General features: G+C 36.2%; 4 protein-coding genes across 4 annotated transcripts in view; 2 read left to right on the top strand and 2 right to left on the bottom strand.

Annotated features, from left to right (window-relative positions):
* Positions 1 to 20,609: 20,609 nt before the first annotated feature.
* On the top strand, positions 20,610 to 28,709 carry LOC143561605 (uncharacterized). Its single transcript, XM_077049638.1, has 8 exons — positions 20,610 to 20,666; positions 20,754 to 20,889; positions 21,646 to 23,201; positions 23,300 to 24,159; positions 24,245 to 24,375; positions 24,448 to 25,040; positions 27,982 to 28,094; positions 28,167 to 28,709. Exons 1-8 carry the CDS (start codon positions 20,610 to 20,612, stop codon positions 28,456 to 28,458), a joined length of 3,738 nt encoding a protein of 1,245 aa, XP_076905753.1. The 3' UTR covers positions 28,459 to 28,709.
* Positions 28,710 to 30,597: 1,888 nt separating this feature from the next.
* Positions 30,598 to 32,194, bottom strand: LOC143561612 (berberine bridge enzyme-like 22). The gene has a single exon (XM_077049645.1). The coding sequence runs from the start codon at positions 31,792 to 31,794 to the stop codon at positions 30,712 to 30,714; it is 1,083 nt and encodes a 360-aa protein (XP_076905760.1). The 5' UTR covers positions 31,795 to 32,194; the 3' UTR covers positions 30,598 to 30,711.
* Positions 32,195 to 43,221: 11,027 nt separating this feature from the next.
* On the top strand, positions 43,222 to 47,584 carry LOC143561611 (zinc finger CCCH domain-containing protein 13-like). Its single transcript, XM_077049644.1, has 10 exons — positions 43,222 to 43,363; positions 45,506 to 45,632; positions 45,751 to 45,892; positions 46,010 to 46,066; positions 46,254 to 46,351; positions 46,454 to 46,525; positions 46,597 to 46,862; positions 46,968 to 47,041; positions 47,141 to 47,287; positions 47,443 to 47,584. The coding sequence occupies exons 1-10, from the start codon at positions 43,222 to 43,224 to the stop codon at positions 47,530 to 47,532; spliced, it is 1,215 nt and encodes a 404-aa protein (XP_076905759.1). The 3' UTR covers positions 47,533 to 47,584.
* A 24,323-nt stretch (positions 47,585 to 71,907) lies between these two features.
* Positions 71,908 to 72,089, bottom strand: part of LOC143561604 (F-box protein At4g00893-like) — a 1,070-nt gene continuing 888 nt past the window's right edge. The window contains exon 2 of the mRNA XM_077049637.1: positions 71,908 to 72,089. This exon is cut by the window's right edge and continues 722 nt beyond it. Coding sequence (XP_076905752.1) covers positions 71,908 to 72,089 — 182 coding nt within the window.

Raw genomic sequence — 72,089 nt, 5'->3', positions numbered from 1 at the left:
CTTCATTCACCTTCTCCACCACTGGATGCGGGAAGGCAGCGTACTGATTCACAGCTTGGTCATAAGCAGCTTCAGTATTAACATTGAATAAAGGGAAGTTGGAGGGCGGAAAGCCTCTCTCAGCAAACCCTAGACCAAGCAGGAAGCCAGTCTTCTGCCCATCCTCATGAGAAGCGTTGAGGGCTGCGCTCATTGCATCGTCGTAAGAGGTCTCTGAAAGGACCCGACGCACAACCTACAAAAGAAAACTACAAGTCAGAACATTTTCTAATTACGAGCGGAAAGCGTAAAGAAAAAGATAAAGATACCTCAGGCAACGCTTCTCGAAGCAGCCATTGGAGGGTAGCTTGACTTTCTTTGTAAGCACGTTCGGCTCCGCTTTTATCAAGGTTGGCAAGTTGAACTTCCTTGGCGGCAGCTTCTTCGACGCTTTTGAGTTTCCTTTCAGTACGGTCAAGCATCCCCCTCTGGTCAAGGATCTCCTGCAGCTTCTTGGCATCTTCCATTGCCAAGGCGTCATGAGCATACTGAAGAGCCTTTAATTTGCATTTAAGCTGCTCATTCTCTTCGCGAAGTGGCTCAGCAACAGCTTCAGCCTTGGCAGCCCTCTCAGTTGAGTTTCGCGCAGTCTCCTTGGCCAGCCGAAGCTGTTCATTCACAGCTTGGGCAGCCTTGGAGCGGGCCTCGAGTCGCGCCTGGACTTCAACCTCGAGGACCTTGAATGCCTTCTCCTTCTCGGCTGCGGCAGCGGCCAACTGCCGGTTCTCCTCCCGAAGAGCCCGCGCTTCAGATACATCTTTGGCGCGAGCTGCTTTTAACTTGTCGTTTTCACGACAAAGCAGCTCGACGCGGGGCTGTGTTCGGGCCTGGAGAACCCGAAGCTCATTGGTTAGCCTACCCTCTTGGTAGCTAGCCATGGCTTCCCCCAACGCACCATGAGGAGCAGCGTGGCGAGCCCAGTCCACGCACTCCACAGGGGTGCGAAGGGTTGTTCCTCGGCGTATGTTCCATCTTGGAACATACACTTCATTGGAATCCGACACTGCAAAAGAAACAAAGGCAGTTAGGAAAAGATGACAAAAATATACAAAGAAAAAAGAACCCTACGTACCTGTAGGGTCAATAACAGGCCGATAGCCGCCAAACCCATCACCTGAACCTAAAGGAAATCCATCCAACAGGTCAGGCAGACGGGAAGGTGGCGTAGATCGGCGGGAAGCCCGGCGTGTACCTGATGGTCCGGCCGTCGGTGCCGGTGGCGCAGGTATAGTGGCAGCCGCCGTGGTAGCCATTGTTGGCGCCGTCTCCTCAGCAACAGTAACCGCCGGCTCCGTGAAAGATGCTGTAAAAATTGCACTCACGGCCGGCGGAGACACCTTCTCAGCTGGAACAGCCTCAGGAAGGCTGGAACCAGCGGAAGCAAGCGTAGACGCCTGGGTCGACGCCTCGGGAAGGCTGACCGAGCCTACCGTCATTGGCGGGGGAATACTTACTCCAACTCCACCCTGGAATGCGTCAACATCCACACCTGCACAAGCAAAGTGTTAGAAAAATTTATTTGAAACAACAAATCTAGACAAGAATTATGGAGATACTTACGGGGTTTCTTGAGCTTGAACGCACGGACGAGCGGGGGCGAACCCGATGGAGCCGGCCTCTTGACACCGGTAACCGTCGTCGTCGCTGCCTCCCCGGAGGTAACACCTGCAGCCTCCGGAGCGGTGGTCTCCTCACCATCGGGCTTCCCCGCCACCTCTGCATTATCTGACTCCGAGTCAGATAGGACTACCGGGTCGGCCGTAGAGGCCACCTTCTCCTTGCCTTTCCCGACGGCAGCCTTTTTCTTCCGCACCAGTGGAGGACCTTCTGCGGATTCCTCAGAAGAAGAAATGTCATGAACTCCAGCAGCAGGCACAGCATTGAGAGGTTCAGGGTAGAAGATAGGCTTACCTGGCCGTCGGTGGCTCAGGATCTCTTGGCCTGGCGGGTAAACCTCCACGAACCGACCCGCAGTCTGCTCTAAGATGGGCAACTCGTTCTCGTCCAGAGCACGAGTACCCATCCGCGCAGGACCATCTTCCTCCCGCGGATTCAGGAGCGACTGAAGATCGTTACCCTCTGAAATCAACAAGAAAGTTAGAAAAAATCGTAGTCAGCAAAAAAGAAACAAGACATACCATAAGGGGTAGAGTTCGAACCATATTCAAGGACGATCGGAACCTTATCCGCATTCGCCGCCTTCCACACCCGGCTCATCCCCAGCATCACCATCGCCGACTCCGGAAAACGAAAAACCGGGGACTGGACCCGAGATATCTTCGCGAACCATTCCGCCTCCTCGTAGTTGATGGCGGGAAGGTTCGGAAGCGGCTGGCCATTCTTGAACTTCATGGCAATGGGGATGGCTCGAGCGGATATAAAGAAGAACTCTCTTCTCCATGAGCGAAGACTCCGCTCGGTGGTACAAATCTTTAAACCCTTGATACGGGTTGTAAGAGTGTACCACCCTTGGATGCACCTCCAAGTATAGAAGGTCATCAGGCGGTCAACAAGGGGCTCAAGGCCCAGTATCCGGCACACCCACTCAAAGTGCCGGACCTTGGCAATGGCCATGGGGTGCACCTCTGTCAGGTGCACACCGTGCCTCTCTAGGACACGGTACACAAACTTTGTCAACGGAAACCTAAGGTTCCCGTAGACAAAGAATGCAGCATAAACCCCGATCTTGCCACTAGGGGCATCGTACACAGTATGGTGGGGCTCAGGAAACTCAGGCTCGAGAGACTCGAGCATGAACTTCCTGACGATATACTGGTACAGCTCGACAGGAAGATAACACTGGCATTCGCCAGCAGTCTTCTGATCATCAGCATCGTGAGAAGACATGGTGGAAGAAAGAAGAGATTTCAGAGCAATGCTTTACTGAAAAAGAGAAATTCGCCGGAAATTACTGGAGAAGAAGAGATGAAAGTGGAAAGTGTGAATTGCAAATAACCTTCTCCCCCTTTATATAGCAATCGCAATTAATGCGATGAATTTAATACGGAAGAGAGAGAAATCAAAGGTGCAATGAAACTATGACGCGTGGCAAAAGCAAACTGGCAACAGCTGTCAAAAAGGACGTGTGCCAGAGATTTCGCGGCTACGCGCCCGAAATCCCGTGCCCACGCGCCTGAAAAAACAACTGGAATGACCACATAATGTCATGTCGCCATAACTTCTGGCACGTCCTGACACAGTCAGAAGAAACCGTCGCACGACGTTTGAGGCACTGGGTTGTTATCCATCCAACTTTTCAAATTTCAAAATTTAAAAATTTGAAGACTAAGGTTCAAAAAAGTAAGCGGGAAAATACCCCTTACCTTGGCAAACAAGTAACCATAAGCCGGGTGTGGGTACAGTGTAAAGGCAAAACCCTTCACATACCTAACACCCGCAGGGAATTGAAGCCAAAATATTTGGCAACCAAGTAACCATAAGACGGGTGCGGGTACAGTGTAAAGGCAAAACCCTTCACATACCTAGCACCCGCAGGGAATGGACGCCAGGAATACCTTGGAAGTAAAGTAACCGTAAGACGGACGCAGGTACAGTGTAAAGGCAAAACCCTTCACATACCTAGCACCCGCTGAGAATTGAAACCAGGAAGGATCTTCTGGGCAATGCTTGTGAAAACGGAAGTAATATCCCCGCATTGCGGGAACATCGAGTACTACGTTGTTTGAGGCTCCAAGATGGAATTGGTGGTTTAAACATAATTGATCACTATGTTCAAAAACTACCAGAACCACAGGGAGAATCCGCACAACTAAGACTCAATGCTCCTGACTTGCGAGGAGGTTACAGACCTACCCGCATCATACCCAAAGACCAAGCAGGAAACTCGGGAATTTCTGCAAGTGACAAGGACTTCCGCGGGAAGAACCCCCATGGAAAACCTTACAAAAACCCCTTTTCAAAACCCTTTGCTTAAGTCCAAAAATTCACCTCACTTTATTAGACATTCGTGAGAAGAACATTGGACTGGGGGGACTTGAAGAGGTAGGTCCCAGCAGGGCTCAGTTGGTCCCGCATGACTCACCTTGAACAGGGATGTCTGCGCAAAGACCATCTACTCCCGCAGGACCCACCATGCTCAGAGAAGCCTACGCGCAGTATGCAAGCTGCATACGCAGGGAAAAGCCTCCCAATGGTAAAGTAACCCGCCTGTTCCCGCAGTTGCGGATACAAGCCATCAGGGAAGGCTACCCGCACAGCATAGCTACACGCATAAGGCTTAACACTTACAAATATTCAGTGTCACCTGAAAGAATGAGCAAAGGCGGGAGGGGGAAAACTCCCGCCAAAATGGGCCAGTCCGTATGATGGAGGATCTTTTGCGTGATACCTGACGAGGTAAAGACAAAAGATCTGACCAAGAAAGCGACAGCTCACTGACAGCAGCGTGGCAGACAGCACGCCACAGCACTGTGACCAATAGCCGCCGCCTGCTCACCAACTCCTGCCAGACCACGTGCCTAGCCTGCAGTTGGTAGAAGACGAAGAGTGCACGGCACGCCTGCTCTGTGTCAGCCGCTACCTATCCACCACTCACAGGTAGGGCACGTGCATAGGTTACAGTTGGTAGCGTGTTGGGCCGGCTAAACCCCTTGGAAACCCACCTTCGGCTATAAAAGACAGCAAATGGTATTATCATTTCATCATCTACTATCTCGTATAACTTACTTGATAACTGCTCTAATAGTATTCATATACTTTTATATTCAAAGAGCAATATAGACTGATTCTCACGCCGGAGGGTGGTCACAAGGAGGAACCCCCCCCCTTCTCAGTGACGAGCTTACGGTGTCTGTTTTGCAGGTTCCCTGAAGTACAACTTACTCTGCTGGACCTAACCTTCGTGGGAAACATTACTTAGCCCCCAGATTACCTATAATCTGCCCGGGGTCACTTAGTGTTTCTTCAAAACTCTACAAGTAACATCTATAAAAGGTCTAGCGGCGTAATTTTTGTTGCCCGTTTAACTTCTCTATTGATATAAACAATACTTTTTAATGAAATATATTTATTGGAAAAAAATCATAAGAGAGCCCATGAAACATGGGTAGTGACTAGCGAGTCAACGCAATCCACACATCCACAAGTGAAGTCTAGGTGTATAGAGATCGCTATTGGATATTTGTGAACCTTGTGGTCCATGTAAAGTCATTTAATTGTTATTTTTGTATGTTATTTGAAGTTGGATTTTAGGCTTACTTTTTGTATGCGGTAGTTGGTTATAAGAATAACTTGATGTAGATGTTATGACGTTATTTTTTTAGTGATCATTATTTAAGCAACATAATGTTATAGTTGAAAGTTACATTGCCAATTAATAATCCAATATTTAAGGTCTTTATGGAATAAATAACATACATTTGTTTAAAACATATAATAATTTAGGTTGATCCTAGGAAGTAGAACATACTTTGGACTTCCCTAAATATTTCCCGGGAAGAATAGGTATACATACCAGATATCAGCAAATTGTAGAATTAGTTGTGAACCTTTGATAAACTTGACTGTAAGGAAGGACGGGGCATCCCATGGCAAGCTTTGAACCCATGTGGTAAAACCACCACCACCTATGTACACATGCATGGCTTCAAACCCATGTGGTAAACCTTTGCCACATAAACCACACCATTTTCTTTATATATTCTAAAAAAAACATTCAAGAGTACTTGTAGGTAGGTACTGCCAGTGATTTTATGGTTTGTGGGTACTGTTGGGACCGAGATCTTTGATCCTTGAAGATCAATTATCCTTAGCGCTTGTAAATGTCTGCTGCCAGGAGCTAGGATCCAGTATGGTTCAAGGATCCTTAACAGTTGTCTCGGAAAATATTTTATCTTATTTGCAGGTATTTGAACGTGTCTACCGGCTGTCCTATTTTCACGGAAGATACTTTTACTTATTCTTTCTAGCTCACCAACCACGAAGCAAAGACCATGAAGAAAGAGTGGGAGTTCATGGCCTAAATTATAGGGGAATTAATTTATAGCCGTTTGTAAACTTGTTATATGTGTTATCGAACTATGGTTGAAAACACACACAATATACATAGCCTACTTAGAATTATCGGCAGAATTACTTACACTTTGTACTCATTTCAGCCTAAGTTCTGATCTTTGTAATCAATTTTTGAGTATAATATAATTGTTAATGATAGTTTTCACTACCCGATGTTTTTATGCCGGAGGTATACTAGTTGCCAAGGGCTTTTCCTCCGGTAGTGAAAACTATCACTACCAATTATATTATACTAAAAATGATTACAAAGATCGGAACTAAGGCTGAGAATGAGTACAAAGTGTGAATGATTCTGCCGAGAATACTAAGTAAGCTACTTGTGTTGTGTGTGTTCAGCCATAGTTTTACAATAATATATACAACGAGCTTACAACGGATATAAACCAATTTTCTATAATTTAGGCCACGTTCGTCCACTAATCCTTCATAGCCGTTGCTTCGTGATAGGCGAGCTGAAAAGAATAAGTAAAAGTCTGTTCCGCGAAAATAGGATAGCCAGTAGACACGCTCAAATACCTGCAAAAAAAGATAAAAATATTCTCGAAGTCAACTGTTGAGGATCCTTGAACCATATAGGATCCTTAGTCCTGGAAACAGACGTTTGCTAGCGCTGAGGATAATTGATCTTCAAGGATCAAAGATCTTGGTCCCAACATCGAGGATCCTGAAGTAGTTATATATTTTCATATCTTTATCATTAAATGGTGGCTATAATTGCTCCAACGTCCTAATCTTCAATGCTTGACCGGGTCTTCAGCTAGGAATTAATTATTAAAGATTACCTGCAAGATCAAGTCAAATGTGAAAGGATAATGGCGGTTAATAACGTTAATTACCAAGGATACTGTCATCTGCCTGAGATCTTGATGCACTGCGAAGATCCTTATGATGATTCTGCCTGTCATGATCCTGATGCACTGCAAGGATCCTAGAACCGTTACAAAATATCATATCTTCATTAATAACTTGTTGTAACAAACCTAAAGTCATAATATTCATTGATTGAGCGAGTCTTCAGCATGGAATAAATTGCTAGCTGTTTCTTGCATGATACCCGCTCAATCATCAAGGCGAGTCTTCGGGTAACGGCTCCGGGTCTTAGCCTTTCCTTATATCACCATTAAATGCCTTGTTACTTGATTTAATTTGAACAATTATGATTAACCCTACATAGGTAAATAAACATATAGAGTAATATTATCAATGTTAATAATATTTAAATGCTAATCGTTTTAGGATACTTAGCTCTGTTCAGGATCTTGATGCATTTAGGATCCTTGAGGCACCATCGTAAGGATCCTTATGATGATTATGAATTCCGGATCCTTGAAATTTTTCCCACAACAATAGTGAAGGAACATAACTACTATCCCAAAAATCTAGCCTATTTAGGTCTTTATCTTGTTCTCCACTCCTAGCCGTTAAGGCTACTCTTCACGTGTCTTTAACTAATATTCCGACTTTTAAGTAAAGCTTGGTCTACTAGTCACTGTATTATAAACCTCATGAAGTAACCTGCAAGTATGATTAATATATAGAAGTAACCGACTCCGAGGATCGCGGAGCTTTACTTGGTCATCACTCTTATCCTTTATAACTCTTTTCCACACTTTCTTTTTTCTAGTTATTTAGTAAGCCTTTAACGTGAATTAAAATGTTGTTTGTTTTTTAAGATGTAAAATGTCTGTAGTCTACGGACCATATCTGCAGGCATTTGCAGCAGAAGAGGTGGACCAAATCTCTGCATTCTGCAACAAGAAGACTGTTTGTATTTTACTGTCTGCAGACTGCTATAATAAACGGAAAATTAAATAAACCGATTTTTTTAAACTTGATTCAACAGCAAACTAGTAATAATTGTAGAATTTTAACAATAATCAAACAACAAACATTCATAAACCTTCTACAAACTTTAATCAACAACAAGCTAATAATAATTGTACAATTTTAACAAAAAATCGAACAACACATTCATAAATCTAAACCTTCTACAAACTTTATTCAACAACAAACTACTAATAATAGAAAAATTACAATAATGGTGAATAAATTATCAAATCTTGAAGAAATAAGCATGCCAAGGTAGATGGTGGTGGAGGTGGCAACTAGGGCTGGAGGTGGCGGATCAGCGTGTGGCGCCGGTGATGTGGGGAGAAAGGAAGGCAGCGGCGGTCGGCTGGGGTAGGTGGAGGAGCAGTGGTGGTCGGCTGGGTTAGGTGGAAGACCAGCGACGACGGTCGGCTAGGGAAAAGCAGCGGCGACGACGACTATTGCGGCACCAGAGGTGGAGGTTGCCGGTGGTGGAGGTCGCGATGGTTGAGGTCGCGGTGGTGCGACGCAATAGTGGAGGGGAGGAGATGAAGAGGAGGAGAAGGTAGAATGAAAAGGAGGCTATGGTTTAGAATAAGATAGAGGATGCAGAAGATCTGAAAAGAGGAAGGTCCATGTCTTCGAGGATAAGAGGGCGCGAAGTTGTTTTTTAATGAAATGTCTTCAGAAAAACAAACAGTCTGCAAGCCTAAAGGTCTGGGCGGCGCAGACATAAGAGGCCAAGAAGATCTTCAGACAAAAAACAAACACCACCTAAGTCACCACGTTCAGCTGCAAGAATAAGTCAAAGCCAAGGTCAAAATAAACCGTTAGTAATCAGGATCCTAGAAAAAGTTGAAATCAGGGGCCCTGACAAGGATCCCGGGGAGATTAGGGATCTTGGAGAATCAGGGATCCCAAGTCATAAAATTGACTCACAACACAAATTAACTATTTTGGCACTCTTGCAGCTCTGGAGCATTATGTTCGAATATTCGTACAATCGTACGCTCCTCTTGCATTCTTCTCGATTGTAATGTGTATATGCATTCAATAATTTTAATATATTTCTGAACACCCGTATGATTGTTGAAAAAGTTTTAATATACGTTTAATAAGCATTACACATGCTAGATTGAAATTGGAACTTAGGGAACTATGGACCTATAGTTGTGTTTAAGTGTTTTGGTATTTTCATTGGTTATGGTAAGGTCAATGGAATTAATATCAACCAATGTGAGTAAAATCCAGTAGCTGAAATTTGCAATCCCATCCCAACTTAGTCGATCCAATTTCTGACCGGCTTGAAAGCTAATTTACCAAAAGTACTAGACCCAAGAGTTAAACTAAAAGTTTAAAACAAGATATGCTAATAATTTTCACAAAAAATGATATGTGTACTTTCAACCATACTACATGAACGACTCATATAAATTAATCATATGACATCATATCATTATCATATTATATCATGTTCCATCATATCATTATCATGTTACATCATATTAATATAATTATTATTATTGCTCTTTTATTATTATAAATTATTAATTATACTATCATCATTATTATTACTAAATTGTCACGGTTTAGTTTTGAAATCGTCTAACCAATCATCGGTTTGGTCATTGTACCGAGCAAATCATGGTGTAACGCCCGTTAATTTTCGGTTTAAAGATTTAAATCATGTAAAGTATGTATAATTTCTCGGGATTTAACCGACATTTCTCGGAAACCTTCTCGTCATCCCGGTACGTTAAATCATTTTGCTTTTCTTTCAAGCGCCATAACATTCAACTTGGAGGGGCTAGGATGAAATATTTATATTATAACACAAAACATAAAACCCTAACCCCCACCCCATTCCCCTGGTCCAATCGGCGCAAACACAACCACCCCCGCCCTCCGATTTTCCTTTTTGCAGCCAAGGTTTGAGCGTAAAACTTCAATTGAAGGTTAATGTGACATTTGAGCCAAAACAAGGTACACCACAGTACGTATTTACCGATTAAGCAAATAAACGCTTTTTGCATAACAAACGAACGATTAACCGAACAGGTCGGGTTATGACCCAGATATCTCGATGGGCCATCTATAAGTGATATACGTTTAATACAAGCTAAAACATTAGAAATATGGTCTTAGTTTGATAGCAAACAAGTTAAACGAAAATACGCTCGTTTAACTACCCGCTATAGATTTAAAAGTTAAAGATAGTTACAAACCAAGCATTGTATCATCCGTTAAGCCGAAAAAGACTTACCAAACACTTATTTGAAATGTTTTAAGCGATCCATGAAAATATTTTTGATTTTTACAAACATATAGTATGCTTTTATAATTTTATACAAATCTAGCCGAAAAACACTCATTTTCGCGCTGTTTAACGCACCTGATAAGTTTTTCACGCCAAAAACCGAACCCGAACTAAATTTGGACCGGGCTTTTCGTATTTGGGCTTGAGAAACCAGATTATTGGGCCAAAACAGCCCATCTTGGGCCCAATCTTTCTTCCGGCTGCAGCCCACCCCCACCCCCCATTCTTTTTATAAAACTTGTTTTGGAAGCTTGGTTATTCATTTTGGTTTATAAAAACTGAGGTCCAAGCATCTGCAAGCTGAATTTCCAGAAAACCTTCAAACCCAAAGGTAAAGGGCTTAAATAAATAGCTTTTGTACTTGTTTAAACTTGTTTAATACCATAAAAACATGTCTTGGTTGCTAAAAATCATTCCTAACTGTGTAAAAATCCTAAAAATGGTTCATAAACATGTTTTGATCATACACATGGTAAGGAACCTGTTTTGATGGTTTTTTTAGCCATAAACAAGGACTAAAGGGTTGAAACGACGTTTTTACGGTTCAAAAGTTCGTTTTTGTGCACTAGCTGAAACCCTAACTTAAGGGCTGTTATGTTGATGAAATATTGCTTGGTTTGTGATATAGGACTTGTACCTAGCCTGCTTAGAAGCACAAGAACCTGAAAACTTGATTAAAAAGTCAGAAACGAGCCAAACCCGCTAAGGTAATGCCGAAACACTCGCTTACAGGCTATTTAGGTTAAGGTTGTGATGTGCATATTTTTAGGACTTGAAATTTTTCAGGGAAATCAGGGACTATGTCAATGAGTCCCTGTTCAAATTTGGTAATCTTTCGACCATCCGAGAATATTTGGCGAATTTATTACCGAATTAGGACGTTTATTTGGGAAAAATAGCTAAAATACTTCAAAAATTATGAAATTTTTCTGGGAACTCAGATTTGATGTATTTTGATCATATATGAGTTTTGGGATCATTTGAAGAAGTTTAAAGGTGTTTTCTTTATTTATGTTTGTGTGAATTTTACAGTCGAATTTGGGCCGAAAAGAATATTGCACGAGCTTTTTACATTCTGGAATTGATACAGGTTGTTTTGGGACAAGATTTGAGTATTCATGAATTTTTGGTGAATTTTTGGAAATTGTTTGGGGTAAACGGACGATTTTCAGGCGAAATATAGCTGATAAAATGAATTTTTATAAATTAATAAATCAGTAAATAAATTCCAGAAATATTTTTATAAAAATATACATATTTTAATTGGTAAGTGGTTAAATTTTCATAATTTAATGATTAACGTAATTAATTATGCTAATCTGAATATTAAACAAATTCAGTTTTTATAAAAACCGGCAAGTTCGCGACTAGTGAATCTGCGGGAATATCAAAACACCAAAAGTGATCAAAAATCATATTTTTGGACTAATTAAGTAAAAATGAACTTTTCTATAAGAAACCTGGACAATCCGGGTGGATTGTGCGCGTTTCTTCTCAAATCGAACTGAATAAACGGAAACGGGCCCCGTGGCTAATCCGGGACCCTAATAGGTGATTCTTCTTTATAACTTAATCATTTTGTTAACCAATACATTTACCCAAGCTTATTTTCCCATAACTGTTTTCTGAACGTGTAAACGAACAACTTGGCCCAGCTGGGAAAACGGGAGTCTGAGCCAAGTTCGATTTTAAGTATTAGACATTGAACAACATCACAACCTAAGCATATTGCCACATTCTGGGCGTTCCAGCTACACCCAGATTAGTTATACAGCCCAGTTTAGTATTGAGATTATAATAATATTATAATATTAATATTATTATAATATTGATTATAGGAACTACTGATATCGGACTGAACAAACCACGAGTTGATACAGTACTGAATATCTACTAAACTGTGAGTTTCATGACCCCACTTTTAAACTGTTTTACAAACTTTTGGGGCGAAAAGCATGTTTGATTTCATATACATACCTGAAACATGTACTGATGTGAATTATCTAAGTGCTAACACACGAAAGTCCCCACGATCACAGTGATTAACTTCGAGCCGGTGGCTTGTGAATAGTACTATTGGTTTGACAAACCCAAACGAAATCGGCCTGGTTGCCGTGTCACATAGCGCCGTTTGCACATGACAATATTTATACAAACAGGCTATGTAGTGTTAGACATAGCTACCGGGGCATGTTGTGGGCGGAAAGGGGCCACAGTGGTTGATTGAGCGTGGGAAATGGAGGCACGTAGCACGAACAGTCCAGGCTTCACTGTAGCTTAGCATAATTACATCACATACATCATTTACATACATACATACTTATTTCATGATTACAAGTGTTGACTTGTGAATACTCATTACTGATTTCTTGAAACTCGTGAAACTCACCAACTCTAGTAGTTGACCCGTTTTAAACTGCTTTTCAGGTGTACCTAAATTGGAATGATTTGGTGATCTGTTACTTGCCTGAAGTGTGTGGTCGATGCTATGTGAATAGAAGCAAGGGTGTTAGTAGTAAGAACGTTTAGTTAACGAATTAGTTTTGTTTGTACCATCTAGACTGTAAAACAATGATAGAACAAAGAAATGTAATATATTGTAAATTAGTTTGTAATGTTTCTTTATAAACAATGTGTTGATATCAGAGGTGTCTGTTACATTCCCGTTTTACGCTTCCGCATTGTGCTAGTCGGGGTGTGACAGTTAACCGGGTGGCTGTCCAATTGAGCGGTTTCGGGACTGTTTTGATTGAGGTTTTTGCACCAAAATCTTCCTAGGCGTTTGAGTTGTGGGGATACTTAGGGGTTCTCTAGCTCGTGGTGAACTCGTGCCTCGTGTCAGGTGAGTTCATGATTCCCCTTTTTACTCTTTTTAAGATTTTGGGCTAGCATGCACACCTAAGTGATTTTGCTTGATGAATTGTTTAAATTATTTTGGATAGGCTTACTTGTATAGGGTAGGCCTTGGGATGATATTATTGTATGTTTGTATTTATTATTGTATGGCCAATAATTGGCGATGTTATTTAGTCGTTATCAACTAAGGATGTTGACGTGTGCCTACTTTGTGATTGCTTACGTTGGATGAGATGTTACGTGTTTGGGTTGTACGTGTGCTCGACCCTGATGTTATTATTTGGATGATGTATATGTAGGGATATAATTACAAGGATGTTTATATATATATATATAGATGATTACTTATTGTTAATGATGGCCTAAATGTTATATCACGTTTTATTTTAAAACCCTTGGAATGACTATTATGATTATTATTATTGATGTTATTTATTAAAACTTGAACTCACTCAGCTCAAGCTGACTTTGTGTGCATGTTAGTGTGAGTTTTAGGTTAGGAGGAGGATGCATTACCGCTTGGACGTGCACGAAGCTACTTGGACAATGAAGGGCATACGTAGACGGAAGTTTTAAATATTGAACATTTCTTTTTAAAGTTTTATCAAATACATTTAAATTGGTTTAGGCATAATTCCCGTGTTTTAGGAACTTATTTTATTAATTATGGTTTTCCGCTGAATTATACTCTGAATTGGTTATTTTAATGGAATGAACTGTTTTTAAGTTTAAGTATTTTTGTAAGTATTTTGGATGAATACCAACTGTAGGATTCCCTGGATTCGGGGTCTTACAAGTTGGTATCAGAGCCATAGTTCGAGGGATCCGAGCATCTCCGAATGCTTGGACTCAACTGTAAGGGAAGAGACTTGTATGTCCACCGCAAGTAGCTTTACGCCAAGAGGTAACTTTAAATGTCAGTCATTCATTTGAATTTTAAAGTTCCCAGTATGTGATTAATTGTTTAAGTGTTAGATAGAAGGCTAATATGGTTAGGGGCAGGGGGTGATTAGGACGGGCGGGTAAAGTAAACGACTAATTACACTTGATCAACGTCATTAGCAGTTTACCCTTACCTTATATGTTCTAAATGCCACTTGTACTTGACCGTGTTAAAATTCTGTCTTTGTAGGGATAAGTCATGGTTAACACTCGAGCAGCTAAGAGAGGTGGTCCTAGTGTTCGTGGCCGTGGTCGTAAGCCACGTGCCGAAGCTGAGAGTGAGACTGCTACTCCCCAGCAGGAGGAAACCCCGATTCATGAGGAGGGGGATAACCCCGCCTTAGATCCTGCTATGCGCGCGGAAATCACGGATGAGGCTTACCAGGTGCTTCATAGCGCCATTCCCGAGATCGTTGCTGAGGCCGTTAGGGCCATGGAGGAGTCATTGGTTGGTAAGAGTTCGGATAAGGGAAGGAAGGGTAAGGAGACGCAGGTCGAAGAGGAAGTGTATGTGCCGAGTGGGGATGAAGACGAAGTGCGGACTGTTAGTGTATCTACTCGGGGTTGCTCGTATGGTGACTTTAAGAAGTATGACCCCCCTTCTTTCGATGGTACTAAAGATGCGTTGGCAGCACATCAGTGGGTGAGGTAGATGGAGGCCGTTCTGAGAGTTAGTAAATGTAAGGGGGATGACATGGTGACTTATGCTACTGCCTCTTTTCGTTCTGAGGCACAGTGTTGGTGGGATAACTTGGCGCAGGCTATGGGTGATCGTTCGATTAGGAGGATGACATAGGACAAGTTGAAGAAATTGGTTCTGGATCAGTTTTGTCCTCCACACGAATTGGATAGGATTGAACAGGATTTCTTGACCTTGGAGGCGGGCAGTATGACGCATCGGGAGTATATCACAAAGTTTAACAAGATGGCTCGTTTATGTCCCGATTTGGTTACTCCCGAAGCCAAGAGGATTAAAAAATATGTGAAGGGGCTTCCGGCAGATATTCGTAGGGGTGTGGTGACCACCGACATGAACTCGTTTCACTCGGTGGTTACCCTAGCAGGTACATTGTATGATCAGAGGGAGAAGTTACCGCCGACCGAGGCTAGGAAGACATGGAACTCAAATTCGCACGGTAAACGGCCCGGGGAAAACAATTTTATTTCGTCTGAGAAGAGGGTAAAGACTGAGACTTCCCAATTTAAGAGGGATGCGACGTTTGGCAATTGTAAGAAGTGCGGGAAACCGCACAAAGAGGAATGTAAGATTGGGTCTGGTTCCTGTTTTCATTGTGATAAGGTTGGACACCCCCATTTCGAGTGTCCGACGTTGACTTGTTTCCGCTGTAAGGGTGCCGGCCACTTGGCATCAAACTGTCCTACCAGTAAGGCGGGGGGGGGGGGGGGGGTCCGGTCAGGGGGCTTTCTCGAGGGGGAAAGTGGAAGAGAAGCCGAAGGCCAGGCGAGGGCCTTCAACATCTCCAAGAGAGAGGCAAAGGATGATGCAGATGTTGTTTCAAGTACTTTTTCCTTATATTCTACCATTATAATTTCTCATTCTTTCGGGATCGTATGTATGATCGTGTAGCTAAGCAGTAGTGTAACTTTATACCAGGTATCTTTTTACTTGATGAATTACAGGCATCGGTCTTATTTGATTAGGGTGCCAGTAGAAGTTTTGTGTCTATCGCTTTCTGTTCCTTGTTGAATAAATCACTCGAGCGCGTAGTCGATGTGTTTGAGGTGGAGGTCGCCGTAGGAAAGTTCGTTTCCGTATCTAGGGCTATTCAGGGTTGTTCCATCGAGTTGTCTGGATATAGATTTCTAGTGCAGTTGTACTTGATGCCGCGGGGCTGTTTCGATGTGGGATTGGCTCGTAAGTGTTTATGCTCAAATCGTTTGTGATCAGAAACTTGTACGTCTAAGGGCCCCGGATGGGACCCAAATTACGGTCTTCGGTGATCGGAATGGTGCGACGCCACATATCATATCTATGCTTAAAGCGGGAAAACTGATGCAGCAGGGGTGCGGGGCGTATCTAGCATATGCTATAAACGTGAAAACCGAGGTGGCTGCTGTCGGTGATGTTCCTATTGTTCGGGATTTCCCAGATGTATTTCCAGATGATTTGTCAGATGTGCCATCGGATCGTGAGGTCGAATTCCAGATAGACCTTGTACCGGGCGCAAAACCCGTTGCTCGAGCCCCTTACCGTCTAGCGCCGAATGAAATTAAAGAACTTATGGCTCAGTTGGAAGACATGCTCGACAAGGGATTCATTCGACCGAGCATCTCACCTTGGGGTGCCCCGGTCCTGTTCGTTAAGAAGAAGGACGATAGCATGCGAATGTGCATCGACTACCGTGAATTGAATAAACTCACTGTGAAGAATCTGTACCCTCTACCAAGGATCGACGACTTATTTGATCAGCTCCAAGGAGCTAGTTGGTTCTCGAAGATCGACCTTAGATCCGGGTATCATTAGTTGAAAATTCGTGAGGAAGATATCCCTAAGACTGCCTTCCGCACTCGTTATGGACATTAGGAATTTCTCGTGATGTCCTTAGGTTTGACCAACGCACCGGCTGCGTTCATGGATCCTATGAACCGGGTGTGTAGGCCGATGCTCGATCGTTCGGTTATTATGTTCATCGAAGACATTCTTGTGTATTCCAAGAGTGAATCTGATCACGCCGGTCATCTCACGGAAGTTTTGGAAGCTCTGCGAATGAACAAGTTGTACGCGAAGTTTTCTAAGTGTTCTTTTTGGTTACGCGAGGTTCAGTTCTTGGGTCATAGTATTAACCCGAGTGGTATTTTGGTTGACCCTGCAAAGGTGGAAGCCGTAAATGAATAAAAATCTCCTAAGTCTCCGTCCGAAATTCGTAGTTTTCTGGGCTTGGCGAGGTATTACCGCTGCTTTATTCCCGACTTTTCGAAAATCGCTTCATCGTTGACCAAGTTGACTAAGAAGAGCTTTAAGTTTGTTTGGGGTACTGAGCAGGAGGAGGCTTTTCTCGAGTTGAAGAACAGGTTGACGCATGCCCCGATCATAGCTTTACCCGATGGCACTGACGATCTGGTTGTTTATTCTGATGCCTCTTACTAGGGGCTTAGGTGTGTTCTGATGCAGCGAGGCCGAGTCATCGCTTATGCCTCATGGCAGTTAAAGCCTCATGAGGCGAATTATCCTACTCACGATTTGGAACTGGCGGCGGTTGTGTTTGCGCTTAAGTTGTGGAGGCATTATTTGTACGGTGTTCCTTGCGTTATCTATACCGATCATAAGAGCTTAAAGTATTTCTTCGAATAAAAGGAACTGAATATGCGGCAGCGACGATGGTTGGAGTTGATAAAGGATTATGATATGGAGATTATGTACCATCCCGGTAAGGCTAACGTGGTAGCTGACGCGTTGAGCCGGAAGGAGAGACCGAAACCTATTCGTGTAAAATCTTATTAGCTTATTCTTAAACCCGATATTTTGAGACAGATAGTCAACGTTCAAAATGAAGCTTTACAGGTGGAATGGATTATGTCAGAGCGTATTTGGGGTCAAGAAAAATTGTTGGAAGACGTCGGTGATGGGGTGAAGTATAAGGATAGGCCTTTTATGGGTACCAAGGTATGGGGGATTCAGGGGTAAAATTTTGGATGAAGCACACAAGTCGCGCTATTCCATTCATCCGGGCGCGACCAAGATGTACCAGGACCTGAAGGGAAATTATTGGTGGCCTGCGATGAAGTATGAGGTGGCTCAGTACGTGAGTAAGTGTTTGATGTGTTTGCAAGTTAAGGCCGAGCACCAGAAGCCTTTCGGGAAACTTTAACCTTTGGAAATACCTGACTGGAAGTGGGAGCATCTTACAATGGATTTTGTGATTAAATTGCCTCGTACTCCTAGGGGCAGTTATGACACCATTTGGGTAATCGTTGATAGGCTGACCAAGAGCGCTCATTTCTTGCCGATTCGAGAGACTTTTAATTCTGAGCAGCTGGCCGAAGTGTTTATTCGTGAGATCGTTTCTAGGCACGGGGTGCCGGCATCTATTGTTTCGGATAGGGATACGCGTTTTACCTCCAGGTTTTGGAAGAAGTTTCATGAGGAGATGGGTACCAAACTTCTCATCAGTACCGCTTATCACCCGCAAACGGATGGTCAGTCCGAGAGGACCATTCAGACTCTTGAGGATATGTTGCGAGCTTGTGTTATCGATTTTGGGGGTAGTTGGAATCGTCACTTACCGTTAGTCGAGTTCTCTTATAATAACAGTTACCACGCCACGATTGGGATTCCACCGTTTGAGATGTTGTATGGTAGGAGGTGTAGGACTCCAGTCTGTTGGGTTTCCATTGGTCAGAAACAGTTGGGTAGTTTGGAGGTGGTTGAGGCTACGAATGAGAAGCTCAATAAGATTAAGGCTTATATGAAGGCCGCTCAGGATCGTCAAAAGTCCTATGCGGATAAAAGACGAAGACCTATTGTCTTTGAGGCTGAGGATTGGGTTATGTTGAAAGTTTCTCCTTGGAAGGGTATCATTCGTTTTCGTAAGAAGGGGAAGCTTAGTCCGAGGTTCATTGGTCCGTTCCGTATATTGTCCCGTGTTGGTGAAGTAGCGTATAGGCTGGAATTGCCCGATGAGCTCGCAGGGATTCATCCTACTTTCCGCGTGTCCCATTTGAGGAAATGTTTAGCAGATGAGGAGGCCCATGTGCCTCTTGATGATATTGAGCTTGATAGTAAGCTGAACTACATTGAAGAACCTATCGCTATTCTGGACCGTCAAGAAAGGCGTTTGAGAAATAATGTGGTTAGACAGGTGAAGGTGCAGTGGAGGCACCGTAGGGGTTCCGAGGCTACCTGGGAGTCCGAAGACGAGATGATGAAACTCTATCCGCAGTTGTTCCTGTCGTATCGGGATTCGGGGACGAATCCCATTGTAAGGGGGGTGGACTTGTAACGCCCGTTAATTTTCGGTTTAAATATTTAAAGCATGTAAAGTATGTATAATTCTCTGGATTTAACCGACATTTCTCGGAAACCTTCTCGTCATCCCGGTACGTTAAATCATTTTAACTTTTCTTTCAAGTTGTCTTATCATTCAACTTGGAGGGGCTAGGATGAAATATTTATATTATAACACAAAACATAAAACCCTAACCCCCCACCCCATTCCCCTGGTCCGATCGGCGCAAACCCAGCCACCCCCACCCTCCGATTTTCCTTTTGTAGCCGAGGTTTGAGCGTAAAACTTTAATTGAAGGTTAACCGGGTGGCTCTCCAATTGAGCGGTTTCGGGACTGTTTTGATTGAGGTTTTTGCACCAAAATCTTCCTAGGCGTTTGAGTTGTGGGGATACTTAGGGGTTCTCTAGCTCTTAGTGAACTCGTGCCTTGTGTCAGGTGAGTTCATAATGCCCCTTTTTACTCTTTTTAAGATTTTGGGCTAGCATGCACACCTAAGCGCTTTTGCTTGATGAATTGTTTAAATTATTTTGGATGTGCTTACTTGTATAGGGTAGGCCTTGAGATGATATTATTGTATGTTTGTATGTATTATTATATGGCCAATAATTGACGATGTTATTTAGTCGTTATCGACTAAGGATGTTGACGTATGCCTACTTTGTGTTTGCATACGTTGGATGAGATGTTACGTGTTTGGGTTGTACATGTGCTCGACCCTGATGTTATTATTTGGATGATGTATATGTAGGGATATAATTACAAGGATGTTTATATATATATATATATATAGATGATTACTTATTGTTAATGATGGACTAAATGTTATATCACATTTTATTTTAAAACCCTTGGAATGACTATTATGATTATTATTATTGATGTTATTTATTAAAACTTGAACTCACTCAGCTCAAGCTGACTTTGTGTGCATGTTAGTGTGAGTTTTAGGTTAGGAGGAGGATGCATTACCGCTTAGACATACACGAAGCTACTTGGACGGTGAAGGGCATGCGTAGACGGAAGTTTTAAATATTGAACATTTCTTTTTAAAGTTTTATCAAATACATTTAAATTGGTTTTGGGCATAATTCCCGGGTTTTGGGAACTTATTTTATTAATTATGGTTTTCCGCTGAATTATACTCTGAATTGGTTGTTTTAATGGAATGAACTGTTTTTAAGTTTAAGTATTTTTATAAGTATTTTGGATGAATACCAACTGTAGAATTCCCGGGATTCGAGGTCTGGGATTTACCTCTTGGTCAAAGGAACTATGCTCGATTCTCTTGTGATTGTTTCATGTTTTTTTTTTTCGGGTGGCCGGATTAAAAATTTTCGGAAGTTTTGGACACTCAAGTTACCATAACCGAGGTCCGAGAGTAAAACCAAAAGTTAAAAATCTTATCCCAACGATAGTTTTCAATTAAAATTATACATCTACTTTCAACCACCATGTATTCATGAACATTTTTAATATAATCATATCATATTACATTTTTTACCCTATATAACCTAAAGATGTCCCCTTTGCAAATTCCAAAAACTATAGTGCTCAGTTAGAAGTTAAAATTCACAAGGGTTTTACAGGCTGCCGGCACGGGTTTATCACAATCACCAGATCGATGCCGTAGCTACAACCCCAATCCATGGCGGCTAACATCGAATCGAAAAATGAATCTACAACCAACCCATGTTGTCAAACGGTAGGTAATTTGTTTGATTTAGCTATGTTAGTTTACTTAATAACTTGTAATTGTCAAGAAATTAGGCTAATTGTAATGCTGTATCAGTGGGAAGCTAAATACCTGAAATTGCAAAAGAAGGTTACCAAAGTCGAAGACGGTCGGGCCGCGCTCAAGAAGGCGATCGGGATTTACGAGAAAGAGTTCGGTAGGTTGCAGAATGAAACCCTGAAATTTAAGAATGGTAAGAATAGTGGACTTCTTTTAGTTTAATTGTTTATATAAATGAATGCATAATTATAATTATGCAATCGTATGTCGGGATATGTTTGTGTTATATATGTATGAAATTGAAGGGACCGAGGGGAAATAGCATTTTGATTTTCTAGGTTTTAATGGGCAGATGCGAAAAGGAATACTTTTTAAACCTAGATAACTTAAGTTGATACTTGATAACAATGCCGTTATTTATAGACCAATCTAAGTATTATCATATGATCTCATTCATAGTTGTCAATAGCTCTCGTAGCGCCTGCTATAGCGAATGGTGTAGCGTTAAGTGGTCTGTAGCGACATAATGGCATGAAATAGCAACCAACTGCATTTTTTTTAACTTTTTTTTTTTAAATTTTATTAGCTATTTTAGTGGTATTTATTGATTATAATTGCTATTTTGGTGGAGTATTTTGATGCAGAACATTTTAAAAAATTTCTAATACCTTATAGCTAAATATCAAATAGTGCCCGCTATTTCATCGCTATCGATACGTGCGTATAGGTAGGTTGTCGCTGCTGACCGCTATTTGTTATTGACAACTATGATCTCATTTGAGTTTCTAATAAAGAAACTTTTTAATCACACAAATCAATGACTGAATTCTGTTCGTATAGAGAATTTAGCATCTACTATTAAAACTTATTATGAAAGATAACTATACAGTATAACGTTGATAAATGTGATTGACCGATAATATTATTCTGAACATTGTATTGGTTGCAGCTTTTGAAGAAGAGAAGCTGCAGACTGACAATGAACGAAAGGAAAAAGAAAAAGAATCAGCTGCACTGGTTTCAATGGAGAATGAAATATCTGCCCTGAAGGCTGAGATTTTATCATTGAGTCAAAAACGAGGATCAGTATCTGAAAATGTGAGTGAAGAACTTATACTTCTTAAACAATGTGTTTCTGACAAAGAAAAGGAGATAAGTTGTCTACAAGATGAAAAGAAAAGAGCCATGGCTGACAAAAGCAGGACTGAGCAAGAATTAAATAATCTTAAAACTCAGTTGCATAATGTAGAAGCTGAAAAGAAAGGGCTAATGCAGGATCTACAAAAAGAGAGAAAACGAGCTGATGAAATGTTGAAAACTGCAAAAACGAAGCTGGCGGACATTGAGCATCTCAAGACTGAGATAAATAATAACGATTTGGAAACAGAAATAGGCCGTCTCAAAGAGCTGGTTGAAAACGAGAGAAAACGAGCGGATTGTGAGGCAAAAAAAGCCGAAACCGAGAAGAAAGCCGCTCATAAAGTTAAAGAAAAGTTGAAGGCTGAACAAAGTAGAATTGATGAATTGTTGAAAGTTGCAAAAATCAAGCAGGCGGAGGTTGAAGCTCTCAAGACTGAGAAAAATAATAATGATTTGGAAACAGAAATAGGTCGGCTCAAAGAGCTTCTTGAAAACGAGAGAAAACGAGCAGATTGTGAGGCAAAAAAAGCTGAAACTGAGAAGAAAACGGCTCACAAAGTTAAAGAAATGTTAAAGGCTGAACAAAGTAGAGCTGATGAGCAAAGAAAGCTAGTTGAAGTTGAAAGGAAAAAATATGAGGAATTTGCACATCAGTTGCAAAAGTCAAAGTGTGAGGCGGATGAAGCAAAGGCAAAGTTGGTTTCAGAGGGCATAAAGTTTAAAGAGGCGAACAAGAAGTTTGAAGCTGAAAAGAAAAGATCAATCAAAGAGAAAAAGAAAGCTGAAGAACAACAAAAGATTGCAGAAATGAGTACAAAACATGCTTTGGAGGAGAAACAAAATGCTGTTCGTCTTCAACAGCAGTTGGACGAGTGTCAAAACAAGTACGATAAACAGAAAAAAGAAATGGAAAATTATGAAACAAATATGAAAAATCATGGGCAAGTTAAACAGACAAATATAGACAAGGATAAAGAAACAGAGAATACAAAGGCTGCAGAAATGTATAAACTTCGGGCCATGAAAGAAAAAGCCCGTGCTGATAAGTTAGTGAAGCAACTAGAAGATACCAAGAAGCGGATTAATAACGAACATAAAGTGACCCAGGATCTTGTTTCTTCCAAAAGTTCAACCGATACAATGAATGTAAGTTTTGCTGAAATGAAACTTTTAAAGAAAAAATTAAAGTTTGAAAAGGAAAGAGTAAAGCATTTCGATCAAGTAGCCGAGCTTGAAAAGAGGTGTAAAAAAACAGTTGAAGAAGAACTTAATCGACTGAAGCTTGAGTTTGCTTTGTTTTCAAGTCGTGTAGGACTTTGTGGCTGTTTTGACCTCAACAATGTAGGTAAATCTTGCCTCGAAAAGGTTTGTTTTTTTTCTTCATTTGATATTATACATAATTGCGCACCTTATTTTTCAGTCATTGCAATATCTTGATAAAACCATTGTTATTTGTTTCACAGAATGAGAATGTGAATTTGAAGAGGCAGTGTATGCAGGCTGGAAGTGGAAAAGAACTTGCAAAGATTACAAAACCATCTGAATATTTGAAACCGAATTTAGATACTTCTGCACCATCACTTCCTCTATCTGGGACTTGTACCGAGTCCACCGCAGGTACTGCTTCTAAAATGGAGCCTCTGTGTAACAGGAAAAAATTAGACAGTTTTGCCCTTGTTTCAAGCAGGTCATCTTTTTCTGATCGACATTTGCCTTTGCCTATGTCTCGGTTGTCTAGTGCGAATGCTGAGGTGGCGGATAATAATGTTAAAAGCCCTCTTAAAGTGAGAAATATAGATGGAAACACCAAGAAACGAAAGCGGCTTTCTAATGCAACTGAATCAGTTGAGCATTTGTGTACCCAGGGAGAAACACGAAATGCAAAACTTGCGAAGAACAATGACAAACCATTGCTTATTGAGTATAACAAAGAAAAAACAGTTGTAAATGAAGAACTTGAGAATTTTAAGAAAATGTTTGATGGTGACTGCATGAGGTTGCTTAGTTTGGATAGTGAAATCGAGGAAGAAAGATACCGTGCTGCAGTTGAAAGGCCTCTTTCACCTACTCTTCCAAACATCGAGTTTGAAAGCAGTCTGATTGTTCTAGAAGATTCTAGAACGTCCGACTCTGAGATCCCTGTCATCACGACAGAATCTTGGCCCATTGTTGTATTTTCAGAGATCAGAAACACCAGGAGTCTTTATAAGATATTTCACATGACAAAATCTTTCAGTAGTCAATTGCGCACGTATTCTGAGAGTGATTTACTGGTTAAAAACATAATGTCAACTATTTCTGCAGATGAAATTCTATCACCCAAGTAAGTATCCTGTAACCAAATTGGTTTCTCTGATTTTTTTAAATATATTTAGATGTGCTTATTTGTTTATATATTTTTTATTCAGGGAAAAAGTCTGTGTGTTCTTTTCCTTGTTCTTGAAGAGCTTCTCGAGCATTTCTTTGACTAATTTTGACAATGCTAATGATGGGAACTTTTCGAGCAATATACACACCATTTCTGGACAATTAAAGAAAGGTATGCATTCTTATAATATCATAGTTTCAGATTTTCTTCAAGTTTTACAATTTCATTTTCTTCTGTTTGCAGTGATGTCTGATGTGGAGACAAGAACCGGGTTTGAAAAAGTATGCGACTTTGAAGAACTTATTGCTCTCATTCAAGATTTTCTCATTAATGAAGAAATATTGATTTGCAGTTCTGAAACAAGTTCTGAGACACCATCATTACCCAAGGCTAAAGCTTCATTGCATGAGTTGGTGGTTGGGGCAGTTTTTCTAGCTTCAGTTTGTGAAGCTTTTGACCGTGTTGACTTTTTATGTGAATTGTCATACACCATCTCTCACGTCACCAGTTCTTTGACTTCGACTCTTCTACACGTGTTTGCTTATGCATGTGGAGAAAAATTGTTAACCCATGGTGACTACAATTTGATCATGACAGTAGTAAAATCTTTAGTTATATATCATGAGAGGGAAAATGTGTCATCAGGTTTCCCTTCTTGTGCCACGTGTCCATTTTCTATTGGTGCTATTTACATGGAAGAACTTGCATCGTGTCTCTTGAAGAAACTTGGTGATTGCACTATGCGCATGTCATGCAATTCGTCAACAGTTCCTGATGATTCGCTTTCTGATTTGGATGATGTTTTGTCTCTGTTGGAGCTGTTGGCAACTAAGAGGGTATGAAATGTATCTTTGACTTTTTTATTCTTTTATTAAATACACTAGCTTTAGAACCCCAAGTAATACACGGGGTTTGTCAAATGTTAAAGTAAATAAGATGAGTTATTTGAAAGAAAGAAACAAAATTATAGGTAAGATAAATCAAGTATGTAGTATAAACAATAAGAAGTTTAAAATATAAAATTTACAAATTTGAAAAAAGATTTTTTTATAAAATTTAGTATTAGCTTGTTTATGAAGATGAGTGCAGATGAATATGGATTGTGTCACATATATGTATAGATGTAACGGATCTGATTCTGAATTTTGCATTGGATCTAGGATAAAATCAATCTATTGAAGTTAACTAAATAGATTGGTGAATAAGTTTGGTACGAATTCAAATTTCGAGTATGATTTATGAATTTACTTTTGATTGATTTACAAATTTGATATAAGCAACCCCAAAAGCAAGTCTATAAAATCACCCACCACCTTATTTAACAACAAAGACAAATCAAATTCAATATCAAGATGATTTTTTAACAAATTAGTTCTATAATTTACTCACAAATCTTCCTCCTCGTTCAAAAATATATTGAAACTGTTCAACAATTATAAGAAATTTTGTTGTGTTTTTTATTTAGATGAGTTTTTTTTATTTTATTTTTTTAACTTAGATGAAAATGTAAATTTGTCGACAAGAAAGAAATTAGCGGGTTTCGAAAATCTCTTAGTTTTTATATAATTTTAGGGTCATTTTAAAACAAACATTAGAAATTTTTTATAATAAAGTATTTTATATATTTATTAATGGAATGTAAATATAGAAAAATGAAGGATAGAAAGCTTTTTTTTGTTTATGGGTATTTCTACTCAATTAATTATTTTGATTACTTTCATATATATATATATATATGTATAATTAAACAATGAAATTTTTATTAATTTAATTAAGTTTTTGTGTTTGACTATTAGTATTTGTTCCAAATACTATTTGGTGTGTGATGTGTAAAATTTTAAAACCTTTTATATATATTTGCTTTTGTTTTTGACAGAATTACAAAAATTGTCCTTTATCTTTATCCCTATGGGGTAGAGGTAAGGCTGCCTACATCTTACCCTCCTCAGACCCTACCATAGCTTTGCTATTGGTGGGATATACTGAGTACGATGATGATGATGATGATCTTTACCTCAAATTTCACTCGTGGTCCCTTATCTTCAAAATTGATCTTTTTTGTTTTTTATGTTTCAAAATCAAACAGCGTTTGTTCTTTTCGCCTAACCCTGTTAGTTTTTCTCGTTAAGTCAGATCATGTGCCTTGCACATGAGGGCACATTGGTCGTTTTACCTATTAGATTAAAAATATATTTTAATAAATAAACAAAAATAATAAAAAACTTAATATATATTTTTATATTCTCCCCGCCCCCCCCTCTTCTTCTTCCTCCTCCATAACCACCAAGTTTTCCGGCAGCCACCACCGCCGCCCTTTTCTCCGACAAAGAACCCACCGGAAAACGAGTTTGATGCCCACAGTTGGAAAACCAGTTCTCTATTGACATCTTATAGACCCATAGAAACTGTTTACCTTCTAATTATTATCATCACAAACCCAAATACCTATATCCAGATCTAATCATTAACAAACAGATTTCACAAAATTCAAAACAAATTAGATTGTCTTAATAATGAATCGAAATCACTCACAATTCAAACAGAAAACTAGCCAAATCCAATCACACCATTAGCAACACCCTCGTCACAATCATCATAATCCTAATAACTATAATCTAACCATCGACACCGGGTCATAAATCTCTGAATTCGTCGGCCTCTCCGCCTCAAATCCTCAATTACCTTCCTCCGCTCCTTCACCTTCTTCTCAATCGTCATAAACACATTCACTGTCGGAAATCGAAAAACTCACCGGAAACACAAATTGATGAAAGGGAAAGTGACGGCGACGGTGGTGGGCAGAAGATTCCAATGAAAGGGAATTGGGGCTTAAGATTCCGATGAAAGGGAAAGTAGCAGCTGGTCGGCAATGGGCTGAAGATTCCGGCGACGGTGGTCGGTAGTGGGCTGAAGATTCCGGCGACGGTCATGGCAGCGGCGGTTATGATAGAGCTTCCAGATTTTCAGATATGGTGGCGCCGGTTATGGTAGCGTGATGGTGATTGTCCGGTGGTTTTGCTGTGGTTCAGTGGTGTGGCGGTGGTGGTTGTCAGGGTTAATGGTGGCAAGTGGTGGTGGTATGAACTCTGATGGATGTAAGAGAGAGAGAGAGAGAGATATGCACTGCAGAGAACATGACTTGTTAAATTTGTTGTTTTGTTATTTGTTAAAATATTTTAATTAAATAGATAAAATGACCAAGTTACCCTCATGTTCTTTGCACATGACCTGACTTAACGAGAAAATCTAACCGGGTTAGACGAAAAGGACAAACGCTGTTGGATTTTGAAACGTAAAGGACAAAAAAGATCAATTTTAAAGATGAGGGACCACGAGTGAAATTTAGGTGAAAGATAAAGGACAATTTCTGTAATTCTGTCTTTGTTTTTTAATTGTTTCTTAAAATAAGTAACAATATTAAATTATTAAACACTAATATCATTAGTTTTAAAATATATTTTTGATACCACGAAAGTAACCTATTTTTGATAACCTTGGTATTAAAAATCAATTAACCGTTTTACATATTTTTTACATGTTTCTTTTTTTATTTGATATCCCAAATAACAAATTATTTTAATCCATGGATATCTAGAACTAAGGAGATTAGAGACTAAGATTTTAGGAGGGAAAAGATGGTCAATAATCAATATGAGACTGACATGTCGCAACCAGTATTTTCTTTTATTAGTAAAGTAAGATAAGATTATATTGTGTATCTTTTAGTCCCTTTTCATTGGCTTGTGGATCTAAGTAAGTAAATAATTTGACACGCAGAGCTGGAGTTGGGTTTGCAAGAACGTTGTTAGTGAGTTGTTGAAGATGTTGGGAGCAAGTGTTATGGAAACTCCTTTGACTTCTATTTTTGTTCTTCTAGGCCAAATGGCAAGGTGAGTTTGTCTTGCATTTGAGTAATTAATATTTTATACTATCATTCTGTTAATTATTTTTATATATTACAGACTTGGTATTGATTCTAATGGATTTCAAGATGCTGATGTTGAGGGTATAAGAGTCAAATTAATGTCATTTATATCCGAGAGTGCTTCAAGGAAGATCAGTTTACCGGTTCAGTTTGCTGCTGTAACTGCTTTATTGGGTACAACACCTCTCAGTTTTAAGGATATTTGCATGAATAGTATCGAACTGCTGCCACCTGTAAGTTCTGCAACTGCAACTGATTGTATACAGAGGTGGTTTTCTTTAATGAACAATGAGTGCAAGTCACTGTCAGCTAAGGCTCTTAACTGCTGATGCTTCTTAGCTGCTGAAATGTATAGGCCATTGTTACTACAACTACACTTTTAAGTCTTATGCATTTGTAACCAATCAATTTTGTAGCTATTGACAAATGATCTACCGAGTATTTTGAAGGCTAATCGTTTCAGTGCCCGCCAGGTTTTTTGCTTTTCACCGTTTGCCCTTTGTTGGTATGGCGTGGTTTGATTCATGAACCAAAAGACGCGAGTGGCATTAATGAAAGAGGAATATTATTTTTGTTTGTAATTGTACTTGTCAAAGTATTGACTCGTAATACAATTATAGCAGGGCTGTAAACGAGCCGAACCTAGACAGGATGGGCTGGGGCTCGGCTTGTTTAGTTTTACGAGCTAAAATTTTGAGCATGAGCTAGCGAGTCAGCTAATTGAGCCTAACAAGCCAGCCAATGAGCCGAGCTTGCCTAGTTACACTGGTTTGTGCTCAGCTCGTTTACAAACTAGGCAATATTGAGTGAGCCGCGAGCTTTTTGAACAACTTAGGTGGCAAGATGAGCGGATTGGGTGACAGGTCAAGTCAGCTTGGGTATGGATGTGGCTGACCTGCTAACCCACTTTTATCCTTTTTTCTTTATTTTTTTTTATAAACAATGAATGTTTTATTTATGATTACTGTATAACTGTTATGTGCTCATTTGAGGAAAAACTGTAACTGTATCAGCAAAGCTTGTCATCAAGTTTTTGAGATTCACATTATAAATAAGTATTTCTCAGTATTTTTGTAATTTCTTTTGTTAACAAGGGCTGCATAAGCTGCTGCAGCTACGCAGAAGAATCATGGCGATTATGTAATCGACCAGTTCTGAGCCGACCCACCCTATTTTGCCAGGTATAAATTTTATAGCATAAGAATTGCATATCTGAGCATTGCTATAGTAGTGTTGACGTTTAAATTGGCAATTAAAGAATAGAATTGTTCCTAATTGTTGCTCTCTTAAATCTTTAATAATATTGTGCTTCTAGTTATTCCTAATTAAAAAACAGAATTAATAGCATAGCGTATGCACATTTTGCTCATTAAAAAGTAAGCCATTCATTCCTATATCATATGGGAAATAAGCAGCTTCATCTGGTTTTAAAAATTGTTCATCTGCTCTTATAATAAGTTGTTGAAACTTGAAAGAATCTATCACCTTGGTTTTTGAGTGACTTGCAAGATTCATTTTGTTCAGGATAATTACATTATTTAGAGAAGATGGGAAGTATCTCAACTGGCCATATTCTGAAAAGAATGCAAAAATAATCATAAATTCATAACAACTTGCAGAAAGTAGGAGATACTGAAAATATCAGTAACTTAAAAGGAGCATGACCAAAGTAACCATGTTTTTAAGCGGCCCGTTCTGACCTTTATACCAAAGTAACCAGTTTTAAATCTGTTCATTCTTGCCCCAAACCAAGATATTTTTTTCTTTTTCTAAGTTGGTCCATTTTGGCCTAAGCCTGTTCTAGCCTGTTATCCAGCCTGACCATTTTGCCACATTAGGCTAAATGGGAAGGTGAGTATGTCTTACATTTGAGCAGTGGTGTAAACAAGCCGAGTCGAGACCAAGCTCGGCTCTTATTCTTTAACATATTGTATTTACTTATATATATTTATATATTTATATTATTTGTTACAGTTTCACATATTACAATTTCTAATTTTTTTTTTTTACAATTTTGTGTATAATAATGTTTATAATGCAATTATATATTGAAAAATAATATTACAGCTTGGTTAGGCTCAGTTTGGTATGTGAAGCTTGGGCGTAAGCTCGTTTATTAAATGAATTCCAACTTAGGCTTGAGCTCATTTAAACCGACTCGATTCAAGCTTTTAGTGAGCGTACCTCAAGTGTTTCACTAGTCTCTCATATGCTTTAAACTCGTATATGTTACTGACAAGTGTGTCTCTTTCTTTCATTTTAGTTTTGATCCATCATCATTTTCTATACAAATTATTCTATTAATTACTTTTCCTTATGTTACTAACTTGGTATTGATGCTAATGGATTGCTCATTTAAGGAGAAACTGAAGCAAAGACATTGATTCTTGATTCATGAAACTAGTATAGTGATCCTCGGTTCATTGAATTGAAAGCTATGCTAATAACCCCATAAATACTTATTATTAGTGTTAATGGAGTGGGATACTTTGTTCATTTCTGAAGAAGTTATCTGGATCTACTTTGCTCTTAACTTTTGTCAACCTCTTGAAGTTACCCTTGAAGTACTTCTCACCCCACTCCTACGCTTCCAAGTAACTCGTGTTTGTGTGCGGGTTCATTCCAATATCTAAATCTCTATAATTAAGGTATGCCCTTCTCGGGTGTTTTGAAACATACGGCTCCATGTACTTGTACAACTCCCTGAGCCAATGTATATGCTCATTTGTTGCTCGAACCCCATTGACTTCCCATTTGACCAGGTATTGTACATTGTACAAGTTCCCTCTTCGGTGCGGGAATGGAATGTGCGATTCTGAAATCTCGTTCATCCGTCCACCGTACGGATCCATTATCATGTACACGAGTTTCTGTTGATGAAATTGTTCTTGGATCCGTACAAATGCTTGTCGTGGTATAGGTTTTGTCACAAAGTCAGATTTTGCCTTGAAGTAGCTCACATAGGGGTCGGTTTTGTTACTTTGTAACAATTCCCGGGTTCCCTTTAAGCTAGCAAAGAAGACAACCGAGTCTATCCAACTCATTTCGATACAGTCTTCTGCTTTTAGACCTAACTGAGGAAAAGTTTCGTTCATTAACGGGATTAGGTCTTTAAGTTCCCCTAAGAAAAGCGAGTTGAATAACGCTTGAACCAAAGTATTTGAATCACCATGCACATATTGAATGAGTACTCTAATAACGAGCTCGTTTTTCATCTTGTGTGCTGTGTGTTGCCAATGATGGATGATACCGATGGTGTGTTGATCCATGTTCTTGTAAACGTTAAAAACCGTGACTTTTGGCGGGACCCTAACAAGCCTGATTTTCCACGAGACGATAACACCAAAGCTCGCTCCTCCGCCACCTCTAATGGCCCAAAAGAGATCTTCACCCATCGATTTCCTATCGAGGAAACGCCCTTTGGCGTCAACTAAGTAAGCATCAATGACGTTATCTGCCGCTAGGCCGTATTTCCTCACCATAGTACCGAAGCCACCACCGCTAAAGTGCCCGCCTACACCGACACTTGGGCATATCCCCGCTGGGAACCCGTGGGTTTGACTTTTTTGGTCTATACTATAGTAAAGCTCCCCTAGTGTCGCCCCCGAGTCAACCCATGCGGTTTCTTGCTTAATGTTGATGCAAATCGAGCGAAGGTTTCTCATGTCGATGATCACGAATGATGTTTTGCAAAGGTATGATAACCCTTCATAGTCGTGGCCCCCACTTCGAACCCGGACTTGCAACCCGTGCACTCGGCTACAAATAATAGCCGCCTGTATCTCGGCTTTGTTATTTGGTGTAACAATTCCGACCGGCCTTTTGGAACTAGTAGAATTCGAGCATCATGGGTTGTGTTGAGACAACACAAGGGATGAATACATTGGCATGTCACGTGTGAACACGTAACGTGAAGTGTTCACGAATGGGATGGTATTACTCATACACGAGACAAATCCATCATGGTTTCTGATTGCATCGGTACATATAACCGATGTGATCACAACCCATAAAACACGAGTGGCTACTAGACCCATGATGGCTTACTTGCTTCTTCTTAAAAATGGTAAAGGTACTTATAGGATGATAAAACAAAGTTATGGAGTCGGAATATTTGAAGGCAAAAATTCTTTGAATTTTGGTATTTATCATGGACCAGATGATAATTACAATGTAATGAAACTGACAACTTTGCCATTACTCTTACATAAGTTTTATTAATACCGGAATAATATTTTTGGCAACTTTCACATTAATTACTTACACATACCATAGTAAAAAAATTAAAATTAAAATTATAAGCTAGTTGTTTCCCGCAAAAGGTATATTTGAGTTTCAGATATTCGTGTAACACAAAGTATCAGTTTAAACATTAAATTGATAGTAAAGACTATTAAGATTGATAATATTGGTACATATGTGTTGAATTTGTTGCATTTTTTCTTGAAATAGAGCTCAAAATTTTATTTTTAACTCTTGATTTAATTGATATAGAGATCATTCAAGAATTATGATGATCGACCGGCTTTAAGTTTATCAGCTAAAGAGAGTAAAATGTGTTAGAATATACCCTCACATTAAAAAAAAGGTGTAAGTGGAGCTACAGGTAGAGCAACACAGACGAACCGTGCCATCTTAAATTATTAGCTGCACAAATTATGTGTTTACGTAGGTTTTTTATTTTGCTAATAAGTTAGTTTTCAATTTCAAAGATTTGTAGCCTACATACTTAAAATTTTCTATAAAAGTGATTTTGATGTAATGTTTTATCAGAATGGATAGTTGACATTCCGTCTCTGAAAGTTGCATCTAAGTATTGGCGGTGGTTTCAAACACTGTTAAAAAAGGTATTCAATATTATATAAAATTCTCCTAAGACTTTATATTTTTCGTGCTACTCTCTACGTCATATGGATCATGTATTAACTTACATATTTAACATAAAATTTTATGCAAGATAAGTAATGTATACGCTGCAAATAAATAAATAAATAAATAAAACACTTAAAAGGTGAAAAGTATAAGATACATGGCAAAACATTAGTTCAAATTAAACTGTTTACATATGTCTAAAGATTAAAAGAAGATAAAACAAACTACAACAATTTGTAGTTATTTTCTTCTAAATCAAAAGACAGAGTATTATTGAATATAATCAAAAGACACAGAGTATTATTGAATACTCCTATGTGTTACGTGACAACTTTTTGTTTCGTTTTATTGTTTATAGCAGAAAAGGATCCCTCTTATTCGGCAAAGTTTCCCTCTCTCTTTTTTTCCCCTTCTGTATTTGTCATTTTATTATTTTGTAGTAGTTATAAAAATAACAAAAGAAATAACTTGATATTTTAAATACGATAAGTCAAATGAGAAAATGGTAAAATATATCAAATAAAAGTATCAATAACGCACTTGAATAACTCTTTAAATTTTTATATACCAACAAAAATATATGTATCACCAGGAACTTAATAAATCATTGACTCATTAAATAAATTTGGATAGCTATGGAGTTACGAACATGTATTGAATCACCATGCAATAAACTCCAAGTGAACATGATCTACTGGCAGCTATTCTTCGAGTGTAATCAATAATTTTATAGATTCTATATGATTAATAATCCAGAGCTAGGTTAAAATACAAGATAAACAAAAAAAATAATAAGTATGAGAAGTAATCTAGTCTATCTTACCACTCTAATAAAAGACTATTTCATTGTGTCACTTGTCAAACTCTCATCACTCCTTATTTTTTTTAATACATATTCAATAAATGGTTTTTATTTCAGGTCAACCTGCCCAAATAATAGTTTTCGGATCCTTTTATTATTCTATCCATTTCTTTTCATAACCACACCCAACCCATATAACAAACCCAAATTCCCACCGCTGTTCATCCCCATCGCTGTCTCTAATAAAAGACTACATATTCTTGCCACTTGTCAATCTTATAGCCATCCTCACATTTTTTTCAACTCATTTCAATATACAGTACTTATTTTTTTAAGTCATTTCAATATATGAATTCAATATTTTTATTACATGTAAATCATAACCGATTCATTCATTAGCATTAATGGTGAAATAAGAAAATAAGAAAATATCAAAATTGAAGTTGCAGGTCTGTTAGAATAAAATTTTAAAGTCACAAATAATTGCAAATTAAAGAAAATAAAGATGCATCATTGTCGAAGAATTTAGATTTGTATGGTAAACTACAAAATTGTTTTTAAAATATGATTTGAGCAGCACTGCATAATTTTTAATACAAGATTGGTTTCAAATTTGTATTTAAAAATTTCTCATATGCATTTGAACTCAGAAAAATGTTTATTTCTTAATTTTCTCAAAACATTTTCTATAAATATTGCAAACATGGAGAATACCTATTATACATGCATGCATGCATGCATACATTCATATATATATATATATATATATATATATATATATATATATATATATATATATATTGGTGTTTAGAATTAAATCACTGAAATTGAATATTATAATTATAATCCATATGTATAGTGATTTACTATATGAATTATCTGCCATTTATTTATATGATTTTTTTGTGTAGTATAAAGGGTTTTAGCAATAAGAAGATTAATATTTAGCTTTCAGTATTTTCTTTGATAACTCAAACCAAAATGCTTCATAAACACATATTTTATGACTTTATTTATATTTTTTTATACATTTAAATATATTTAATATGCCTTATAAGACAAATTACTTAATTAAAAGCATTCAAAATATTAAACCAAAAAAAAAAGTTTCAATCACATTCCACTATTTGCGTTTTCCAAAAATCATTTAGGATATTGAAACCTATAATATCGTTTTTATCAGTTATTTACATAATTTCAGTATTATATTAACTTAATTAATTTTATTAATATACAAATACAACGAATTGGGGTTATATTGGTGTTACCTGTTGGTTAGTACATAATTAAAGTGTTTATTATGTTTTATATTCAAAACAATAAAGCTATACACAATTTTTTTAAAAAAAAAGTATAATTGTAACCTTTATTATTAAAATACGTTATAAAAATTCATTAAGATTCATGCCTTAATATAATATAATTTAATAGAAATGTTTGTTATTTTTTTTATTATTTGTAACTTAATCATGCTCCTCATTACATTTCAGGGATATTCCATTTTCACATTAATTTAAAAAAATAGTTTTTTTAGAACGACGATTTTCTTATATTTAAGCTAGCGCACTCTCCAAAGTTAGAGAGCCCCGATGCCCACTCTGGCCAGACTATGTTGTCTTAACCGGGCCCATGCTGGCTTCAGAGTTTGACTTGGGCGTTCCCCCGGGAAACCATACCGCCGACTGCCACTTAACAGTCGCTGTGCCACCATAAGAATATAACTCTTTAGCGTAACACACGGTGGGACGAAAACCCAGGTGAGCTCAGGATTCGAATTGACAACCTTTGCACAAGGCCTAGCTCTCCGGTTAAAAGCCATTTATCATGCTTCCATAAAATCCAAAATCTTTGGTTCTTTTTTTTTCTTCTATAAGTTGTTAAAACATATATATTGATTAATTAAATATTTCAACAACTTTCCATAATATTAACTAATTACATAAGATTAGTATTCAAAAATTAAACATTCCTGATCAAATACTTTCAACTATTAGAATCACTACATTCACTTTATGCAACTTTAATCTTCTAATATTCTATTAACCCACTGTTATTTAAACATGACTTTAAGGTTAGTATGTCTTTGTTATTTTCCTGGCAAATACATTCATATGAAATGAAACAGATCATTTTGTTATATTTTAGTTTTCGGTCTTATATGCTGCTTGATTATACAATTGTTAATTGTAAAATATAAAATTAATTAAAAATTTATCATACAAAGAATATTAATGACAACAAATTTATCATCATCAATTTCAAATTCTAAAGATTCTAATGATGATTATATCATCAAAGTTCATGTAATATGGTTTTTGGGATAATTATGTTTTTTGGATAAACATGAGTAGATAATCTCAAATGACATCATATTAATTAATTAAAAGTTATGATGTTTTATGTGCATGGATATTTTTTTTTGTTAGTTTCATGGATACAGTATCATTTATTAAGGTTGGAATCTACTTGAAGAATCTTATTTGCCACACAGAAGTGTTATTAGCATGCCTATTTGTTACCATATCAAGAGTTACAAGCATACATGAACTAAAGATTTTGATTTTTGTTAAACAGTGTATACTAACCAATACAATCACAAATGTAGTATACAAGGAAGGTTTTACTTATTCGCAACATATTTGTGTAATCTTAGTTTATGTAATTTCTGTTATCTTAATGTAAATGATCATTTTTGTTGACTGTATTTCACTTAATGGTTGAAGTTTAAAATTTTAATCAATTAACCGTGTAATACACGAGCCTCAAACTAGTTGATTATAGATTTGAGTGGTTGTGATTAATTTGGGAATAAAAAATGATGGAAATAACATATATGGATAATGGAATGATCCATATTGTTGACTTTCTCAATCTAGATGCAATGTACATATTAATTCACTTACCATTTTAAAATGTTCATAACTTTTTCATACGATAATTTTTATTTTTAAAAAATCACCATAATAACAAGCGGTTTTTATCTACCATATTAATGTATAAAAATAAAAAATAAAAAATCAAACAATTAGTGAGTTTTTATACATTGTGTTATTAGTTTGTCATTGTGTTTTTTTAATAAAGTTTTCTACATTGTGTTATAGGTTATGGTCATTATGTTTTTCAATCGTTAAACATATTAAAGAAAAAATTTAAAACAAGGCGCACGCTTGGTTTAAAAAAGGGTGCTTAAGGCGAGGTGAGGCGAGAAGCGACCCAAGGCGAGCACCTCAACGCTTTTGCCTACCCAAGGCGAAGTCTGTTAAAAAAGCGAACGCTTTTTGCGCTTTTGTGTGAAGCGAAAAAGTGAGGAGACGAAGGCTTTATGTACAAAAAGTGACCAGTTAACCCATTTTCAACTTAATCTTTATAATTAGCAATATCTGTACTTTTCACACTTGGTAATAAACTTTTGAAAGTTGAAACAAGTTTGAATAATGTTATTTTGGAAACACTTTCAAGTAATTTGGTACTCGATAACTTATTTTTATGTTACTTTGATATTTTGGGCGAGTAATATGGTACTCAAAAAAATATTCTATACTACTTTTGGAATTTTGGGATATATATATATATATATATATATATTAATATTTTAGACGTTTAATATATATTATAATGTGGTTTGTATGTAATATGTGGCTTATACATAATTAAATATATTTTTTTTAAATAAGGTCGCCTCACGTTCAAAAGGCGTTCACTTTTGCACTTTTCGTCTCGGCTGAGTACCTCTTCGCTTTTGTTCGCCTCACGCTTTTTTAATCCAAGGGCGCACGCCATTGTGCCTTTTGTTCGTCATTGTGTCTTTATGTTCATCATTTTATCTTTTGTTCGTTGTTTTGTCTTTCTATTCATCATTTTGTTTTAGTCATTGTGTGCTACATTCATTATGTATTATGTTCAGGTCATTGTGTATTATATAATTACCATTGTGCTTTACGTTTCAACATTGTGTAATATGTATTCACTATTGTGTTTTATGTTAATGTGTGATATGCATTAATTATTGTGTTTTATACTTTTATGTATTAGATATAGTTGTTATTTTATCATTATATTTACATATTAGAATTACACAACGGCATTATTTCACTATTACAATTTTCAGATTTCATCACTTTAAAAAAAACACAATGATAAATAGAGAGACACAATAATGAACATAAGACATAATAACAATTTTTTTTTTCACAATCGAAGTTTTATATAATTTACTATAAAACGATTACAATAAAGTGGCAGGCAAACGGGCAACAAGCTGCGCCGCAACCCCCTTTTGAACAGCAAAGCCAATCCTGCTAAAAACGAAGCTTTGGGACCTAAAAGCTGAAGAGGTTCCGTGTACGACATGCTGAACCCTACTCAAAAATTTCACAGCCTCAAAAATTTCAAACCAAATAAAATGACACAATGACATAATATTTTTTGATGTTTATAAAACAAAGTTATATTCATATTAAAGATAAAAAAACGTTTGTTGTTATGGTGAATTTTTTTTTAAGAAAATGTCAAAAGAAAAGGTTATAAGCGTTTTAAAATGATGGTAAAATTGACATGTGCCTTGCATATAACTAAAGAAAATATGTGTTTTTTCTTTTATGTCATTCCTCCTTTGGTCCTCATTTGACACATGACAATAAATTATAGCTTCATATCCTTCTCATTTGTGTTATCCTTTGTAGAATAACTCAACACTTTGTTATCCTTATCGAATGGGTTAGAAACGTCTTATATAGAAACTTAAACGTCTTGGAGATCATTAAAATTTAAAGAGATCCGTAGACTAGGATTTCTTTTGGGTGAAATGTGGTTCTTGATAAATTGTAGAATTTAGGAACGACGTATGCATCATTTATGAGCTAACGGAGTTCACTAATCCTAATTACATATGATTTTGACCTAACATGACCCAAGTTGAGGGTTTTGACTTTTGGGATAAAGCATGTTTTAGTCATTCAAAATTGAGAAGCAGGTTAGTTAAAACCATATCACAAATGTACAAATAGAAATAACCAAATGAAGTTTTTTTCTTATTTAGTTTAATCGAGGTGGGTCAACGACTCAAACTATTTGGTTAAGAGACCTAAGCTAAGAGCATTCTCAACAAACTCTCTATCTATATCTCTATAATTACATAAAAAATCACTATATTTCTCTTTTAAATTTAATTAAATAATATTGTTATACCTTTATTAATCATTATAGTTTTCTCTCTCCACTACTAACAATCAATTCAACAAATATTAAAAAATAAATTGGGGTAATCAATTTGCTCCAAAATTTACAAAAAATCACTAACTTTTTTCTCGTCTCTACTCACAACAATTTAAAACACCATCCTATAATTTGCAAAACTCACTCACAAAAATTTGGGGTCCTGTTGTGAATGCTCTAAGGGTAAAGTTAAAATGCAAATTGAGATAAAAATAAGAAGTGTGAGAAGGATTTATGACCACATAAAAAACCCCTAAAAATTCAAAAATAATAACAAAACAATCGTAACTCAATATATCAATAAAAAAAAATTAAAAAACCAAAATGTTTCCCTAGTCATTCCTGTTAAAAAATTAATAATAAATTACGAAAAGACAATGCCGAAAATAAACAACCAACACAATGATAAACAAAAAAAGGCACAATAGATCACAAAATATAACACTATATTGAACAAAATATGACACAATGTTGAGTAATATAGCACAATATCAATAAAAAAAATGTCAAGAAAAAGTCACAATCAATGACGAAAATAAACGCAAACACAATGATAAACAAAAAGACACAGTGATCTTTCTCACTCGACATTGGGTTTTTTTTTAGAAAGAGGAAAATGGTGAAAACATTTTTGTGTTTTTATATTTTTCATTTTGTATTAAAGTTTGAGTTATGATTTTCTTTTAATTATTTTTAAAGATTTTTTTAACTATAAATCTTTCTTATCCTTCTCATTTTTATCCTCCAGAAACATCTAAAAGTGCAATTGAGAGGTATTTGAATTCCAGTAGTTCAAGAATCTATACTAATTAAAAAATAAATGTTTGCTTATACCACGTGTCCTCTTTTTAGCCAATCATTCATTTCAATTTCCCTCCTCCCATCACATTCCTTTTATAAACCCGGTTCATATCCATGCCCGACCCAATTAACTACTTATAACCCGAACAAACACATTGGCGATTTTCCAGAAACCCTATTTCTTGTCTCTTTCCTAATGTTTAACATTCTAATATTTCCTCTCATTGATCTGTTAAATCGATCCCAAATTCCAAAATCACTGGCGACAGTACTTTGAATTTCATCTCCAGAAAACCTAATCAGAAACTTCTAATTCATCTTCAAAATCACTTGCGACTAGAACTAATGGCTTTCTTCGATTTCTCTCATATCATATCGGAAACCCTAAATCATTTTTCTGAAGTTTGGTAATGTTTCTTCGAGAAACTTTAAATCAATCTTAATTGCATTTATATTATAATTTAATCTATCTTATACAGGTTTAGCCAATTTTGATTACCGTGCTTACAAATATGTATCTGTACTATGATTTTTTATATGAAATTATAGTCATAAAAATAGTTATGAAAAAACCATAGCGTCACCATGATCTTGACTGTGTAACAAAAATGAAATTATATTTACAAACTTTTTTTTGTCCGCAGACCTATAAATCTTCTTTTCTTTTGCCTAATCTTTTTTTAGGCTTCTCAAACACTTTCACTACAAATATTTTCTGTTATACTTAAGCGTAAACACTTGCATAACTATTTGATGTTTGTTTTGTAATGTATACTAATTAATAAATAAATGTTTGCTTATACCACGTGTCCTCTTTTTAGCCCATCATTCATTTCAATTTCCCGCCTCCCACCACATTCCTTTTACAAACCCGGTTCATATCCATAACCGACCCAATCAACTACTTATAACCCGAACAAACACATTGGCGATTTTTCAGAAACCCTATTTCTTGTCTCTTTCCTAATGTTTAACATTCCAATATTTCCTCTCATTGATCTGTTAAATCGATCCGAAATTCCAAAATCACCGGCGGCAATACTTCAAATTTCATCTCCAGAAAACCTAATCAGAAACTTCTAATTCATCTTCAAAATCACTTGCGACTAGAACTAATGGCTTTTTTCGATTTCTCTCATATCATATCGGAAACCCGAAATCATTTTTCTGGAGTTTGGTAATGTTTCTTCGAGAAACTGTAAATCAATCTTAATTGCATTTATATTATAATTTAATCTATCTTATACAGGTTTAGCCAATTTTAATTACCGTGCTTACAAATATGTATCTGTACTATGATTTTTTTTTGTATGAAATTATAGTCATAAAAATAGTTATGAAAAAACAATAGCGCCACCATGATCTTGACTGTGTAACAAAAATGAAATTATATTTACAAACTTTTTTTTTGTCCGCAGACCTATAAATCTTCTTTTCTTTTGCCTAATCTTTTTTTAGGCTTCTCAAACACTTTCACTACAAATATTTTCTGTTATACTTAAGCATAAACACTTGCATAATTATTTGATGTTTGTTTTGTAATTTTAAATAAAATGTTCTTTTTCAATTTTATATATGATTTTTGTATTATTTTGTGTTCATATGACATATGATACCTATTCGATGTTATTTTTCGAAAATTTAATAAAATGTTTTTTTCTTCTTAAAATAATAGTCAAGATGATGATTAAGTGATTTTGGAATAAATAAATCATATCTTATGTAACGTTTACTATAAATAACTTGGTATCACTTCTTATACGGTACAAAAATGTGTTTCGAGGTTGACCTAACCCGTTTTGACTCATTTAAATTCTTGAGAAACAATTGATTTGATTGTATAATTTTAATCTTGGAAATAACTACTAATTTTTATTAACTGATAAGTTTTCTATGACTTTTTCTATGATTGAATATATCATTTATGAATAGAAATTATAATTAATTAATTATAGTATTTTCGCATTTTACTCCCTAATTACAGTCCTCTAAAAACGTTTCCAAATAGCAAAACTTGTCAAACTATTTGAATCATGTTTTGCTGTGTGAAATTCAAATTATTCAAATTACGATTTTACAATGACTCTATCTAATTTAGCAAGTTGACTGTGTTATTTAATTTCTGTGTGAACTTAGATGTCAACCTAAATTACGTCTAATCCTTCAATTCAGTTACAAACTTATTTATATCAACAACAAATTTCGTGTTTTACTATACAAATTACGGAAATTTGATTAATAATCAAAATAATTATTCTGTTTCCAAAGCAAACGATTAATTCATTAACAGCTTGCTAATTCTATAGTGTTATAAATAGCAAAACGTTATGAAATTTTTATATCAAATTAATTCATTAACAACTTTGTAATTCTATAGTGTTATAAATAGCAAAATGTGATGACATTATAATGGATGGGGAGGTAAATTTTCAACATCATTTTTATTTTGTTTTATATTCATCAATCATAACTTGGTAAACTTTCAGGGAATGAAGACGCAAGCAAGCAGGGTTTAAAACTTACTTTCCTAACTTTGAATCAGTATTTTCTTACTAGGCATACACTTACTGAAATGTGCTAAAAGTCAAGCATTTGTAGAATACCCAGAAAATCTCATTTCGTTGGAAAACATCACTGATTTGTTGATTTATGATCAATGTATTAGTCACAAGAATTTTATTTATCTAATAATTGTAATGTTTGTTAGTATCGTTTTGTTTAATAAGCAAATTTATCTATCATGACTTTTCGTTATTAATATTTCAAACGTTTTGGAGTTATAAAATTAATTTCTTAAACCCGTGTTGTACGCGGGTAGCTAACCTAGTGCTAAATAAATAGAGTATGACGGGAGAATAATTTAGTTAATTAACATGTTGATGAGTGGAGTGCTATACTTAGCAAGTTTCATACACGTGGTTCACTTAAAATATATATACCTTTTAAAGGTTTATATGGAGTTTTTTAACGGATGAATGAAAGTAATTATCAAGTATTTAGTTAGGGATTAAACTTAAATAGATGTGATTAAAGTAAAAAACATTATGTTTTGAATTAATAGTTAACTTTTGAATCGTAAACAACATCAATATTTACAACTAACAACGTTTGAAACTACTCCTAACACCCGAGTAAACCTCCTCGGTTCGATATATTAACTGTTTATACTGATTTTGACACGTCAGTTCCAACTAACTCAATAATAATAATAACACCTTTAAAGTGGAAACTAGCAATGTATAAAAAAATCTCATTAATTCGTGATTGAATATATAAATCATATTAATTGTTTATTATATAAAATGCTACACCGAATAGAATAATAAAGTTTGATTAGAAAAAATAACAATCGCTGGGTGAGAGAGATATAATTTAGGCAGGGTCGGAGTGATCGGAGGTAATAATGGCGGGAGGGAAGTTATTGTACAAAACTCGGATATGCGTTCTGTACAGAAAGGGGCGTTGTCACCGTCAGACGTGTTCTTTTGCTCACGGCGATGCTGACCTCCGTCGCTATAACACCTCTTCTTCCTCCTCCTTTAACGGTATGCCTCCCTCCATTCCAATTATCTTTCTTACACCTAGGGTTACCAATTGCAATTTTCTGCCTACTCTTTAGAATACGAGATTCGTCATCGTCTTAGGGTTTTGCTTTAATTCATTACTACTAGTATGATTCTAGGGGTGTAAACGAGCCTACGAGAGCCGTTTTTGTCCGCTTCGGCCAAGCTCATTATTTGTTTATTAATTAATTTATATACATTTCTAATTATTTTTGTATACGTTTTAAATTATTTATGAATATATGTTAAACCTTAAATGAGCCTAAGCTCCGCTGTGCAGTGTGAATCAATACATACAAGTTCAAAATAGGTAAAACTTAAAAATACACAAGCCTCGTTAAGGCTCAATGAGCTCCCACACAAGGTTGGAGCTCGGGCTCGATAACCAAACAAGCTTTATTAGAGGCTCGGGCTCAGCTCAAACTTGAAAAAGCTCGGCTCGTTTCCAGCATGTTATCAATCCGATCTAGTGTAGCTTGGATCGTTTGCACCACTAGATCTGAGCACAAGGAAGCGAGTGTTATTATTCTGATTTGTTGAAATTTGAAATCTAGAATGAAGATATGTTCATGGAGTTATCTGTTACCTGCATGTTCTATTGTTTACTTTGTCTTGTTTTTGCACCCATAATGACATTAGATGAGTATCACAGCACTTTTATTTGCAAGAAAATAGGGTTATTGGAGTATAATGTATCCTTTTGTTGCTAGTCGTTATCTCATGGAAAAAGGGACCTTTAAGTGCATAAGTTTCTGTAGATAGTAGACAACGCTTTTTTTGTTTTCGCAAGAAAATAGGAATAGCGGAGTATAGTGTAATCCTTCGTTGCTAGTCATTATCTCATGGAAAAAAGGGACCTTCTTTAAGTGCATATAATGTCCAGCATATTTTCTTTTCCAGATTTTTTATTACTCAGTTTTTTAAAGTATGTTTTGTTGAAGTGTTGAACTTAATACTTGGCAAGACTTGCATAGGCCTAAGTTTCATGGGTTCATCATGGATAACCCTCATGACATATCAAAATAATTGTTTTGTGTTGCTTAAAAGTTAAAAAGACCGTGGCCATGCCATGGAAGTTTCATATGATGGATTGCTCAATCATCATATACAGACGATGAATTCATTTGGTTGGTTTGATTAAGTCTTCTCTGTTATCATTTCTTGAACCATTAACATAAACATTTTCTGAATGAGTTTTGTATCTAAAGATCTAACTATCTGTATTTGGAATTGGGATTTATTATCTGACCTACTCAAGTGCGCTCATGTCTGCATTGAGGTTGTCTAAGCAGTTGTTTTATCCTTCTTACGCCCTAGGACTTCTACAGAACTCTTTCAGCTCTTTATGTTGCAGTGTGAACCTGTCTTAAGTATTACTTAAGTCAAACACGTTGCCGCACGGTGCCCACAATGCTTTTATATTCTTACGTCATCACAAGTTTTTCAGACACATAATCATATCAACAGTTGTGTATCTCATTATCAATCATTACGACATCATTTGATTGGCCACATGTGACATATGTCTTTATCAGAAGGAATTATACTGGTCGGTTTGTCTTATTGCTGGTTGTAGTATTATTCTCGGGAGTTTCATCTTCATTTGCACTTAGACTTCACCAGATGGATATATTCAATTATTCACACGTTTCTGTTATGTTTTCACTTGTGGGCTGATGGAGTCTCTGCTTCTTTATCATTTTGACTCCTTTATGAACATGATACTTCCAGAGTCTTTCGAATGGAATATGTTTTCAGAACCATTTATATAGTTATTAGCATGAGAGACGGGCTTATATATTTATTCTCTGACTTCAAGGAGAATATAACACCATACTTAATTCATATTTTACAAGAAGAGAAGTATCTGCAATCCTATACGTTCTACGACATTCAAACGTTTTCTCAATATTACCCCTTATTATATGAGGGCTGGATCCTTTTGGAACTCGAAAGAAGACACTAAACCTTTTCGTTGTTTTGTTAAGATGTGGTTCCATCTAATGGTAAGGTGTATCTTTGTTATTGAATACTACTAACTAAGGCCCAGATGGTTACTTTTAATTTAAAATAAGGGGATGCTGGTTTTCGACTTACTGAAAATACTATTTTCACATTCTGCAGGGAGGCGGGACTACCGTGATGCTGATTTAAGAGATAAGCTAGGAAGACATTGGTCCCCTCCTCGGAGAAACTCTCGTGAAAGAGATGCAAGAGATCCACTCCCATCTCCAAGATTTGGGAAAAGAAAGTACGTTTCTGAAATCAGTTATTTGCTCAGTTTTACTTTCTTTTATAAGTGATCCTTGTTTCAGATGGATTTTCATTCAAGATGTTACTGATCTGTGTATCTTGTACTTGTATTATAGTGATTGGAGTCGTAGAAAAAGACAGCACTTTGATGGTGAAAATGATTACTCCGGAAGCTCGAGATTATCTGATGGAGTTGAACAGAAAGCCAGAGATAGAAAACCACCATCCCAAGAATTTGATGATAATCATGATGAGCAGGTTTGAGTTCTTTTTTTTTAATTGTAATTCATTATTTGCTGATATATTTTGGTGGACTATGAAGGTTACGTTCTCACTGCTTACTTATTTGCACTTTCTTCTAAACCTGTGGTGCAGTTAAAGCAAATGCAGTCTGAAATTGAGCTGCTGGAAGATCAGAAGCAGCAACTACAGGTGCCTGTGATTCTGTTTGTTTTTTTGTTGTACATTCAGATTATTTCACAAACGAATTAGATAATTCTCATTTCATTGAAGTTATCTTAATTACACAGACAAAACCTGAGACTTTCATTAGTTATTTTAGGTCTTGCATTTTCTTAATCATTGTTGTGTATCTGGTAATTAATGCAATGTTTCATAGGTCTATTTGGAAGAAAGTGTTCAAGAAGCAGATGGTCTAAGTTCTAAAGTTGAAGAGCTTGAGAGGCAATTATCCATTGAGAAAGAAGAATGCAAAAGGCATCCAACAAATCACAATCCGATATATAATCTTCTTACTTTCAAGTTTTACATTTACTCCCTCTTTTTGTGTTCTTAATTACTTTTGTTTTATTTTGTTAGAATTTCTTCCAAAATTAGGAAGTTTGTCAAGGCTAATAATCGGCACACGAGGATACAAGAGGAACTAAAGAGGCAAATATCTGTTCGTTTATCTTTCTAGTATTTTCCCATTTTATCCCTCAGACAAATCTTAAATCATGTAGGTCGCAAGCTCGCCTTCAAAGGCTTGGGGACCTACTTGGTTCAGATACTAGAGCTTCTGCTAATGAAGATGACATCAACACTAACATATTAAGTGACGATGAAACTATGGGAAATCTTTTACCTAGCCCCCAAATTCACAAGGCTTCACCGAGGAAGAATGAGAAGTTTACTTCAACGACCCCACGGAAAGATCAACATAATGCTTCTCCAAGCAAGAAAAGAATGAGGGCCCACATTGTAGAACCTGATGAAAGATCAAAACACGGTATCTTTTATCGTACTACTACTACTGCTACTGCTGCTGCTGCTGCTCTTATTATTATTATTATATTCTGACAATTCTTATTAATATCCTTTTGGTTGCCAACAGGTCCTGCTTTTGGAAATATGAGATCTGAAAGGCATTCTAGATGGGACCCACACCTTGCTGAAACAAAAAACAGGGTACATTTTCTGTTTTCATAATCATACTTTCTTCCTTATTATGTAGCATTTTCTTATAGTGTATTAAATAGAAGTAACACTTTGAATGACCAGTACAAGGATATGAGGTCAACTAGAATGGCTGCAAATGCGGTTGATGAAGTTGTCAAGGTTGATGAAGTTGTTGAAAAGCTTGAAGCACAAGAAACCTCTACACCTTTGCCACTTCCACCACCTCCTCCAATTGCCTCCAATGCTTACTTACAGGTTACCCTTTTTACTATTTCGTCCTTGAGAATTGGAATATATACATTCGTGCACAACCTTGTTAAGATTTTAGTGATGTGAGTTTGAACAGTTTTATGAGTTGTTTGACACGTTAGATACGCAAACTGAGTGAGTTAATTTAACTTTGGTTGCAGTACAAGCAGGAAAATGAGACTCCGGATGTAGTTAACGATGTCCATGATGGTGCTGATGATGACGAGTTGCTGGATGTGGATATTGTTTGACTTGTTATTAGCTCTGAAATATAGAATGCTTGTTAGCTTTTTTTTTTAATCTCTTTTTTGTAGTGCAGTTATTGTGACAACTACGTTTATTTGTTTTCATGTTCCTAATTTCCAAGGTTATGCATATTTAGGCTTTGGATACTGTAATGTTGCCTCCCCTTCGCAACCTAGATATTTAGATTTTTGTTTTTTTGAACGGCAAACTAAAGCAAGATTTTGTTAGGCATCATAAAAGATACAGCAGACAACCAAATTGGCCCAATAAGCTACTAAACCCAACCTGGTTGGTTACACCAATATGGGCATCAACCCCAACCTTTATACAACAAAACGAACTCAACCCGTCCACCAAACCAAAAGCCCCTTCGTTCTATTTAGATTTTCAAGAGCATTCCCAATGGATTCTCTAAATTTATGTGAGTGTATTCTCCATTTTTTAGAGTATGGTTGTAAGTGGTTGTGAGTACAGAATAAAGAAAATTCACTGTTCATTGTTAAACTAGTTTAAGACCCGTGAATTACATGGAGAATTAATGAAAATTACAATATTTAAACGTTAAACAAAATACAATTGGTAACACAATTATCATATATTGTTAATACAATTACAACTTTCATTAAAATTACAGGAATTACAAAGCAAAACATTACGCAATGAGTCTACAAATAAGAAAAAATTTCCTTGTACACTGCATTTGTGGTTGTATTGATCAGATTACCTTGTTTATTCAACTAATTAAAAACCCTACATTTGAAATTAAAAAGCTTTAAACTTGAACAAATTCAACTAAAATAAACATATATCATCATGTATTTAACTTAACAATAGCTTTATAACTATAAAAAAACATTTACACAACCCTGTTTACCAAACTAATCCCCTTAACAATTTTAACTATTTGAGAAAAACAACACCAAAAAAAAAAAAAAACTGTAATCACATAAAAAAGTTGCAAGCTATTCACAATTAATATCAAAACCAAGATTCAAACAATTAAAAAACCCTACATTTAAAAAATGTAAGTATTGATAAATTCAACTAATATAAACTTATAACATTATGCATTTAATTTAACAACTATGCGTGGTCTTACCAGGGGTCTCCCTAGTCTTTTTATTTACATTACTGTTTTTTTTTAATATAATCCATTTATCACCCTTTTTTCCTTTTTTTTTTAAAATGTAGAGTGATGTGGAAATATCGAAGAAACTTGCTTTATTAAGATCGAATGTAAGAAACCGAAATCACTAAGTCCACATTAGTGAATCCATCTCGAACACCAACCCCATTAGTATCAAGGTGAAAGCAAGACGGAAAGACTGCAACAAAAAAAAAAATACAGGGTCAGCATTCAACATAGACGAAAAACAATATAAAAACAGTAGGTTAATCAATTTAAATGTAGGCGACGGTGGTGGTGATGACGGAGGCGACGGTGGTGGCGATGAAGGAGGCGACGACGGTAGCGATATTTTAAGAGAGATTTATAATGGGTTAAAATAGACGAAGGTGGAAGAGAGAAACAGAGGAATGGCGATGGCGATGGCGATGGCGATGGCGATGGCGTAGGTGGCTACGAAAGAGAGGAACGGCTGTTGGATATGAACTGGAATTAGGGTTTGATGAAAAGAAAGAAAGAATTAAAAAAAATGGATCCGGTTAGTATTATTGGGGCGAGTTGAACCAAATAAGATACCATTTTTTGAAAATGGGTTAAAATTTGTGAGAGTTTCTAAAAAGATGACAAGTGACATATAGTAGTACTTATTTATTAGAATAGTAAGATTTGGAGAAACACTGTTCACATTCTAAAATTTTTTAATATTTTTTTTAAGTGGTTGTGAGTGAAGGAAAGAGAAAAGAAATCGATAAAGGTATAAAAAGTACTATTTAATTAGAAAGTAGAGAGAAAATGTAGTAATTTTTAATATAATTTTAGAGATGAAAATATAGAATGGATTGAGAATGCTCAAACTGACTTTTGATTAATGCAACTTGCAAGTTAATAACTTGCTTTTTATAAGATAAATAATTTGACTTTTGTAATCTATTTAAACACATAAATGACTTAGAGCATGTTTGGGATTGAGTTTGAAAATGTTTATTGTTTTTTCAAAAAGCCATTTTGAAAAGCCAGGATTTGAAGCTTTTGAAAAACTGTTTTTTAACACTTTTAAAACGCTAAAATAAGAAAGATTTTTATGATTGCTAAACACATTTTAATTTATTGGCTTCTTGAAAACACCGATTCAAATAAGCATTTTTCAAATTCAATCCCAATCATGCTCTTAAATATTTATAAAAAGTGGAAACACCTTTTTACACAGTTTTATGTGCTCAGTTGAAATAGGTGATGACTAATTGGTTTGTTTGATTCATGAAGATGAAATACATATACAAAATAATATATAACAACAATAATGCTCGCTAATATCACTATCATGTCGTTTAATTTGTTTACTTAGCCAATTATCACAGGTAAATCCATAATAAACTAATAGTGTTTGTTTTGTCTCTTTGTTTGCCTTTCTAATACATTATAAATGCTTAGTGTTTAGTTAGTTGATTTCATGTTTAAAGAGCCTACTTATGAGACGGGCCTTATAAGTAGGTTTCGACCCAACAAAGATAACAAGAAGCTTAACAAAAGAAGTCCAATGAACCAAGCCCAGCAAGGGTAGCATTCTAGAAGTTTATTGGGAGGGAAACATTGGAGGGACACTATGTATAATATCTCTCCCCTATAGAAGAAGGAGGATGAACAATGTAAAGCCATTCCAAACATAGTCACATAATACTTACAAATACAACATTTGATCACCATTCTCTCTATCTTGTTAGGAACTTTACCCTCTCGTGGGACTAGGTTCTAACATTGGCACCATCCATGGGACCTCTTGATCACGGGTCTCATTTAAACCTCTAAAAGAATGGTCGATCAAATCCGCCGTCACCACCGTTGTTTCACCATCAAAAGGTCTTGGTTTTGTCTGCCCACTGTTTCAGTAAACAAGCAGCAACCTAGCTCTCCATATCGTCGTTATTCCCGTCGTCGGAATCTTTTTCCCGACTCTTCGGAATATTCTGTGAGGCAAGGATCTTGAAGTATTCTCCGGCGAGTCTTGAAAAGTTGGACATGACGATTGCTTTCAGCCAACAAGACGCATACTCATTTTCTTCTACTAATTTCAACCACTCCGGCGACATGCCACCGCAACCACCACCACCACCCCCGGTTCCATCGGAACCAACAGCGTCACTAAGTCCAAAGTGCCCATAAGTGCACATCCATACCGGGAAGATATAAAGAACACCGGTGGACTAGTTTGTTCATAAATGAAGACGTTATGGAGGTTGAAGAAATTACGGCCGAAAGGCCCAAGATAACCTCGGAGTTCATACGAACTCACAGAGACGCTTTAAGAACAAGCATCGAAGAGCAAGAGTGGCAAGAAAACTTCAAGTGTCTACTGAACATTTAGATCAACATAAGTTTAGTAAATATAGGGAAGTGAAGAGGCTCGGTTTTGAGCCCATTCTGCCCAGGTGCGCCACTTCAACTTTGTTTGGAGTCCCCTTTCGTTCACGATCAAGCCCATTTAGTTCAAGACAACAAGTCTTCTAGTGGGATCCCGTCAAAGGAAACAACATAATCTTGCCGATATATTACGGTTGACTCCGGATATTTCGACGGTACCTTCATTCTTAGTGAAAATAATCGGTTTGTTCTCTTCATAATGTTTGCATTACTTTATCACACCGTATATGTTATAAGAATTGTTTTACATCACAATTGAGGTTTGAAGTTTCAGAAAACACATCAAAGTATGAGTTTCTATTGAAAATAAAATAAATATAAAACTAAAAAGTAAATGAAATAGAACAAGAGAGAATGGTCAAATCCTACATTACCCTACTCTTATTCTAAAGCCACAATCTATTCGATGTATAAAAAATGGTTTGAAAAGAATCTTGGTAAAAGTATGGATTTAATATTGATTTTTCATAAAAAGAGAGACATGGTCATATGAATAGGTGATGTAAAGTTTGCTTTTTAAAAAAAGATGATGTTACCATACATGCCCACATACACCCTTCTAAATAAAAAAAATGGGTGATGTGACCATACATGCATGTGTTCTACATTATTTAAATGTTGCTTTTGTACTATATGTTATAAAGAAAGTCTTTAAGGTGACACGTCTCTTAAGGAGTCCCTTCCGGGTCAAGTCAACAACGAGTCCCTTATTGACGAATCCTTGGATAGTGAAGTCCATTACTAAATAATTCCTTCAGAATAAAGCCCCCTGCTAAAAAATTGCCTCTGAAGGAAGTTCCTTACCTAATAATTCCTTTAGAATGAAGCCCCCTACTTAACAATTCATTCAGAATGAAATTCCCTACTTAACAATTCCTTCAGAATGAAGCTCCATACTTAACAATTCCTTCAGAATGAAACCCCTTACTAAACAATTCCTACAGAATGAAGCCCCCTACTAAACTTTTTGCATTACTAAACAATCTCTCCTGAACGCCCCCTCTCTCCCCTACTAAACCATCTCTCTGGAGAAAACCCTCTTAAAAAATAATTCATTTAGAACGATGTCATTCGCTAAAAAATCTCTCTAGAACGAAGTCCCTTACTAAAAAATACCTTTGGAACAAAGCCTCTTACAAAATAATACCCTCAAAACGAGGTCCCTTACTAAACATCCCCCCCCAGACAATCCATACCGAAGCCGCTTTCGTACTAAAGCCCCTTTTCACGCTGTTTGGATTTACTCATTCATATAATTTGGAAAAATTAGAGTTAATTAAAACAAAATTCGGAATTATAAGTCAACCATTCTTACAAACATAAGTACTTTGTCTTAAACGGAAATAACATAAGTCTTAACATAAATATAATTAGCACGTGACTCTTCTTTTCGTCGATTCTAGTCTTTGTTTAGTTGCCACGTGCCTCCCTCTAAGCAACATACCTCATCCTACTCACCTGCGTGCATACTAAAAGTCAGCTACACTGAGTGAGTTCTAGTTAATCAATTAACATACAATACTTTCAAGTTCATACTTATGCGCGTCCGTAGATACGTATTTCGTATTTCACTTGCTATTACTCATTCATATATACCTTACGTACATACATACGTATTTACACACTTTATTTCCTACTTTCCTATGGTATACCGTAAACTACCCTACTTCTACTATCTCGGATATTATTAGGGTCTGGTCCTTCTACCTAAGATATTTTTAGGGTCTGATCCCTCCTCTCAAATATTAATAGGGTCCGGTCCCTCTAATCTCAGCTATTATCAGGGCCTGGTCCCTACTATCTCAGATATTATTAGGGTCTGGTCCCTTTGCCTCGCATAACCATACAACCATACGTGCCCCGTCAGCTATCCATACGTTGATTTCATACTTCCATTATCGTACGTGCATACTTTACCTGTCTCATGTATATATATATATATATATATATATATATATATATATATATTCTATCATATAAACATTATAATAATAACATTCAATGCACAATCATACACGCATCTTACACTTATCACTTAGGACAAATGTTTTAACTATCACATAGGAGTATGCACACAGCCCCGAAAAACGTCACAGAGAAAGAGGCTAGAACTCACCTGTAGTCGGTTACGCTCGAAGTTGATTGTAATGCCCTTCTTCAACTAAACTCGACTAACTGTTAATAACGTACATGTGTTAATCTCTATATTTTCTTCTTTACTTACTTTATTAAGTTAACGGGGTTAACTTTTAAGTTAGCTGAACCGACATGTAGCCTTCTTAAACCGTTCATATTAATTTAATATACTTAATCCTTATTTATTTTATATATATATATATATATATTCACTTCATTATTATTAATTCACGTTTTCAACGCATTTACAAGTTAACGTTTCCTTAAGCGAGTTCGGGTCGTGTCGGGTCTATACTTAACTCCATTAATAATTTTCACTTCTTTAACGAGTAGGTTCATGTGTTTGGCTAATCTTCAACTTACATTCCTTTATTTGAGGTGGTTCACGGGTCGTTAGACGAGTCGGGTTTCGGGTTCGGGTTAAGTCTTGCATCCATGTATTCTTTTACCTTTGTTATCATGTATTATTATTATTATTATTATTATTATTATTATTATAACTTAATATTATTATGTATTATAATATTATTTAAAGGACATTGGCTAATTACCTAAATACCTTCTCAACCCTAAGTATTTAAATCCCCACCCCCACACCTCCTTATCTTCTTCTTCCTCTTCTCTTTCATGGCCACCGCCTCACCACCGCCGCCACACATTCTGGTAACTTTGGCCACCACATCCACGGGAGGAAGAAGTAGGGGGGGGGGGGTTGGGATAAAGTCCGACCACTAATCTCTCTCTTGAATCAATCCTGGCCGATCTCACCAACTCCACGACTCAAGTCTACGGCTTCACTTAAGGGGTTCTATTCAAGTCGCATGAGCATCTTCATCCGAGTCTCACGAGTTTCAATCGCGCATAATCAGTTCCCAAACCAACGGTTCGCACGCCGACGATTCGCGTTCAAAAGGATTCACACACCGAAAAGAATTCGCATGTCGAAAAATTCGCACAGGAAAGAATTCGCAGCCAAGAGTATTCGCATGGTGTGTGAATTCTTTCTTGCAAACCCATTCGCACTGTAACATTTCGGGTTTTACCGTTTTCGTATTGGTTTCATTTTATCAATTTAAGAACTTTATTCGGATCCTAAACCTTAATGATTGATATTTAAGAATAATTAAGTATCCTAATCTTTAATAAAGCATTCCATTTACAAGTTATTAAGTCTTCATATATTCATTTCAAGTTCTCCATGTTTTAATTATTGTTTATTTCCTAATTATGTCTAAAATGTTCGTAAATGACCAAAACACAAACTATAGGGACTATTTCTGCACAAAACTGAAACACCCCAGCTCCGGTGACCGGAGCGCCGCGCGACGGCGGTCTCCTAGCTGGCCGTGTAGCACTATGTGAGTGCTGGTCAGTTCGTTTATGATATCGCGTTTCCTAAACTCGTTTAAGGTATAAAATCGTTTATTTTAGGCATATTAGAGAGAATTAAGGACCAAGAAACAATCCTATAACTGAAACATAAGTATAATCTCGTTTATTATCATTCAAGGTTAAATCTTTTTGATTGTTCAGTGATTTATTCTTAAAAGTATGATTTACTTGCTTAACGGGCCAAAAAGGCCATAATTAGTTCGGTTTATGTTTTTCCTATATAAACAACACTTAGATATCTGCCACAAAACTTTACATAAACCCTAAGCAACATCCCTCAGCCGTCATTAGCCTCTGCCATCTCGTATTCCCTTCGGTTTATGGTGTTTTGTTGAAAAACCGTTCATAACCAGTTGACTTTGCAAGTCTAAGGACCTTTGACTCGTTATATCTCGTTGTTCGTTCACATTCCGGGTAAGTTATAAACTGAGTTTTTGTTCATAAAAATTACCTAGTCGATAAACTTCAATCAATTTTTGAGATTGAAGGGTATTGACTGGTCAATTGCTTTAAAACCCGATAAAGGGTAGAACAGTCAACAAGTTTGACTTTACTTTTTCTCATGCTTCTGGTCAGATTCAACGTTCGGTCTAGAATACTTTTATTCTCGTAACGTGATTTTAAGGCTACTGACCAAAACCCAACTTCCGACTCGCTGTTCGGATTTTGGTCAGTACCAGCTCGCTTAAACGTTTAATTCAACATAACTAGAGTTCTACTCATCCGTTTGGATTGATTCCAGCGGCCACGAGTTCATTTTTAATTGTATTATCATATCCCATAGATTCATATTCTGATCATTTATAATATTTGACCTGTAGTGGACGACTCCGCTTATTCCATAGCTCGTTTAATCGCATTTATTAATCGCTTATCATTGATCTAAGGTGAGTTTGATCATACCCCTTTTTATACACTGTTTTCAAACGTTTTGGGGACATATGCGTACTTACTCATTTTTTCTATTCTATATATATACACAAAATCGCAAACATAATCATTGTGTGAATATCAGTTGAATGCTATTTGCTAATTGCTACATGTTTAATTATTTACTTGACAACATTTGGAGATTCTCATTAGTATGATCATACGACCGTCTTAGTAACCGGAGCCCGATTCACTTGGCAAAGGAAAACCGATAATTTTAGTCGGTGTAATTAATGCCCGATTCGCATGGCAACGATTCATTGGCACCCTAGCGCGATTTGGTCATATACATGTTTTGTTATGATTTGATTGATTATTATCACATGGTTGGTTTGCGCATTTATCACTTATCATTTATCAATTATCTATATATATATTATTATTTGTTGTGTCAAAATTGGTGATCATCTCACTTAACATGTGTTGTTGTCAAACTCCATTTTCTACGCATATGCAGGTTGCTTGTATTGAAGATTGAAGTTTGGACACGTAGACAAGACCTTAGGATATAATCAAGATAATCGTTATTTGAGCTCATATTTGTGAATTTGAATTGTTTTGTTATATTTGGATATTGTGTATATTATTTGAATAAAATAATCAATTAGATATTGTCATTTATATTTATGATAGTATCTTCGAGCTGTGAGCAATTGGATCACGGCATTTCCGCCTTAGGTTGGGGTGTGACACGCACGGCGGTGCGAATTCTTTTCCTGGCAAACCATTCGCACGTAGCATAAGGTGTTAATCAGATCTGGTTCTAGTTCTGGTTCTTAGTGGTTCAGATTTGGGTTAATGAGGGTGCACCTCGGGTTTCGTGTCAGCCCACTGTTCGCCAGAAACCCGCCCCTGACAGAACTCAGATTCCATTTCGAGTTGGGTTTTTTCACATGTCTGTTATATATTTTTCTCTTTGATGTATCTATCTGTTCATATTTGTATACATTTTATATATATTTCATGTTATGCTCGTTTAACCAAGATCTCGTTTTCAGTCAGTTCAATCGATGCTTGTTTACCACGGCTTGATTTAGGTTTGATTAGTTTATGAATGGCCCATTTATGGTTCATGAGAGCCGTTGAGGCTCAGTTCGTTTAGGTTCCATTCTCGTACTTCATTTGCTCGTTTATTATTAAGAACGAGAAGAGATAAGAAGGAAAGATTAATCTTTTAAATATTTAAACATACCTTGAAGATTGGATAAATTAGATCTTGGATATAGATGGAATATTTGGTATAGGAGAATTTTTGTGTGTGTAATGGGTATGTGTGACAATGATTGGAAGGATGATGGTGAAATGATAAGGATAAGGATGTTTTAGGGTTTTTAAGGTTTAAATAGGCAAAGCTCAAAGGCTTTTAGGCCCATAATTGTGTTCAAGTCCACTAACCTTAATAATCTCATCCTTTCTCATTATTTAACTAACTAAATATCGCAACACGACACGTAACTAAAATAACTCGTTTTATTTAATTAAACTAAATCTCAAAAACGAGGATGTTACACCTTTCCATATTACAAGAATCTTTTTCAAAGAATGAAATTCCCTTTCCAAGGGATGAGGTGTTTAAAACTTCCTTCCACGAAAAAAAAATATCATTGGGGCAAGAGTTATCTGCAAAGGAAGACAACGTCTTCCAGATTTACTTTTTCAAGAAGAATAATCCCTTTACAATGAAGAAAGTATTTGAAAAGTTCCTTCCGTAAGGAAGGAGAGACTTCTATAACAACTTTTCACATTACAAGAATTTATCTGAAGGAGAAGAATCCCCCTACAGGGGATGGAATGTTGAAAGGTACTTCTTTCTGTCAAATATCCTTGCTACATCACAATATCCCATGCTACAAGAGTTTCTAGAAAGAAGAGAAATCCCCGTCTAGGGGATGACACACGTGAAAGGTCAATCCCACTCAGAAGACATCCCCTCCCTATACCAACATGGAGCTGTGGGACTAATTGGACATTGCACTATTGTGTCGTGGGTTTTCGTCATTAAAGTCTCTTTACTAAGGAAAAGGGAACCCCATTCATCATCTTTTATGCATGAAGACATATCTCATAAAGAAATCACCATCTTAAAGAGACTTCCAAGAAAAATAGTCCCTTTCCAATGAAGGAGGTATTGGAAAGTCCCTTCTAAGAAGAATGAAAGTCTTCTACAGCAACACCTCATGTTTCAAGAGTTGTCCTTTTAAAGAAGAAGAGTCTCATTTAAAGAGTGACAAAGTCTCTATGGAAGGAAAAAAACCTCCTATAACAACACTTAACATCCCAAGAATTTTTCAAGGGGAAGAAACCTCCATATCCATATTAACTTTTATTAGAAATGAATGGGCCCCTCCCATTAGCCCCCTCCATTAGCCCCTTTTATCATCCTTCATGTATAAGACTTCTAACACGTATTAAAAATATGCTTTTATATTTATGACTAACAAATATAATTGATCAATCATTGCTTATAATTCCCCCATGTGGGATAAAGCCCTCTTTAAGAGGCATAATATTTATAATTCCCCCATGTGGGATAAAGCTCTCTTTAAAAGGCACAATACTTATATTTCCCCAAAAATGGGATAAAGCCCTCTTTAAGAGGCATAATACATATAATTCTCCCTAACAGGAAAATGACATAAATTATCCTTCACGAGTGTGAAAGGAAGGCCCGCCTGAGGGGCTTGGATCCATATACAAAAATAACCCCATCTATGAGGCTCAATACTTGTAATTTCCCCCGTGGAAAATAGCCCTATGCACGAGGCTCGGTAATTATAACTTCCCCAGAGGAAAATAGCTTCTTCTAAAAGGTTTGGAACTTACTCCCCCTCCCCAAGTAGGAGGTATAACCCAAAATGTGCTAAAATGCACCGTAGAGTCGAAATGTAATATCCACTCACATCTTTAACGTGATTTATTCATCTTAATCGACAAGAACTTGCAGAAGAAACATATATAAAGAATTAAAATCACCATGATTAATGCTAGTGGTTTGATACATTTTCATCATTTATTATCACAATAGAAATTGTCTAAGCTTTAGTTATGGGGATGATTTTGGGCTTAAAAGTCTCTTATCCCAATCATAAATAATTAGCATAAGGGACTGGGGGACTTGAAGAGGTAATTCTAGGATTAGGCCCATTGTATGGGGATGATTTTAGAGATGTCTAATCTTTGTATCATCCATGACTTCTCCATCTCGACTATACTGGGTCCAAATTTGATAAGTTAAAATAGAAGAAGGAACGCGTGTTTCTATCAAGGTAGATTTAAATTATCAAGAGAATTGGATCAAGATCATGTGAACTAAGTATCATCTACCTCAACCAAAATATAAAAAGAGGATCTCCCCCAAAACTGGTCTAATGAGTGGGTTTAAAAGAAATGAACCTATCCCGTATGTGATAGATGAGCTAGGACTACATTAGTCTATTGTCCATATCAGAATAAGGACTAGGGGACTTGCAAAGCCTACTGTGAAAATGGGTTTCCGTCCTATGATGAGGTCCAAGTCAGGAAAGCCTAGAAGAAACCAAAATACTTGGGGAGTTCTAGTTACTCTAACCAAGCATCTTACCAACCAGATAAAAAAGAGATAGGAAATGCAACTTTGAAAGTAAGAAAAGGGAGCAAGCAATTATGAGAAAGGCTGGCGAGTCGAAAGGTGTCATCACATCTTTAGGGGAGCGTAAGAAGCTTTTTCAGAACTATCGCCAGTTTAGGTATGGGCCTGACGATAGGCTGAAAAGATAAAAGGGGGATTGGATAATTTAAGTCAATGAAAAGTCCGAGTTGGTTCTTCACCCTTACCATAGACGGGGGAGTCCTGATGAAGCTACCCTAGAGAGGAACCCAACAACATCATTCCCACTTTAACAACTGTTAAGATGATGGTGGTGTCGATAAAGGATACCGACACTAAAGTTATGAAGAAAGTGCGAAGATGGGCAAATGTCTATTGAAAATATATAGAGTGTTGAGCCATTTAAGATAACACGAAAATCGGGTCAACAGAGGAAACAACATAAGCAGACACTTCCGGAGGATAAAGAAAGCGTCAGGATAAAAGTACATCGGAGAACTGATTTAAGTCCATTATACTCGTCATAAATAACGAGCACAATGGACTGGGGAGACTTGAAGAGATCACCCATGAAATGTGCTCTTCAAGAGATAAGAGAAATAGGCCTAACACATGCTCGAAGTAAGGGAGGGTAAAGAAAGGAAGCACAAGAGAGTAACCAAAAGACCTCACAAAGTAACTAAATGAAATCAAAGGTTCCAGAAGGATTAAGGGCCTGTCCAACCAATGTAAATAAGTGGTGATATCAACCCGAAAGAAAGGATTAGAATAACACATATTGTTAGAATGGATGGGGCCCAAGTCAAAGAGAACAATGGCCTAGGGGAAAGCTCATAGGTCAAGAACCAACATATAATAGTTCTATGGATATTACTTTGTATCAAAGATACCCCCGGCCATATAAAGGTCATTCGGAGAGTAAGGAGGATCACACAAGAGCAATGTTGTAAAAGTTGTTAGGCGGTCCTAGGCGGTCGACTGGGGAGTTGCGAGTACTCGGGAGTAGTCGGGGATTACTTGGAAAATACCTAAGGAGTACTCGGCCGAGGCGGGGAGTACTCGATCTAGGCGGGGAGTAATCGGTGAGTACTCGGCTGCCTACTCGAGAGTTTTACAACATTGCACAAGAGGTCACGACGGAGGAAGAACAGAGACTTGTTGTGAGTACACTTTACTCGTCGTAAATAATGAGCACAATGGACTGGGGACTTGAATAGCCTACCTCGGAATTGGGCTCCGGAGGCAAGCTAAAACCCATTAAGAAAGAATGAAGGCCCAAGGCTGAAGGGAGAAAAAGAATACAAGCCCCAAGAAAAACAAACCAAAAAATTGAGGAGTACACAACGGGCCAGGTACCAAAATCCCAAAAAGAAGAAAGTGAAGAAAGACACGAGCGACAATAGTTATTGAGTCTATTACCCTTATCATAAATAACAAGAGCAATAGACTGGGGGGACTTGAAGAGCCTACCTATGAGACGGGCCTCATAAGTAGGCTCCGATCCAACAAAGATAACAAGAAGCCCAACAGAAGAAGCCCAATGAACCAAGCCCAACAAGGGAAGCATTCTAGAAGTTTATTGGGAGGGAAACATATTGGAGGGAAACATTGGAGGGAAACATTTGAAGGAAACATTGGAAGGACACTATGTATAATATCTCTATCTCTAAGGAGGAGGAAGAACAATGTAAAGCCATTCCAAACATAGTCACATAATACTTACAAATACAACATTTGGTCATCATTCTCTCTATCTTGTTAGGAACTTTACCCCCTCGTAGGAATAGGTTCCAACAATGTTCTATTTTTTATTCAAGTTATTTCTTTATTAGTGGTTACTATCAAATCTATAATTTAATTTCGTAACCATTTAGTTTGTCTCTTTGAATGGTCCATAATTATACGGAAAAGTATCATTGGAATTTCCTGATTAAGATAGCTATGTGAATGTTTTAGCTAATGAGGCTATGCACTATACCCGTCGCTCCCCGCTCACCACCATCATCACTTAACTCTTTTCACCCGCACCGCCAAGCGGGTATGGAAGCTGCTGCCCTCCACACTCACCGCTACCCTCGCCGCCTTCAAGTGGCGGACCCAGGATTTTTTTCCAATGGGGTCCTAGTTTTTTCGGTTTATAAAATTTTCGGGTAGGTAGTTGTTCGGGTCGAGGCGAGGCGAGGAACATAATAAAGCATGGAAATATGGTGTTATTGGAAACAAGTAAGTAGAAAGAATCTAGATTAGAAACTAGATAGAACATATGATGTGTCTAATATATCTGCATTTAAAACTCGAGCACGTTACCGAGCTCCTCGCGCAAGATACGTCAACTATAAATACGCCCCAATACTACCCGCTACACACTTCCCACGCTCTCTCTCTCTCCCTTTCTCTCTCTCACTCTAGGGTTTGAAAATCAACATGAGCTCCAGTTTTCAACTCAACATTTCCTGCAAATATTACGAATCAGTAGAAGAACACATTGCTCATGAGGTGAAATGTCCAGTAAGTATCTAATTGATGCTGAATGCTTTAAATCAACCTTTAATTGTGCTAATACTGTTCGTATACCTGTTGAAAATGCTTTAGTTGATTTTAAAATTGATAAATTAATGTAGAATATGCTAGAATTAGGTTATGTGATGCACAACTGTGCTCATACTGTTCATATACCTCTTGAAAACTGTAAATCACACGTTAAAAACGAGTAATCAGACTCTCGATTTGATGTACAAAAGGTTCAAAACAGTAATTAATGTAGGAAAAGGTTAGATTAGCTTCTAATTGATGTGGAATACCTACAGAAATGTTGCTATTTTACAGATAAGGAAAATGATTGGTGTTCAACAGGCTGCAATTACTCGTAATGATATCAAAGTAACCTGTTACTACTGTATGGAATTGGATTATGAGAGCGAACACGTGTGTATGGTGACTAGTATTGTTACTTTGATTGATATACTTTGTAGTAAATAGGATATAATAATGCACGTATAAGATATTAAAATGTAATTCGCTTTGCCAGATGCGCCTTTTCATGCTTTTTCACTACCTACTCAGTGGAACATGTAGCGAGTGGTTGAAGGCGTACATCATGCATGCGTTCGTAAAAGTCAGACCTCAAAGTGCTTCTGCTGGTAACAACAACAACAACATCAACAACGAAGAATATGCTGATTTGATGAATGCAATCATCACTACGACCAAACATGATGATTAGAGGTAGCAATCACTCTTCTAACTAGCTATCACTAATTCATTATCACTATCTAATTTAATTGTATGCCTAGCATTGACACATATTAATATGTTAATAGATTTGTGGCATGATCTATATTGAAAATAATAATGAAACCACATAAAATTTTGTAGGACATGGGTCACATTTTATTTAAAAATAAAATACAATAAAATAAAAATTGCTAATGTTACTCTCGTTAGTAATGGGAAATATTCTAGTACGATACCGTTTACAAAATTGAATCAAGTGAATAAAAAATTCAATTTTTTCATATTCTAAAACTGATTCAAACTGGTTTATCTAGCGGGTACTTTAACGGGTCTTCAAATAATATATTCGTCTTGAGTTATCATCACATTATCACATTTGGTCTTCAACTAATCTCGTATGGTGTATTCTTGAACAATCTTTTATATAGTCTTCAACAAGATTCACATCTTCTTGTATGACGAGTGCCTGAGTTATGCCTTCTTGTACGATCCATTGCTATAAGGACGGAAAAACTAATGTTGACGGTTTTGGCTGAGGATTCGTGTTCAACACGAGTCCCTTAAAACAGATTTCGGGCCTCTACTAAAGAGCCCATCTGCCTCCCAGGGTACAACAGCCAAAACAGTATGTACTGACGGGGAAGGCCATGCGCCCGATGTTACACCGGATAGTTTAGTGTGCTAGAACTTGGAAATGTGAAGATGAAGTTTAGAAAGTACTCCTATCCAATAATTCTTATAAAGAATATACTAATATTTCTTTTTGATGATCATCCTTTTTATTTAAAACTTCTCTTCCCTTTTTTTTAACCAAGGCACAAAGCCTCAATTTATATATAATCATTAGAACTCATGAAAAGTCTAACAATAAATCCCACTTGCGTACATCAACTGTAACTTAATTCTCATTATGGACATAATTAAGAATAGTTTCACAAAATGTACATGAAGAGTCTTGTATTAATCTCAAATTCATTACAATATTTTCCAATAAATTTAGGAACTAAAATCAAACGATAAACAAGACCAAGATTTGAACAGTTGCAAATCAAGCAATGCATGAACAATAGAACAAAATATGAAATCACAAACAATAATGCACAAATTATCTATAACATTTGTATGGGTTTCAAAACCTAGAAATAAGCCATGAGCAACAACGTTTTTCTATGTGGTTGCTCTTGTGTCCTCGAGAGACGATGAATAAATAGCCATAGGGGAACAGATAGTCGTTGAACCCGTCAGACCTTCATAGAACATCCGGATTTTTTACTAAACTGATGAGAGTTACATGAGATGTCAAGGTTGAGTGGTTCTTCTGGGACCATAATGTATGTTAGGGCTGTCCAAATCGCTTGACGCTCGAACTCGCTCGCTCGTAATTTGCTCGGAAAGTACTCGCTCGTTTTTTCACTCAATTGTAAACGAGCCAAGCAACGAGCAAAGGTCTGCTCGGTTCGGCTAGAATATTTTTAATTTATTTTATATATAATTATATATGAACAAATACATAAATATATAGACAAAACAAATAAAATATAAGTATACAATTTTTAAACCCTTTTAAATTTTTCCTATTCCGTCAATTTTATAGTTTTATTAGTTCAATTCAAGTTTTTAGAATACTAAAAGTTTGTTTACATGTTCATTATATCTCACTTCAAACTTCTTTCTCCTAAAAATCTACAACCTATTATACGTTTGTCTAAAAGCTACTAATTTGTTTACAAAATATATTATTTACAGCCTTCAAACTTGTTTCTTATTGAAAATTTTAAAGTGAAAAAGAAATAAAAAATGCTCGAAATCGCTCGATGTTCGATCGAAAAATGCTCGGTTCGATTTTGGCTTGTTTCATTTTTCGCTCAGTTTGAATTTCAGCCGTTCGGTTTGATTGTAAACGAGCCAAGCAACAAGCAAGCCTTCATTCGTTTCGGCTCGGCTCGGCCCGTAAACAGCCCTAATGTATATAATAGGGATTAGGGAATGGGTTGGTTGTTGGACCCATAAGCCCACAAGAGGAGTGGTCCAGTATCAAAAAGAAAAGAAAACATAATTAGAATCACACAAAATAAGGATTATAAATTGACAAAAGAATATATAATTTGTGGTATTTTTAGGAATCAAGAAACTAAAGGGGGGCAATGCTATGTGTTTTTTGGAATATGAGTTTTTCATCAAATTAGTGTTGGTGGAAAAAGTATTTATCAAAATAGTATTTATTAAATAATATTTATTAAAATGGGATTATTGAAAGTATTTTCTGTTTCTCACTTTAAATCTTATTGGTTAAAATTAAGATTGTACCATGGCATATCTCTATTGCTATAATTTTAAATAACTTATATTCAAAATAAATAATTTTTTATACATTTAGTTTAATTCATACTATTCATTTTAAAGAAACCCTAAAATAGTGTATATGATTAACTACTCTCGATTTATCTATCTATTTTCCACACATTTGGTTCTAAATTTGAGTCATTTTTTGTTCATTTCATTCGAATAATCTGTCTCGTGGGGTGTCCCGTTTTTTCTCAAGTTCACAAATTCATTTTAATTTTGATACAGTTAACGAAAGTTAGTTAGAACTTTGTTTATTTTATTTTTGAGCATTTTGAAAGTGTAAAATAAATCTTTTCAATGATTTAATTTAAATAAGTGATTTGCCTATATATGTGGCGGATTAAGATAATTCAAAGAAATATTCATGATTCCACGTAGAGGTGCAAAAACCAGTTTAAAACCCAAAACCGGTTTGGGTTGAAATCAGTTTGTTTTGGCCAACAACAGTCAAAACTGATTTATAATCGGTTTTGGTTCAGGTTGAAACCGGTTTAAAACAAATAAGTAGCATCAGTTATATTAATTGAATGGCAAGTGCTAAACACATTATATTGATTACATAATCAGTTTAAAAGTCACTCTAAATGATTAAAACCTTGATTATCGTTCTTACTTTATTCACCCATTTATGTTTGAAACTTGATTTTTTTCTTTTTGATATGTATCCGATGCCATGTTTTTATGTAATGTCTTCATCTCAGGTGCTGTTGATCATCATGTCTTACACTTTTGGATCCAGTAAATAAAATGAAACTGTGAATGCTGTAGTAAATGGTATATTCTGCTCTTTTGAGAAACTTACTTACATATATAGTCAGCTTACAATACAAGGTAGACAAAATGAAACTTGTGAATGCTCTGGTAAATAGTAGCATACTTCATACTTGCATAATCAGTTCACATTTTTAAGGATATTATCATTTGGTAAATGTCATTGATGGTACTAGTATTTCATGTCTATATTAGCAGCAACAAATTAGATGTTTATTTTTTTTTAACCAATAGAATAGTTAATTAGATTATATTAATAAAGGGAATATCTAATAGAATAGTAACCAAGTTTTAAAAGTGTTCCAATTAGTTCACTCATGTATTTTTTTTCCCAAATTGGGTCACTAAATTTTTAAATCTAATCTCACCAATTTTTTTGGGCGTCAAGAAAGAAATGGAAGATAAGATATGAGGGTCGGAACTTGCAATATATGTATTTAAATTTAACAAATTTAAAAAAACATTAATTATATTAAAATTTAAAAATAAAAAATAAAAATCCACATCACCACTCAACGTTAACATAAAAAAAAGATAAAAAGATTTCCCATGTGAAACAAAAAAGAAAAGGGCTAAAAAACATATTAAAACCTTTAATTTAATAAAATATGAAAGTTGAGTGATTTAATCGGGACGCTTTTTAAAGTTAAATGACCTAATTGAAACACTTTTGAAACTTGGTTACTATTTTATGAAATTGACCCTTAAATAAATGTAAAAGTTGTGAGAGTGTGAAAATGTAAGAACGCTTACGAGATGGAGGAAATGAGTGTTTTTGAAATATTAGTGAAAATCTGGTATGAGAGTTATAGACGCATTAATGAGTGGTTTGGTAAAGTTGTTTACTTACGTAAGTATAAATGTATGTATTTATTAAAAATTTTATAAAAAAGTTGACTTTGTAACTTATATAATTTATATATTTCTTAGATTTTTTTCCCACTTTCATTATGTGGAACTATACTATGCGTTGTAATTGAAGTCACCGTTAAGATTCATCCTATCATATTACGCTACATAACTTTGAGTGGACTTGACCATTCACCCCTATGGGCCCTACCCACTCGTGCCCCCCTCACTTGAGCCCACTGTGGTGGGTGAGCCAATAGCGTCCCTCCACGCCCACTAGCGGTCGCAAGATGGCTTGAGCTACCTGATTTGCACCCCTCTTTGGTTGAGCGTGTTACGGTGTTCGCGAGTGACATGGCAGTGGCTACCTCTAAGCGCCCCCAATAAAGCCCCCATAACATACCGCCTAATGGTTATAGCCAGCCATAGGTATCTTAAATGTTTGAATTTCATTTTCTTTGTTTCAAGTTATATACTACTATAAAAACATCTTTAATGACACGTATTGTGTGTCATTAAATAGTACATATGACACGCAAATATGTGTCGTTGAAGGCTAGTCATAAATTGAAAATGACACGCACCCGCATGTCATGTTTTATGACACGCATCAATGACATGTTTTCTTTACTCAAATTTATGACCCCGATTTACGACTTACATTTATGCGTGTCATTGTATTATTTATTTATTTTTAAATATATATTTTTATTTTTTTTTTGCATAATTACTAATTTTTATGTTAATGATAGTATGGATGAGATCGGTACCGTACCGGTACCGACCGGTCCTGGTCCCAAAAATCGCAAATTTTTTGTATCGATACCGAAATCTTCGGTTCAGTACCGATACTGGGACGGTACCGGTACCAAAGGTAAAAAATTCAGGAACTACTGGTACCGGTCCCGGTCCCGATACCGAAACTCAAAAATTTGGCACCGATGGTACCAAATCGGTACGGTACCAACCGGTACCAGTACCGAATTTGCCCATCCCTAAATGACAATAATTAAATTCTTCTGGCAAACAACATAAAATACAAATATAGCAAAACTATCAGTTTCATTTCATAAATAGAGATACTAAGTCAATATTACAAAGATTCACGAATTAACAAAATATTGGTTAATTGTCAATATAAAATACATCACCGGAAAATAAACGGTGGCACATAAGTTGACCATTGTTCTTGAATTCCATCAATATCTACCTCCCTGTATTCATCTTCGCCTCCCCCAATCTGAGAAGAAAATTAAACAAAGAAAATGTTAAAAAACTTGGTTCGAAATAGGTTAAAACAATCAATATAAACATACATTTTTATTGACGAGCATTTTAAGTCCGTCATCAGCGATCTCCTCCATTAAGTTTAATATATAACTAGCATTGTTACCCACACTTTGCAATTGAGGTTTGAGTTGGTAACTAACAGCGGTAGTATATTATTTTGTTGTAGGATTCTTGTTATCCATCCATGTTGTGTTCTTTAGGTCTTTAAGGTAGGTCGCCAAGAGTGATTATGGGGACCCGAATGCACGATTGCATTCGTTTGGCCTTATTTCTTTGACACTGATGGCGGTAAAAAATTGTTGTTAGTAGTGAAATAGTTTTGTTTCTAGTAATTATCTCTATAGATGGACTTTTATATATTTTGTTTATGTAATATGCCCAATATATATTATTATTACTTCTTGTAGTGGTTCAGATCTGAAAAAGGAGGATTTATGTCTGCAGTGATGGCTGATTTAATTCTAATTGTAGAGTATCTGCAAGAAATTGAAGGTGTGTCATAATTAGCATTTTTATTTGTTGATATATATTGTGATATTTGAAAAAATATGCTTCTATTATTCAATATATGCTACTGGTACCTTGTTCATACCAACTTTAAATTTCAAGATTGATTTGAACTTTCAAAAAACTTTATGAGTCAGATTATTTGTTTCCGTTTGAGAGCTACTATCGTAAACTATATTTGTGTTCCACATTGATACTTTGATCCGTACCAATTTAGTCACCAAACATGCATAATAATATTTACTTTTCGAACATTTTTAAGGAAGTGTATATTTGTGAAAGTACATCTTTTTGCATCAAGATGATGAAAAATGAAACCTTTGCTAAGTTGAAAGATAATGGTTGCACTTCATGAACTTTAAGTTACCTGTTTTTCCGCATCTGAGCTGCATTCGATTCATAGTTTACTTGTGCATCTACTCTAGAACGCATAGTAGCTAGTTGTTCAATTGTTTTATTAGTCGTCTCATGTGGTCTAGTAGAGACTTCAACTTGTTCTGCAAAATAAGAGGTATGCCAGATACCCGTTATTACTCATTTCAAATATAGGAGATCAGCGCATTTAGGGTAAGTCTAGAATTTTCAGAAATGATAATAAACATTCAGCTCTTTAAACAAATATAGGAAGCTAATTTAACTTATGAGAGCCCAAGCTCAGCCTGTTCCGAGTTGGGCTCATTAATAGTTTTTCAAAACTCTTTCACGTGTTATTTCTAAAGATCGAGCTCAACTCTTTAGCAAATTTTCAAGCTTGAGCTTGGCTCTTTTATTATTAATTAATTAATTAATTTATAAGTTTTTTAAATATTACATATACATAAGATGAACGAACACAAAAGAAATTGTCATGGAAGCCTCGTGGAATGATGGCACACAAAAATATAAGTCATCTTTTCTTCAAATTTTTAAAAAGATGACATCTTTTTATGACACACTTTTACACGTCATAAATCATTGCGTGTTATAGTGCGCATGTCATTAAAGCCCATTTTTCTAATAGTATATAATATTAATGAATGGTTGTTATATTTATGTATTTTTAGTTATATCATATTTACATGTGATTATTAAAATACAAAAGTTGGTCAATTATGCAAATAAAATAGGAAGATTGGTGGTGAATTGATAATGTTGAGAAAGGCAAAATTGGTTTTGGGATGAATACATTGTTTGGAGAAAACTATATATGAGCTATTAAAGTTCGTTATTGTTGCTTTATTCTCCATCACAAAGGCGACGGATTTGCAGTGTATTGTCTGTCATTCAAAGTAACATTTTTTCAAAATTTTATATTACATTCAGGTTTAGCTTCTTTTTTAATAAAACTAGTATTCGTACCCGCGCGTTGCGGTGGGGCACGTTAAATGCATTACATGTATTACCAACGAAAAGTAAGTCGTAATCCGACCGTTACCAACAGAATATTAGTTGCAAGTTGGAATCTGAGCTGCTAGCAATAGAATACAATACAAAATCGAGATTCTTTACACCGAAAGAAATGGGGAAAAAAAAACTAACGTCCAAAACATTTGAAACTTTATATATGAAATGAAACCGTATCAAAAACACCCTCCTAATGCAAATTTACCTAAGATAAAATTCTGACACAACCGAATGAAATTTTCTACGTGCTTGCAACTTGCAATCCTTTCAACCCGTATGCTCATTGTTCCATAAAAACAATTGAACCCAAAACCAAATCCGATCCCTTCTAAATCACCAAACCTACAACCAAGTGTTTGGTACATCCATATCAGCAAATCAAACTTAAACTGCAGGCTTTGACTAACTGTAAGTCAAATTGTGAATATGCACTTTTAAATCAGACCAAGCATTTCGATCATCATAACTACATCAAATTTTGCTTGCACAGATAGTGTTGTATCAACTTTATTCAAAAAGGCTATTTCTTTGATCAAGTTGAACTGCAAAATTGTCTCTTTTGTTGATAAATCAAAAATTTTTAGAAAAACATTTCTAGAATTAGAAAAGTTTGAAAAATCCTTCAAAACTGTTATGTTATATCAATATTAATTTAACTATCATCTATTGCTCTTGCCACAATGCTAGCTCTAAGACTTTTCAAAACATATGCCTACCTAAAAATATACACGGGTAATTAAACATTTGTTTTTTTTATATCAATACAACCAAACAACAACGCAAAGCCGGTAAATGATCATTGCAACCCAAGGGCTAAAGTACCCAATGTGAGAAAAAGAAGAATTAACATACTCAGCGATGTAAATCCTCAAAAAACAGCAAAACCAAGTACAACGTGTTCAAGAATCCCAGGTTCCCTTAATTTTTATAGCTTACGACATCCAAATAACCCCTGACGGGGAGCTGTTGTTTTGACTAATGTAAGAATATGCTTTATTCACTTACTCATATCCAAAATAACATTGTTTTAAAAAATGAAATGGCTAAATTCATTGAAACATTTTAGCAAACACCTAGGTTGCATTCCAGAACGGTTCAATTTATTCACCTGACAGCGGCGTCTTCTTTAGATTGGAGTGAATTGATCAACAAAGGAATTTAAGATTAATGATGTTAATACGTTCTGTTGAAATTGGGGTGATTAGTTCAGAAACAACTCCAAAACTCTGAATTGAAAAGCAAGTCGATTTTATGACTGATTCAATATTTCAGCTCTACGCACGTAAACAAATTGAAAACATGCCATAATATCAGAAAAGTTAAACCTAAGTAACTTGCATTTAAGTTTGAAGTGTCAAATAAAAAAAAGTTAAGATTCAAATTTGATAGGCAATGACTTGATTATGGAGAAATTTAAGTGAACTGTTATAACTTACAACTAAAAGTATCCATATGGACTCAATAACAACAACATGATTTTGCTTAAGCTGCAGGAATGTATAAAATCATAGCAATAGTCTAACTGTTGTTATATCAATTTTTCATACAAATATGCACACCCAGAAAGCTCATGGACACTGCAATCAAAGAAATTCACCAACTAAATAGGGTAAAATTAGGTGTTAATTTCTATCTGTTTACAGATGGAGATAACTGAATAGCTAAACTATTAGCTTAGGCGGTAGTTTCATTTGTTGGTGGATGTGATACCTGCTTTAACTCCGTCGTTTCACACAACCACAGCACCAAACGTATCACGGCGGTGGCAGTAAAAGAATCAGATCTAGGGTTTCGTTTGTTCAGGCGGTGGTAACCTAGCGACGTCTAAGTTAGAGAGGAGTTGTGGTTGTTCACAGGAACTCCAAAATGATGGCACGTACTGTAAAAATAAATAAATAAATCATTGCATGTCGATGTCAAATTAGTCATTTAGATAAATGAAGACTTGTTTTCATTGAAGTGTTTTGTTTAAGACAAAATATTTTTCATATTTGGTTTGAATTATGAGACTACTAATTCCCATGTTTGGCTAAATAGCATTATATTATCTTAAAATGATATATTATAAGCATAACCACACAAACTTAATTTACCAATATGTGAAATATGAAGTCCTATGTATTTTGCCATCTTTAGTTTAAATGAGGTACTGCTAAGCTAGAACCAAGTTGGTTGTATCCAGGCGTGAGAGTAAACATGCCTGATTCCAAGTCCAGCAAATTCTTGAATCTTGTTGCCATTGAAGGTGTGATACCCGCCTGTTTCAAGGGAATAAAATACTATATTCCCATTTTTGGAATGAAGCCGGGGAAAAAATATCTTGTTCTCTAGTTCTGGTACTTTAGCTTCAATGTAGAGACACGTGGTACCATCGATGTAAATCTTGTACCTTCCTAAGCACTCTATTTTCTCCTACTCGTTGCTATTATAATTCAACTTCAATACCTCCACATATTTTCCAGACTCGCCTACCATCACTAGTAAAAGTTGTTGGTCATGTTCCTTTAGATAATATTTTCCTCCACGATTTCGATGTCTTGCATCTACACCTTTACCTTTCTTAAAATTGCAAACTTGTGGCTTGAATAAATTTT

This window comes from Bidens hawaiensis, unplaced genomic scaffold (assembly GCF_021521415.1).
Source record: "Bidens hawaiensis isolate Kalapana, Puna unplaced genomic scaffold, B.hawaiensis_p1.1 tig00020749_1, whole genome shotgun sequence".
NCBI classification, from domain to species: domain Eukaryota; kingdom Viridiplantae; phylum Streptophyta; class Magnoliopsida; order Asterales; family Asteraceae; genus Bidens; species Bidens hawaiensis.
The sequence above is the reverse complement of the archived record's forward strand: the minus strand, read 5'-3'. Positions and strand labels throughout refer to the sequence as shown.

Excerpts from the sequence above, each read along its gene's own strand:
- LOC143561605 (XM_077049638.1), top strand. The coding sequence starts at position 20,610 with ATGGCGGCTAACATCGAATCGAAAAATGAATCTACAACCAACCCATGT. Across the intron at positions 23,202-23,299 it reads GTAAATCTTGCCTCGAAAAG|AATGAGAATGTGAATTTGAA; the intron begins GTTTGTTTTTTT and ends TTTGTTTCACAG. Across the intron at positions 28,095-28,166 it reads CTTCTAGGCCAAATGGCAAG|ACTTGGTATTGATTCTAATG; the intron begins GTGAGTTTGTCT and ends TATATATTACAG.
- LOC143561611 (XM_077049644.1), top strand. The coding sequence starts at position 43,222 with ATGGCGGGAGGGAAGTTATTGTACAAAACTCGGATATGCGTTCTGTAC. Across the intron at positions 46,067-46,253 it reads ATCAGAAGCAGCAACTACAG|GTCTATTTGGAAGAAAGTGT; the intron begins GTGCCTGTGATT and ends AATGTTTCATAG. Across the intron at positions 46,352-46,453 it reads GAGAAAGAAGAATGCAAAAG|AATTTCTTCCAAAATTAGGA; the intron begins GCATCCAACAAA and ends TTATTTTGTTAG.
- LOC143561612 (XM_077049645.1), bottom strand. The coding sequence starts at position 31,794 with ATGAGAAACCTTCGCTCGATTTGCATCAACATTAAGCAAGAAACCGCA.